Genomic DNA, 60,252 nt, shown 5'->3' on the forward strand with positions numbered 1-60,252 from the left:
AATACAATCCTTTGTTCATTTTGTCAACCAAAATATTCACGTGTCAAAAACCCCGCAGTATAAACCTCTCCACTTACTCCTACCACTGGGCCATTGGGACTCAGATTCACAGAATCACAGGCTGGAAGGGACCTCAGGGATCATCTAGTCCACCCTTCCTAGGAAGAGCAAATACTCAATACTCAATGTTTTTATATCTGGTAAAAAAAAATTTTAAAAATCAAACAAAACCCAACTAAGACAAAATGGTTTTATTTATAGTTTAATTTACAGCAGTTACTGAAGATTTAAAATTGTTAAAATTTTTCAGGTTAACCACATATCCACTACTCACAGAGAGTGGAAGGATTTTTTTTTAACCCATCTAACTTGATTTATTTTAAGCTTTTGAATCAATTAGTTCCTCTTTCTTCTTGAAAGACAAACATCAGATAACACAGGCAGAATGGAAATATCAGTACTGAGCAGGAAATAAAACCTCCTTAGAAGCATGTTTCCAAAAATCCCGGTATGATGGAGAGTCAGGCTTCAGGGTGCACAGCGGATGCAAGGGAGTATTTCTGCTCACTATCCAACCACTGGAATTTGTTTTTAAAAAAATCATCCTTTTAGTATCTCTTGCTATTAGAAACAGCAGTTGCTGCCAAACACCAAGTGATGTGAATCACTTCTTCCAGGAAAAACAGTGCAGTAAGGATGGGTTGTCCGGCCTCCTTATTTAGCCAGCTCAGTTCTGCTGTAGTACTATTGCTAGGGTTTTTCCAGGATCTGGTATTACCTGAAGGGTCCATGAATGACAGCTGCCTCCAGGACATAAAATTTCAGCCTAAGCGTAGCCACAGGAGAATTTACAGGCTAATATAAATAAGAAATTAACCTTCTTAGTTCCAACAGAAGACAATATCCTGCTTTGTCTCCTGCCAGTGGTGAAGGACAGAGACCTTTCAGACTTGATCACCTTTGTAGGAAGAAATGATACGTGCTGGGGCACGCATGTAATCCAGAACCAAGGATCAAAGATATTTAAATGAACCTTCATCCTGCTTCCATTCAGGTCAAAAGCCAGAGTGCAGTGACTGCTTTCTGCTGATACAAAGTACTTGCCCTTTCTGTCGGTGAGATTATGACCAGAAGAAAACTTGGATTAATCGCTGCTTCTTTACATCACTGTGACACTCTGGGCACTTCTTCCTCACCTATATAAATAAATGAACAAAATACATAGATAATATATTAAATTTCTCTATCAAGTCTGTTATTGTCCAATATGAACTATAAGCCACACTAGTAATTTGACAGTCCCCCAGAGATAGTATCTACTATTTTTAAATGCAGTGTTACCGTGCAGTCAATTACTTAACTGCTAGTAATAAAAGGAAGAAAAAGCAAGCCTTCCAGTGAAGTAGCTACAACTTTACAGCAGTTGTCTCAGATTAATTACAGCTATGACATATCTGGAAGGCTAAAATACAGGAACGAGGAAATACAGAGCCTGCAAGAGCTGTTGTGAAGTATAGATGTACTCGTTATTAGTAAAATCCTGTAAGATGGCTGATGAGTTCCCTGAACTCCTGCCTCCTCTCGCACAGATGAGAAGGAAGTGATCTCCTGGGCTTCCCAAGACATCGGTGATACATGTGGTCATGACCACAAGTTTTGCAGGGGAACCAAGTACATATATTTCTTCATACCCACCACACACCTTTCTCGGTTAACAGCAGAAGACTGGGTACGAGGCAACGTTCCTCCACCCAGGTTTCAGCTGGCTTCTTCACTAATCTTAAATTTTAAAGTCTGGTCTTTCACCAATTGACCTACAGATGAACCCCAACTGTTCTTTTTATATCTTGCAAATTACTAATAAAACTAAAATGCTCTAATTTCAAAAGTGAGATAGTAAAAATTTTTTTTTTAAATTAACCTTTATGAGAAAATTGCCAGCTCAGCGGGTTAAAATGATGGTTACCTACATCAGCGGCACTGTGCAGGCTTCCCTACAGTATGGAGGTTAATCATTGTAACAAAAGATGTAGGCTGTAAAGTAGGTTTGGGCACTAGTACTTTGATTCTAGAAACATTAATTGAAATACCATAAGTGGAGGGGGAGAGGAAAACTCACTTTACCTCCCAGTAGTCAGTGATTTGTCAAAGAACTCTGAAAATTTTAAGCATAATATATAATTGTGAAATCTTATATTATTTGCCCGTGTTACAGATAGTCCAAATGACAATAATTCAGTCTCTCTAAACTACCTGCAAGAAGAGTGAATAAATGATGCATTTAAACATTGAAAAGCAGCAATAGATCTCTGCATAGAAAACTAAAACCAAAAGCAGCGTATATTGGCAGAGCCTCTGCAAGGCATCCCCTAATGCACTGAAAATCACCCAACATGCACTGGCACTCATCCCTCTAACACCCCTCCAAGCTGCAGGGAGTTCTGTCTACTTCTCCAAAAGCTTCAAAAATGTTCCAAAATTATTCACTGCCTCTCCCCACTAAGCTATTTCAGTAAAATAACAAATTGGAAAAGATATCACTATTTACAAAAAGCAAGTCATTGCATTTTGAACGATAGGCTGTTAGTCACTTCCTCATAGGACAACATGCACCAAAGTGCTTCTGAGCTGAAGAAACATCGTGAGTAACTTGTTAGCGAAGTAAAAAGATGAGTTTTCAAATCCAGCCCTTTCGGTGGTGACAAAGCCCAATGCCATCTGATGAGACTTTAGAGCTGAGACACAAACATGGTTGCTCATTTCCTGCTGGTAAGGGTACCTCTATCACAAACACACCTCTTGCCACGAATGGAATCAATTGGCTGTACAATGAACCAACACATGGGTGGGAACGCGGATAGAAATGTTAGGAGATGGTTCCTCTGGGATTTGTTTCAGAGAAACGTGGAATAATCTTCCTGTTTGCAGCCCTCTGTTCTCCACCAAGCTGTTTTTCCTTCTCATCTGCATGACTAGCAGAGAACAGTTCTGCCTCATCACTGGGAGAATTGTGTCGCCAACAGTCCTCAATAATATCCCAAACTACAAGCTATTTGACTTTTCATTAACCAAACTACACTTGAATTGTATCATGAACAAGCTAACATTACTGTATATTGAGAACCATCCATCGCTAGAAAGGTGTGCCATAAGTAAGGTAAGAAAAGGTGACAGGACCATGGAGTTTCATGTTCTCCATAACAAAGACTACAGAAAGTCAGCTGTCCTGAGCCTTGAGGGGTACTTGAACAGTAGAGCAAAAGGCCTCAGCTGGTGAGAAGATGCTTCTTACATCCCCCACACCCAAAAGTTTGTTGTTCAGAGCAAGAAAAAAAAAGAAGAGGACTTTGATTTATGTTGTCTATGGAGGAGGCAAATGGATCACGCTGTTGGTGCATGTAGAAAGACTTCAAAGGTGCACTTACGAAGGACAGGATATTCATGATGTATTTTCCTGAGAACTGGAAGAATATTTTATTTGTCCTTTTTAAACAAGCCAGGCATTAAACTGAACTAGCAAGAGGCAGGATCAAAGTGACAGCAACAAAAAAAATGAGATGGTTCTTCACATAACATTTGGCTAAGCTGTGGAAGTGCTTACTGTAGGACATGGATGACAAGTTTATTTGCGTTCAAAGGGAATTGGATGATGTGATGGAAAGGCATCAGAGGTTTCTTAATATACAGAAGCAACCTTTGGTTCAAGGAGTTCTTGTGCTGCAAATAGCTTTGGGGCTGAGAGATTTCGTGCAAGAATCATCCCTCATGTGTCTGCCACGTTCTTTATCCTTTCCTAGCCATCCTTTTATGGCCACTGTCAGAGACAGAATGCTGGGTTGGGTAGACATTTACTCTGACTCAGTATGCCTGCTATTAGGTTCTGATTACTTGCTTCAAACGGTATCTGTCTTTCCTGATCTTTACAAAGTATAAGACTATTCATCTCATACAGCTGTGGTGTGCTACGACAAAGCAAACCTCTGATTCATCTTGCCAAGAAAAACAGATATTTTCTCCCCCTGCCATCACCTGGTACAATGTGGGATGAAGTTTCACTGTTACTTGCAAGATTATTCAGGTAAGTGGAAATATGGAAGTCATTAATAACTAATGACCCATGGGCAATGACTCATTTCCTCAAACATGGCTTTGTATTGTGTATCTGAATAGAACAGAAAGAACAGTTCCAGTTCTGCTACAGTGGAAGGGACCTACAGTGATCATCTAGTCCAACTGCCTGACCATTTCAGGACTGAACAAAAGTTAAAGCATATTATTAAGGGCACTGGGGCATTGACCACCTCCCTAGGTAGCCTGTTCCAGTGTTTGACCACCCTCTTGGTAAATAAATGTTTCCTAATATCTAGTCTGAACCTCCCCTGACACAGCTTTGAACCGCTCCCATGCGTCCTGCCACTGGATGCCAGGGAGAAGCGATCAGCACTTCCCTCTCTACGTCCCCTCCTCGGGAAGCTGTGGAGAGGAATGAGGTCGCTCCTCAGCCTTCTTTCTCCAAACCAGACAAACCCAAAGTCCTCAGCTGCTCCTTATAGGACGTGCCTTCCAGCCCTTCCACCAGCTTTGCTGCCCTCCTCTGGATGTACCTGAATCTGAAATACAGTCCGATCCAGTCGACCAGGCTATTTTAATCCCCATTCTAAGAGAGGAGCAACCAGAAAAAGGAGTAATTAAAAAAACCTGAGGATGAGCAAATTCTCTGATTTATCTGTGAGCTATGAAAATGCATATTAACTTGGGGATTACGGAGAAACACCCAGAACCAGTAATTTCAAGAAAAAAAAAAAAGAACATGGCAGTAAAATTTCTCAATATACACCAGTTGTAATTTTGTGGATTCTTAAGCTGACAAAACAACAATTACAAGTTACATCTTACTGGCAAAGGAGAGAGATTTTCTCCAGACATTCATAACATAAAAATTTATGGTCTGAGATAACATAATCTCCCAGTGTGATAATAAATGTTTGTCTAACCAAAAAAAAAACCCAACCAACTCTCCAGGGAGCTCGTTCTGTTCCTTAACCAACTCAAGTCTCAAGCAGTAGAGATCATAAACACATGCTGGCAAAATTCTTGTCACGACTTTCCTGGAGTCTTTTCAGAAGTGGAGCACGCTGACTGTCAGATCATCTTCCCCATTACACTTTGGCATAAAAGGAACAATTGAGTATTCAGTGGTAATGCCTGTTCAAGGCAACTGGTTTGACTGCCCAATCAGCAGGAAACACTTTGGCTTTCTAGTACTTTCTTACATATATTCCTTATAATCCAATATTTTTGGATTTTAATATTTTTAAAGAAATATGGCATAGCAGACTGAGGATGAAATTTAGTTGAACGGCTATTCTGAATTCCCTCTAGAAGATACATGTCTGAGAATGTAATTCTGGACATTATTCTATATTCCTCTTGGACCAAGTTTGTCTTGGTCATTATATTTTATTTGGATGTTAGGATGCTGTTTATTTTCTACACTGAGCTGACGTAATTCAGTGCCTTCTTCCTGAGAAAGAGACCTTCCTCTGGAACTTAGAATAACTGATGATTTTGTACTTGCTTATAGATTCACAGCTTGAAGAAATTTCTTTTCCTTCTGTACTGTTTTCAGGTAGGACATTGATTAGCAGCCTTCTTCATCACCTATAAATGTTTAGAAACCACTCAACTCTTGTATTAGCCTTCCATGCCCAGGGTCACAGATTATTAATACCAGGCTGACGAATCACATGTTAGGTAAGATGCTACCAGACACGTGCACTGTGGGATCAGCTACATTCTCTTACCTAAAGAATTTCAATGACCAATTTACTCAGCCAGGGAAACCAAAGGACAGAATAACACAGCATATTCGAGCATGAATTTGCCTCATCTCGTGATACTGCTTTTGAGTAGGTTTTCAGATGGGGAAAATTATGAAAATAAGCAAGAAAAAAAATTAAAATAAAGGCTCAGGTGTAGAAAAAAACCCCAAACTTTTCAAGTTGACTCCACAGCTTGTTGCCTGCATAGCTTTAGATGGGAAAACATTTGGAGGAAGCTCAGAAGGAGCTGCAAAGGTGTAAAAAAAGTCAGCATAAGGCAGAGGTCTGCCTCCAATCACACTGCAGAATATGGAAAGCAATGAAATGGTAGATCTTCCATTAGGATTTAGGTGCTCTCTCCGTAAACAGAGAAATTCTGTTTCCACGGCTGTCCACATGGTTCTCCTGAAAAGCACAAAATTCACGGGCCATTTCAGGAAAAACTGAAACCAGTAAACACGATAACCTTTAAGAACTGCTCCCAGCATGTTTTGCAGCAAGTGAAGTCACATAATGGACATTTATAAGGCACATCATCCTCAAATTTGCAGTTAGAGCACTGGAATCTTCCTAGAACAGAGAGAGGGAGAGGTGGGGAGAGAGCGGGAGAGAGAAAGAGGGAGGAGATTACTAAATACCAGTAATCACCTGTAAAACTCTCATGTATACATGCTTCTGGTGCAGTCCAGAAAACAATGACCATGAGCTTTATGAACTGGCTTAATAGTGCAATACCTGGCCCTGTTACATTACTTCTTTCACATGATCTCACTCAGCCTCTTGGTGCTTCTGATCTCCCTTTAGAAACTGAGGTTATCCCTGCTTTACAAGGAAGTTGTCAAGAAAAATCCATAAGTTCTCAAGAAACTATTACATCATTGTGATAAAGACAATTAAGTACTTTCAGAGAATTAAGAGACCATATGCACGTGTCAGAAAGTACAAATTCTACTTAGCAAACTGAACTAATCGTTATTGTACCTGAGCAAATATTGGCATGAACCAGTCATCATTTAACAGATGATCAGTGCAGTTCTCATTTCTATAACTTACCTTTATTACTGACTATTAGAGAATTGCATCCAAAATCTCACCTATACCTACCACACTCTGGCTCCATCTCTAAGGGAAATATAGGCACAGCTCCAGAGCCCGTGGGTGCTCTCACGTTACTGGTTTCTTTTGATATTTTGGTTATTGGCAATTCAAGTTTGCTTTTCTGGTTAAAGCAGAAGGCGGAAATCTTTCTCTGAATTTTCTCTGGCGCCTCACCCTTAGAAGTGGCTGCATCTGGTTATTAAAAAAAACACAAAACAAAAAACGCACTTAAAAAGCCCGAGCATATGAAACAGTATAATACAGAACACAATGCACACACTCTGCAAAACACAATTAGCAGTAAGTTCAGTAAATTCTTAACGTATAAGAAAAATAAAACTATTTGAATAACTATTTTTAATGCCATACTGCTTGTTAACAGAAGTTTCTGATACTAACACACATTATTACTGAAAGCCCTTTATATTGAAATAGTTCTGTGGCAAATTCTTCTAGGTGCAATGGATCTTAATCTGCTTATGCCCCCACACCACTTAGATCAAAAATTTTCCCTTCACCCCTAACCCACTTAACAATTTAAGATGAAAATTATAGTGCCATCTTCTTTGTTTCCTTGCACTTCCCCATCTCACATTGCCTTTTGTCTTACACTTTTTTTTAACGCAGTTTGGACGTGGCCAATTGCTTTGATCTTCCTTTACACGCCTAGTGCAGGGAGGCCCCAGCCCACAGCTAAGGCTGTTGGACGCTACCCGTCATAATATTAAATAAGATTCTAAATTTCAGGCAAATGTTCATTCCCAACCTTGTATGTGGCTGTCTTCTCCTTTAGTGCACCAGCTCTCCAACCTCAGGGGGCTCCCTTCACCTTGCGCCTGCTGTTGCAATTTTTTCTCTCCCTCGCCACAGACCATTCCAGTCAACTCCTTACACATCTGTTTGAACTGCTCTTTGTGATGAGGACGGACAAACATGTAAAACCCTGTCCAAAAGAAAACACAGTCAAATGCATAGGAAATTAAATGCCTGACCATGGAAGCCTCCTTGCTTTGGAGGGGAGTTCTTTGGAAGCTGAACAATATCAGCCATGTTCCTCAGAGTATCTTCAGGTGGGTGGAACACTTGATGCTTCTGTTGATTTTATAATGATGGGATTTTCCTTGACAAGATAGGTGAGTATTCAGTATTGAAATAAATCTCAGCTTAACTTGAAATTCTTCCGTTCTCTCCAACTAAGCATAAACACCTGATCCAGCCCTTCACATGACAACTGATCTAGGGAAATCAGGTATATACGCAGTATCTGAAGAGACTGTCTCAAAAAGGACATCTTTTCTTGATGTTTGGTTGACAAGGATTCACAACACATATACAGAAATTCTAAAGAATCCCAATTACGACTTACTGCCAAGCACAGACAATTCTGCCACAAACTCCTTTGAGGTCAAAACATTTGCTTAGAAAAGACACTGACTCTCTGTGAGAAAGAATGCTCAGGGGGAGATTATGAGTCACAGTGCCACAGGGTTCATTTCCCTCCTACTCTTCACTTTGTCAAGACTAATCTGACTAGTTAATGAACCAGAAAAAAATTATTTTCTAAAAATTTGGAGACCATGGCATCTATTCAAGGTCAATGGAATACTTATTGTTATTCCTTAAAGACAACAAACAAAACTACACCGGCATTTCCAAGCATACACTGTATGTGTCATTTCCTGCAGAGGGGTTCACACGAGAGACATGGGAGGCAGTAGAACTGAGGTGTTACCTAGCACAAGACAAGATGTCTCCATCAAGGCAATCAAGACCAGCATACAGTCCCTTTTCTTCTTTTTTTTTTTCTCCCCTTCATTCTTTTTTTAAACAACAAAGCCCAATTTCAAATTTTGAAAACTTGTAGATTCCTAAATCCTTTCATCATTAAACCCATGAAAGGAAAAAACCCTAAAATAAGCCACTTCTGAGAAAATAAATATCAGCTTGAAATTTCTAGAATATTATTATGAATTATATGGACACTAAATTATGACACAGTTTCAGTTATCCCCAGATAAAGCTCTGTAGAAGAATAGCGAATCAATAGTGTGATTGCTTATCCCAAAACATGGAAGTGATCTAAGGGCTTAGCACCTGTAGAGCAATCAATGGTCAGGAGAACAAAGTTGAGTCAGTGCAATAGTCAGCACTGGCTTTTCTAAAGAGCAATCACTTGTAGTAATTGAGGAGAAAAAAAGTAATGAAATCATTTGACTGAAGGTTAGGACTGGAATTACTAAGATCTTATCGAATGTCTTTAATGGACAATTTCTAACTGAACAAATTGCGGTAACATTTTATAACCTTGACAGTTTTTGCTCTCTGACTGATGTTCATTTAACACATCTTTCCTGTTGGTCCATTTATCTGGTTTGCTAAACCAAAACATGGGAGAGGAGAAGTTTACCAATGCTAAAACTTTTTGCCAACAGTGGAGAATTTGCAAAATGACCAAGTGAAAGGTTATTGCTCTCATGAAATCACAGCACCTACATCTTCTTTTCAACTAAATAAAAGTGATATAAAGAAAAAATCCCTTACTTTGTAGGAGATGAAAGTCTTCTGGCCTCTCAGTGGTGAGGGCTGCTATCACTGATACCATAGCATCATAATCATCTGTCTTCTTGTAAGCTAACAACGCTTCATAGAAACGGCTGTAAGTGCTTTTGTTCAAAGCCCTTTTCACATCGTTGAGATAGGTAGCCCTGAGGACCTGGTGGTGATCTTTCTTAGAACTTGAAGCTTTCTCAGTGTCCTTCCTTGGAGCTCCACTGGCATTCTGCCCTGAGAGACAAAGAACCCATGTGAGCAGGTCTTGGGGAGGAACAGAGACAAACAGGTCACTCCTTTGTATCAACTTCGCTTTTCATTCAGAAGGGCGTTCCTGGACTACTTCAAAGTGGTAAAGCTGACACTGCCTACACTGCCTGCACAGCCACACACCTCCCTCTGGCATGGCCTTGGGCAGAGCCAAGACCTGCTCCTGGAAATGGCAACTGAGCAAATTAATTCTGGGGATGACTTTTAGCATCTCCTGCGTTTTTCTTTAATCTTTTAAATGGACAAACGGGCCAGATGGTCACTAGGGAATGGGAAAAACATGTCACAGAAGACACTGTGCATGGAGGTCAGCACTAAATCAGGCTTTGTGCTACACTGAAGGAGTAGAAGCATTTTAAACAGATGGCTTAACCAACTATGCTGGCCTGACATATGGGCAAGTAAACCATTGAGAGCAGATTTAAAGAATAGGTCTCTCACCCCTTATTAATAAAAGGAGAAAACGCACACATGCGTGTGTGTGTCCCAACAGGAAAACATAATGTCAGAAAAGAATAACTAACCTGAAATAACACACAAGATAGCACAAGAGCTAGGAGCTTCCTGCTAAACTCCGAGTGGGCTTCTCTTCAAAACGTCAGTCTTTGATTTCTCATGTTTTAGAGGAAAAAGTTCTGTTTTGCATATTACAGGCATGCAAATATGGATAAGGTATGTGATAAGAAACTGATTTAAATTAACCAGCCATATCCTTTCATATTCGATTTTTATTCTCCACTAGAGAACTTTTATGAAGCTTTAAAAAATGGGCTTAGTTCAATTTCCTGAAAGGGGAAAAACATGGGTGTGAATTTTATAATCAGTACCTTTTATTGCATATCATATGGTTTTCTGACACTTTCACAGGAGCAAACTGTATTTAAGGAGTGAGCAACAGAAATAATACATGCATTTATTGCTATTATTTTCTCAATTGCTTTTAGTGGAAACAAGTTTCTGTCAAGAGCAATCTTATGGACCTCAGGACAAAATAATTATCAAAGACTGTGTTTTGTTCAAGTGTTCTTAAGATACAAAACAAATCAAAAGAAACAACATGGCTTCATACAAGAAAAGCTTTTAAAGCCTTCCAGGAAACATTGGTTATTTATTTATTTATTTTTATATAGAAAGGATTAGCCTTTGACTATTCTTTACCTTCTAAAGAAACACTTCTAAGCTGTCCAACTATCCTACTCATTTCCTTGTGAGAAATACAAAAAATTCCCTGCTGTTCTCAGGAAGATCTGTAATCAAAGTGTAACCGAGCCTTTGACTCCAAAGATAAATACTGGACGGTACAAGATTAGAGGGATGCATAGAAAGGTTATGTGCAATTGTAAGAACACATTTGTTAGTCTCGGTTTCTTCAGAAAAAACCCAGACTGTCTACATGAGGAGTATACACATTACCAATAACAAAAGAGGAACTGTTTTCTTCTTCATACCTGGGCTCATATTGACCTAATCTAAAATTGCATTCTTTAAACAGCTCTCTTTCATGAACCCTGCACAAACAGGAAGCCGAGCAGTCTTGTACTCAACTCACCCTTTCTCTCACTAACATATGCCAAGTCAGTCTCCAATGCAAATCTCTGCCTTTAGCTGGTTTCTTTCATATCCACCTTGATTTAGTTTATGGGCTTTTGTATTTCATTTTGTACAATCCTTACTGAAAATTCTGAATTACCATCACTCCTACCTACAGATAGCGAGCCACTGGGCTAGGTGAACACAAAAAACATTGGTTCCCACCAGGAGAATCTAGTCAGTGACAAAATGAAACATAACATGTATTACCTTGGGACTGTGTTTTTATTTAACATGAAGTGTACCTGCACCATTCAGTCCTGTTGTCAGGTGGAATCCTCCCTGGTTCAAGTGAAGCCCAGAGTTTAGCTGAGTGCATGAGTCCCTTGAGAATGCTGTTTTCTGCTGACTGTGTTTTTCTTCTGTTAAATCAAACCAGTCCATTAACAGTGAACTTAGGGAAGAACGAACATAGAATGGTGCATTTTGAAGTATGCCATTCTATGCTGAAAACACCTGAAGATGTAGATTTATTTCTCTGATAGGAGGGGATGAGCTAACACTCTGCTCATTTTAGGACTTCAGTGTTCCAGAGTTTCAAAGGTTTCACAAGCTCTGTGAGGACATGATTACCTTCTATACACTCTTCTGGTGGCACTAGGTGGGTAGCAAAGGTGACAGAGGAATACACACAAAGTTTTTAAACCCACAGACTAAGATTTAAATAGAGCTGTAAAATCTTTTGAAATAAAATAGCATCATTACTAACTATGCAGTAACTAATACTCAGGCATCTATATATGCTTATGGGAAGGCAGGAAAGAGGCCCATGCAGAGCAGAGACTTAGCTCAATATTGATTAAACTAAATTGCTTTCCACCCCTATATTTCTAACGATACAACTGCCTGCACAGCGCTGAAACAAGCTCCTCACCTATTTTCTTGGCCAGTATCTCTCTCTCCTCCCGCAGGAGGCTGTGCTCAGGTTTGTAGCCACAGCCCACTCCAGTCAGATTGCAACATGCTTCATCAAACTGTTTTTTATGTTGAGGTCGAACAAACTGGTAAAATTCTTTCATTAGAGAGAGAGAAGGGGGGCAGGGGGGGAAGAAAAATCAGTCCACAACAGGTATTAAATGCCACAGAAACCTACAATGGCAGGACTTCTAGGTTAGGTAATATGAAGTTAAAGTGCTGCTAAATAACTTAAAATATATGTGATCTAATATTTATAAAATAAGCACACTTAAAAGTTACACAAAGGTCAGCTATCATGCAAACTTCCAGCAATATTATTATCGGTAGGTAATAACTAATTTTTTCACTGTAGATATGAAGTAGCTTACCTCTTGGTGAAACGGGTACTTGAAGCAAAAGGTCTCCTCACAAACTGTGGGGTCAAAGTATCTGCCAGGCTGACACTTTGAGTAACTGATTGTGACGGATGCACTTGACCCTTTAACTAAACTAGTGGTAGTTTGGTACAGGCTCCAAAGGAGGTAAAGGTCTGAGCCATTAATGGGCCAAGAATCAATCTGCTCTCTGAAAACCCACAATGAAGCTGAGTGACACAGTGGTCATCGATGCATTATGAGCTTGGAACACTGATCATGCGATTAACACGTGAACAGCAGGTGGCTTTTCCAAGGCTCATTTATCATGAAAGTTGCGCGCACAGGGGGTCTCATGCATACCATTCCCATCGCATGTAATTTGACTACAAACCAATGACTTTATTCCATAAATAAAACAGTCTGAGTGAGACTTCTCTGAGCCCTCCCTCCTAGGCAGCATGGCTGCATGGTGGTGATCTCCCCTTGAGCTGGGACACCTCTCAAGGTTGCTCCTCGAGGCAGAGAGACCTTTTACCAATGGCAGATCGTTGATAAGTGACCGATATCACGCATAACCCTGTACTACAGTGATTTTGATTTTGTCTTGGTAACTTTGATTGCATGCTGAATTGATGCTAATGAAGCATTACATATATAATCCCTTAGACATAAACCATTGACCAGTCTGAGACTAGATTTGGACCTAGCCGCACCCAGACTTTTCTCTGAGATGCTCAGAAAGCAAGGGGGTCCACTCTGAACCTTGTGACTCAGCAGGAGGGTCCTCCTTACCCTTTACGTCCCTGGTCTCTTTGTGAATCATTCTAACTCGAGTGTAACTCAATTTTCCTTTGTATGTTTCTTCTATGCAGTAATAAAGTGAAACCTGGCATCAAACTTTGTTAAGTTGCACTTTCACAATATCATATTAAAACCACGTTTGCTAATACCTTTGACAGTGATTCCTTAAGCAATCTAAATCACTCCTTTGTGACACTGATATACTGTAAATTTTACACCTTGTCTTACTTACCATAAAATGCTTGCCAACCAAAAGCCTAAACATCAAATGAACTTTACGGTTCAGGTGCCTGTCACTTTTGAAAACTAGACTTAGGCCTTAACTTGGCAATCAAATATTTTCTTATTTATACAGTAAGATCAGAAATTGGGAAACAGATTGTAGCTACTATCAGTACTAAGTGCTCATACTGAGCCTTCCATTCCTTAACCTTAAACAATTTACAAGATGAATAACTATACTTCTTTTATTTGAGTAGATTAAAGAAGTCAGAGAAAAATCTGCCCATTTACTCACAAGTTGAGAGGGAAAGGAAAACTCACAAAGAAAACATTGCTAAACTAGAAGAAGTGTTGGTGGGAGTCCAGTTCCTGTCAATGCAGTTGTTAAAGTCAAGAAAATACCAGCTAAATCAGTAAATTATCCATACTTGCCCAAATCACTTGCTTTATACTCACCATTATTTAAATAGAAATTTTCTCTAGATATTCTGTCTACTTATTTATTGCTTTAACACTGAACCCTTATGAATGGATATACCCAACTCGCACAACCACACTCTTGATCCTACCTTCTAAATCAAAGGGAATAAGCTATGCTACTTTCAGGCAAAGTTTAAAGTAACACAAACTTCCATGGAATGTGATTTTTTTCAGGCATGTCAAGATACAAACTAACATATGATAATGAGATTGAGAACATTTTCTGTGTGATCTGGGGATATAAACTGATGAATGTTAATGATGAGTATCCTCGTTGACCTGTACCTCAAACACAAAACACTTACCTCTGAAATACCCAAGTCTATTTAAAAGACAACGGTCACGTCATATAAATATTCTAGGGAAGTTGTCATACCTCGTAACAAGATATGCTTTTTTTCATCCTCTATAAAGAGGGAGCTCATTTGAGATAACATAGCATGGAAGTCATCTGTCTTCTTGTAGTGCTGAAGAGCCTTAGAAAAGAGATCATAGTTCTGTTGGCTTAGGGTCTCCTTCACTGTTGCGATGTACAACGTAGCTCGGGCCTTCTTCGGCTCTGTCAGGTCTGCTTTTTTATCAGCTTGCTGCAAAGACAGGAAGACTTTTCAGTAAATGGTATGACTTGAGCAGTTACTCTCACATGAATTCAGATAGAAGCAATATATTTACAATTCCACCAGCACATAGAACAATGAATGCTTTCAACTGTTGACTGTCCTCTGCAATTATGGTAGTCACCGTAGTATCCATGTGTTATTTCTTGAAAAAACAAAACAACTTCAGTGCCACAGAACAAACACAAATCTAACTGGTCTACCTCCTGGAAACATCCAATTAACTAAAAAACATACAACTCAAGCAGGAGACACAAAGAATGGAAGGTGTTCAAGCATTTTGGCTTCTCTAAGACATTTCTTGAGCACACTATACAGCTGAGCAAGCTAGATTACCCTCTCGTGCTGGGAAACATTCTTTTATAATCACAAGTGGGAAGAACTTGAAGAAGATTCAGAACAACCCCTCCTTTAAGACAGTGACTGTACATTACAATGTGCTCACATACTTTGAACACGTAAGATGTTGGATCCTTGTCACATGTCTTCATGACAAAAACCAGTGTCACTGGAGCAATCCCGAGGCACAAAGATATTGTTAATATCCCTAAATGATTATTATATCTATTTCTAAAACATTCATCCTTGCAACATCTATGAGCATTTATTCCCTCACATGAGAGCAGTGACACTATTCACCTTGTCTACTGACAAAACTGACTGCTTCAGAGGAATATTCCTAGAGAAGGCAGCCAAGTCTCGTTGCACAATTCTATTCTTAGGAGAAGGCTTAATAAGAGAAATGATATGCACCCCAAACCTTGAGGGCTAGGCTGACTCATCATGACATCAGATAGCAACAAACTGCAAACACAACCTTCTGCAATGAACCTGCTCCCTTCCTCATACCCTGGATATTATTGGCTTCAGGATCTGCAACTACTTTTAGCAGTTTCATTTGCTAGGTGACTTGGGAGGCAGACAGACAGTACCCAGATCGGACGATACCTTAGACAACTACTGACACACACAATCACCCAGGGGATTCTCATGAATTTATCATGACTCTTAAGCAATTAGCTGCATAATGAGTTAACTGAGTTTGGAGACAGTGCAAAACAATAATGCACAGCTGCAAACATAACACATAACAATGACCCACCACAGGTGTGGTTAGGATGTGTCTGCCTACCCAAAACTGGTCAGTTATACCATCTGAGGCTCTACCAGCAGCTGGACTAGATGACCATTGTAGGCCCCTTCCAACTGAATTATTCTATTCTAATCAAAAAGAATGAAACCAGCTACCACACCTGGTAAATGGGAGATGTTCACAAGGTAGTCAATGCCAGAAAACAATTCTTTTCACCTACTAACCCTACCTGGACCTGTGCTTCACACTCACGAGTCTAGGGGGCCAGATGGGATCCACCCAAGAGTACGGTGGGAGCTGGCAGAGGAGCTTGCCAAGCTGCTCTCCATCATTTATCAACAGTCCTAGTTAACAGGGGAGGTCCCAGACAACTGAAGCCTTGCTGATGTGACACCTGTCTACAAGAAGGGCCAGAAGGAAGATCTAAGGAACTACAGACCTGTCAGCCTGACCTCGGTACTGGGGAAGATTATGGAGTGGCTGGCTCATCTTCAGTGTACTTCACCAGGAATGCGTGGGACAACCAAGGGAATCAGGCCCAGGCAGCACGGCTTCATGAAAGGCAGGTCCTACCTGTCCAACCTGATCTCCTTCTATGACCAGGTGACCCGCCTAAGGGATGAGGGAAAGGCTGTGGATATTGTCTACCTGGACTTTAGAAAAGCCTTTGACACTGTCTCCCACAGCATCCTCCTAGAGAAGCAGCAGCTCATGGCTTAGACAGGTGTACTCTTTGCTGGGTAAAAAAGTGGCTGGATGGCCGAGCCCAGAGAGCTGTGGTGAACGGAGCTAAATCTAGTTGGCAGCTGGTCACAAGCCATATCCCAGGGCTCAGTTTTGGGGCCAGTCACATTTAATATCTTTATTAATGATCTGGACGAGAGGATTGAGTGCACCCTCAATAAGTTTGCAGATGGCACCAAATGGGGTAGGAGCGTCAAACTGTTTGAGAGTAGGAAGGCTCTGCAGAGGGGTCTGGACAGGGTTGGATCAATGGGCCGAGGCCAGTTGTGTGAGGTTTAACTAGGCCAAGTGCCAGGTCCTGCACTTGGGTCACAACAACCCCATGCAATGCTACAGGCTTGGGGAAGAGCGGCTGGAAAGCTGTGGAGAAGGACCTGGAGGTGCTGGCTGACAGCCGGCTGGCCATGAGCCAGCAGTGCCCAGGTGGCCAAGGAGGCCAACAGCATCTGGCTTGTATCAGGAAGAGTGTGGCCAGCAGGAGCAGGGCAGGGATGATGCCCCTGTACTCAGTTGGTACTGGTGAGGCCACACCTCAAATCTTGTGTTCAGTTTTGGTCGCTCACTACAAGGACACTGAGGTGCTGGACCGTGCCCAGAGAAGGGGGGTGAAGCTGGTGAAGGGTCTGGAGAACAAGTCTGATGAGGAGCAGCTGAGGGAGCTGAGGATGTTTAGCTTGGAGAAGAGGAGGCTGAGGGGAGACCTTATCCCTCTCTACAACTACCTAAAAGGAGGTTGCAGCGAGGTGGGTGTTGGTCTCTTCTCCCAAGTTACTAGCAATAGGACAAGAGGAAACGGCCTCAAGCTGCGTCAGGGGAGGTTTAGATTGGATATTAGGAAAAATGTCTTCACTGAAAGAGTGGTCAGGCATTGGAACAGGCTGCCCAGAGAGGTGGGGGAGTCACCATCCCTGGAGGCATTTGAAAAACATCGCACTTCAGAGCATGGGTTAGGAGGCCAGGGTGGTGTTGGGTTGATGGTTGGACTTGATGATCTTAGAGGTCTTCTCCAACCTTGTGCAAATTCTAAGATTTTATGAACTAGATTTCAGATGTGCATTGATGAATATTTACAATTTGGAGAAAAAAACCTAATTGTTCTGGCATCAGTCATCTGTCTACCCAGAAATTTTCAATTCAAATTAAAGCAGAGTGCAGATCAAAGGGATGGCACAGACGCATGAAAATACACACTGTGTTGCTGATTAGCTTTATTTTCTTCCTTCCTCCTTTCTGCTCATCTGTTAACCTCTTCTCATACTGAAGGGAAAGTGTTGACAGACATTGTGCCTGTGAAGATTAAAAGAAAAGAACAAAAGTCAAAAAAATGCTTCTTCAAAGTTACTGACCCTTTAATTTAGCCATTTCCAGCAGTAAAGCTTATTAACCCAGTTTGTGACACCATTTTAAAAAGTGAAACAAGTCAACCTAAATTACTGCAAGAGAGCCTGGGACACATACTGGTTTCTAGAAGGTAATCACTTATTGGACAATTGAGGAAGACAGACCAAAACAGAGGAAATTAAAAACAAAGTTGGTCTTGACAATGTAAATTTCTGATTACGCAAAGCTGGACTTACAGCTAGCTGTTTCCAGGTAGCCCTGCGAGTGTACACATACCTGTGTGTAACTGAGGACTCACATGACCCTTCACTTTCCTGCCTGGAAGTACTTCTCTTCTGAAGAAAACCTATATGAGGGTTTTTCTTGGGGTACTGAGAAGGCAAACCTAACCAGTCTCGTAGAAAATATGAGGGCAGACAGGTTGAGACAGTAACAGAAACACTTGTGGTTTGACAAGCTTTTTAGTGTCTCCCATTCCTGGTAACAAAGAATTGTGCTTGTACTGCAAGTGATTGGGAGTTATTGGTATATACAAAGCTCCAAAAAAGAAGTAAGTGGGCAGAAGCAAGAGGAGTGGAATTACTCAATAGCAGAGTCTCCAATATTAGATCAAGACAGTATCAACCACATTAAAAACAAACACCTAAGAAAGAGAAGAAACTGTGGGATAGCCCCCTATTGCCAGTTGGTTTCTACACATCTGTTCAGAAAGCAGGTATGTGATTTATTTCTTTGCTCTTGACCAATAGAAGAATTTCATGGCAAGTACGTGACTATCAGTGCATTTACAGAATAGTGTTGTTCATTTGTGAAAGGAACCAGTGAAACATAACAGTATCCCTGTATCCCACTGTGACTTCTAAATACGTCTATTTAGCTCACAGAGCTTTGGAGTCAAATTGAACTAATTGCAGCTAAAACACCACCATTAAAAATAAACAAAACCGCAAGCCAGTAGCCTCAGATTTGGCAGTTTGTAGAGTCAGTTGGCCACACTCAGAAGTACAAACTTTCAGTGCACTCATAATACTGCAAGGATACTGATTTCCAGACAAGTCTGACCATGATTTAAGTGCACATGTAAATATATTTTATTTAAGCATCATGTAACAGAATGAAGAATTGGAATATAAGCAGCAAGTCAAACATTTATGATACATGCGATAAGTCAGAAAAATGATCAAAAACATGTTCTTAAGCCTGGATGTAAAGGCACTGACTTGATTAGCGTGATCCAGAAAAATAAGGCTCCTGAAAGACAAATTTCAATAGGGCATATCTCATAAGGAAAACTGATTAGGGGGAACTGTCAAATCATTCTTTAAATGGATTGAAAGACTATTTCTTGTATTTTGATTTTTTGAGATTACAAAGGCTTCTTTTCTTTTTCAACCCAAGAAAATTGTTTCAGAATGACAACAACTAAATTTCCATTATTTAGGGAACAAGGGTACAGTATAACCTTGATAAAAGAAAAAATGGTAACACAGATACTATGGCAGATGGTGAAGAAAGATAGGGAAGCACACTAGCCCCATTATCACTCCACATCCAGCACTCACTAAAATCAGCTCAATACTAGACTCAGGGTGAGAGTTGGCTCCCTCAGAGGCACTACACATCTCAGGACCACACTCCCCAGATCTCTGGGGCCAGAGGTCATCAATCTACGTGCAGCACAGGATGATCCCGCAGTTCTCTGCAAGCCACAGAATGAGTAGTAATGAAGAATATAAAAAGCAAACACTAGCTGACTCACGGCCAAGCCGTTAGGACCATCAACTTACCTGACTTAAGGAAACACTGAACTATGCCCAAAGCAGTGCAGCTGAATTAAAGAGATGCTGTAGCTAAGTTACCAAGTGCCTGGAGATGTACCAGGAATAAGTTCTGGTGTCTATACTATGACAGCCCATGGATGATGGAGTCAATTTCTCAACCAGCTGCACATAAGTCAACTATTCTCTCTCCTTGTCCGTTCCTCCAAATTTGTACATTCCCTCTGTTTTGTACATGTCTCCACCTATCTCCCTTAGGCCTCCTTAGATGTTCCCCAGATGCTCCTTACACCTCCACACTTCTCTTAGGCATTCTTCCCTTAAGCGAACTGCTTAGGTATGTTGCTATAGGCATTCCTGGAATCCACACACTAGACATCAGCCAAACTGAGTCTGCAAGCCAGCAGTAAAATACCTGTGTTGATGACTGCCAGGTAAGGGAGCTATCCCACCAACAGCTGCTAACAGGGATTTCAGGAAAGCAAAAACGACACAGCCTAACCACTGATATATTAAAAATACCAATCCAGGAGGAAAGAAAATGAACAGCACAGATGAAGCTTTGCTGATCTTAATGGAATAGTGGATTTTTGATACAGTTAAGACATTATGTAAGTCTGCAATATTCGTTCTCTGAGGCAAATCCGAGATTTTCATCTGAAAGTGCAAGTTCTAATTCACAAACATCCCCACCCTCTTTTTTTTTAACTCAGTATCTGGTCACATACCAAGTGCTGACACTCGGACTCGGATTCCACCCAGGAGGAACTGTGTATCTACTGGCCTCTTCTTTGAGAGCTCTTTACTCTCCAGAGTGTGGTTAACTTCCAGGAATCTATGTGGTCAGCAGCTATGGAGCACAGCACAAGCCTGTGCCTGTTGGTCATCTAGTTGAATGTGGCAAGGAAATCCTTTGATTAAGCTTAATTATGAGAACGTGCAGTTACCAGTGCTGATTACAGTGAATTTTTCTTGAAAGACTGTTGAATTGGTACTCTTAAATCAATGCCAAACTCATTTTGCTTTAGAGCCTACAACTTTTTACTTATAAGCAAGTATTTTGCTACACCACTGTCATTACCTTTTCCTCTCCTGCCAAGTCACTTTCCTCCTCTGCATCTTCGCTGCTCTTCTCGTTGCGCTCCAATGCATCCAAGAGCCCAACACACTGTCTTCTAGGTGAGACAAGCTCTTGTTCATATTCCATGCATAGGCTGGATGTTCCATCTCCATTTACTGGCATCACAGCATAATACAGATGACAAATTAACATTCCACATTATCTCTTATATTTTATTTGACTTAGTAATACCTCAAAAATTTTAACTGAGCAATCCACAAAGATGTGTTGTTTTATTTGATCTTCCACATCTTGCAAAATTGCATTATATGATTTAGCAAGAAGACTGCTTTGATTACTCACTTCCAAAATTGCTCAAGCATTTGTTACCACAGCCTGGTGGACTTGTCTCAAACTTTTCTTTAAGTGACAGTCATAGTTAGCCTCAGAAGGGCTTAGGATCGATAATAAAAAGCCTTACTGCAATAGTGGTCTGTGTTAACTACTTCAGCTCTATGGCTGTCACAAAAACTGAGTTCCTGTTTTTAAGAGATGCTGGCATGAAAGAGAATTTATTGTTTTTAAACAGAACAAGGATTTTTAAAGCCTACAGTTCTTGTAGCATCAATACCTATAAGACACAGTCACCCCTAGGTCCCAAGAATACCCATCCTCACTAATCAGGATCCAGGTATATTTGGTTTTAAATATAAGAATTTAGAGCTGTAGGTTGTGTTAAATCAGTATTGTTCTCTTCAAAATATATTTCCTAGTTGGAAACAGACTTCCAGTTCTTATCTTTCAATCTATGATATTCCACCAAACTCCTCCTGTTCTGCAGGACACTTTTTCATGCCTCATCTGCCTCTTTCCTCCGTAGTTGCAACTGGTTCCCCCCATTTTTTAATGCTGAGCTATGTCCCTTCTGATCAGACTTTCACATTGGTCTTTGAGCTCTCCCTGCTTTCTCTCCCATTCCAGTTTCTAGTCTCATGCTCCTTTTTTGGGTTTAGCTTAAAGCAAAGAAGTGTATCTATGAGGACCCAAACCTACCTTTTCTCTTCTTCAAACTGGGAACATGGTCGTCCAAGTTTTTGGCTTTTTTCAGGGAGAGTATCTGCCCAGATGAAGTAGATGGTGCTGTATCAGTTTCACTCAGGGAACCAGAAGGGCGTTGTGGCAGAGGTGGAGGCATCTGTAAGCAGTTTACAAAACTTCACAGTAGGCAAAAGCTACTCTTCCACTCCACTTCCTTTGCAACTGAAAATCCCAGCAACCACCCAAACACATATCCTTTTTCCCAAATAACCCTTGACAGCAAAATTATTAAGCATTCTGGATTTATGTGCTTTTGAAAAAAGGATCAAATAATGAGGAAGTGACACAGGTAGATGAAATGTAGTAAGCAAGCTTAGCACTAAGTGACCTGTGTAACAGAAAAAGGGTACCACCCTGCTAGAGAACGATTTCTTCCTGACACTATACCTGCAACATAGCTCCTTCTGGCAAAACACATTGGGTTGTCATTCTTTTTTACCATGAAACTCCCATTTATGATCAGAAAAGATCATCAAGTCATCCAGTATCATCTGTAACTTATTATTTTGAACAACTTGAATTTGGTTAAAGCATCTTTCAGGAAGTCGTCCAAGTCTGTACACGAAATTTTAAATGTTTACTTTAACCTTAATCTCCATTTAGAGGACAAAGAATTCTCCATTCTGGTTTCCAGCACATTTCTTGCTATGACTTTCTCCAGCCAATTAGAAAGTCTTTTTACAATATTACTTTTTAAATCAAGGAACTATTACTGAGAAAAAGAGCTTGTAAATGCTAAGAGAGAAGCCATATTAGTAAAGATGACCCAGTGATGAACTGTACTAATAACGGATGGGTTTGTCTCACTCTTTCTACCAGCCAGCTTAGATTTAAATTGAAGGGTTCGACTGATTCTTCCACACACATTACCCTCTCCCTGAAAGCTTTTTGATACTAACATCAGTTCCAGTATTTGCATACCGTCCAATGAAAGCTATGTTTATTTAGGAGGGACTGGAAAAGGAAGTTATTTTTGTGATCTAACTAATGAGTTGCACAACACATCCTGTCCCAGCTCACCCTTGGAGAAAGATGAGCCATATCTCCTTTCCCGTAAAGCTTCCTATGTTTAGAATTGACAAGACAAGTGACTCCATCACATCTCTCACCTGGCTTAGTATTCCGAGTTTCCAACACTATCAAGAAAATGTGTTGGGGGTTTATTTATTTATTTAAAGACACTTACAATTTCTTGAGCAACACGGAAGAAGAGGGAGACACTTCTGACTGCATGCCCAAAGTTGTTATAAACATTCACATAAGGGCGGACCCATGAAGGCAGCTTGTCTCTTACATCACCAGTTGTGAACCTGTGTAGAATTGAAAAAGGAGATAATTATTTGCCAAGTTGGCCTACATGAATTAAAAACGTGCTAGATCAGGGTCCAAAAGGACAAGGGAGGAACAGCAAGACAACAGAAGATTGAAACAGTGCAGTAAATATAACGGGGTGATGTCTTCACTCAGGAGTAAAGGGCTTTGTTGATACCATGTATGCAGACTTTAAACTTGAAGGACTTGGAGAGCAGGGTCCAAAGTGGCAACGCTAATGCCATCACATCCAACAGGGGAATAAGCCAGGCCAACCAGAGCAGCAACAAAGGTGCCTTAGCTGCCTCACAAGATGACAATCGGAAGACCAACCACCTCAAGGGTGTGCATGGCTATAGTGGGTCCACATGCACCCCTCCAGGGAAACCTGCATGCTCAATTACCTCTCTGAAATGCCTGTACACCAATACACACAGCGTGGGAAATAGAAGTAACTAGATATCTGTGTGTAGTTGCAGGGCCATGATCTAATTGCAATGACAGAGACATGGTGGGATAGCTCACATGACTGGACCGCTGTCATGGATTGCTACATACTTTTTAGGACAGTCAGGCCAGCAAGGCAAGGTGAGGGAGTTGCTCCTCATGTGAGGAAGCAGCTGGAATGTATCGAGTTCTGCCTTGGGGTGGAAGAAGAACGAGTCAAGAGCTTATGGGAAAAAATTAAGGAGCAGGCAAATATGGGTGACACTGTTGCGAGCGTTTGCACCCCTGTGAGGGGGAAGTCAAGCAAAGGAGCCAGGAGACCCGCATGGATGAGCAAAGAGCTTCTAGAAAAACTCAGATGGAAGAGGGAGGTTTACAGTATGTGGAAAAGGGACTGGCCACTTGGGAGGTATATAGGAACATTGTCAGGGTATGCAGAGATGCAACGAGGAAGGCCAAGGCCCACTTGGATCTGAATCTGGCAAGGGATGTCCAGGATAACAAGAAGGGCTTCTTCAAATACATCAGTAGTAAAAGAAAGACTGGGGAAACCGTGGGCATGCTGCTGAATGAGGTGGTTGCCCTGGTGATGCAGGATGCAGAGAAGGCAGAGCTACTGAATGCCTTCTTTGCTTCAGTCTTTACGGCTAAGGCTGGCCCTCAGGCATCCCAGCCCCCAGAGATTAGAGAGAAAATCTGGAGAAAGGAAGACTTGCCCTTGGTTGAGGAGGATTGGGTTAAAGATCATTTAGGCAAACTGGATCCTCACAAATCCAGGGGCCCTGATGAGATGCAACCACGAGTGGGGAGCTGGCGGATGCTGTCACTAAGCCACTCTCCATCATCTTTGAAAGGTCGTGGAGTACAGGAGAGGTGCCTGAAGGCTGGAGGGTAGGCAGTGTCACTCCAGTCTTCAAAAAGAGCAAGAAGGAGGACCTGGGAAACTATAGGCCAGTCACCCTCACCTCCATCCCCAGAAAGGCGGTGGAACAGTTCATTCTGGAGATCATCTCCAAGTACGTAGAGGAAAAGAAGGTTATCAGAAGTATTCCACATGGATTCACCAAGGGAAGATCATGCTTGACCAAACACATATCATTCTGTGAGGGCATGACTGGGGGCAGAGTCTGGCTGGAGGCCCGTGGCTAGTGGTGTTCCCCAGGGCTCTGTGCTGGGTCCAGTCCTGTTCAACATATTCATCAATGACCTGCACGAAGGGACAGAGTGACCCCTCAGCAAGTTCGCTGATGATACCCAGCTGGGAGGAGTGGCTGATACACCAGAAGGCTGTGCTGCCATCCAGCAAGACCTGGACAGGCTGGAGAGCTGGGCCGAGGGGAACGTGATGAAATTCAACAAGAGCAAGTGCAAGGTCCTGCCCCTGGGGAGGAACAACCCCCCGCACCAGCACAGGTTGGGGGTGACCTGCTGCAAAGCAGCTCTGCTGAGAAGGTCCTGGGGGGTGCCGGTGGACAGCAAGCTGACCATGAGCCAGCACCGTGCCCTTGTGGCCAAGAAGGCCAAGGGTATCCTGGGGTGCATTAAAAGGAGTGTGGCCAGCAGGGCGAGGGAGGTTATCCTCCCCCTCTACTCTGCCCTGGTGAGGCCACATCTGGAGTGCTGTGTCCAGCTCTGGGCTTCAAGAAAGACAGGGAACTGCTGGAGAGAGTCCAGTGGAGAGCTACCAAGATGATCAGGGGACTGGAGCATCTTCCTCATGAGGAAAGGCTGAGAGACCTGGGTTTGTTCAGCCTGGAGAAGAGAAGACCAAGGGGGAGGATCTTATCAATGCATATAAATATCTGAAGGGTGGCTGTCAGGAGTTTGGGGCCAGATTCTTTTCAGTGATGCGCAATGACAGGACAAGGGGCAATGGGCACAAACTGGAACAAAGGAAGTTCCACCTGAATATGAGGAAAAACTACTTTACTGGGCGGGTGCCAGAGCAGTGGAACAGGCTTCCCAGGGAGGTTGTGAAGTCTCCTTCTCTGGATATATTCAAACCCGCCTGGATGTGGTCTTGTGCCCCCAGCTCTAGGTGTGCCTGCTCAAGCAGGGGGTTGGACAAGATGATCACCAGAGGTCCCTTCCAACTCCTACCATCCTGTGATTCTGTACCATGCAATCAGCCAGTTCTTACCTTTTGTCCATAAAACCTGTAACTGTGCAACAGTAATGGTAGTACTGAACTGTGATGTCCCCAGTTGAGCCCCAGGCTATCTATTAAACTCTTTTTCCCTATTAATACATATTATATTAATTAATATTATCTTAATGGATATTTGTGTAATATAACATTGTTTCAGCAATATAATCTTTCTTCATTTTCCTCCTCCTTCTCTCAAAAAACCATAGTCCTGGTGACTGCCTTCTCAAATGAGGGATGGAGGAAATGCAAAACCATAAGTTACTATCACATAATTTCCAGTAGTATTACAAACACGAAGTCAACAAATTGGCTTATTTTGCATTAATACCATTAATCTCTTTCTGCAGCTCCAATACAGCATATTTTTGGAGCAGAAGAAAACCAATTGAGTTACTTATAGTGCAATGTTTCCATGACCTGTTATATAAAATAATTTTATTAGTTATGAACTGTAGCCTTCTCCATACTGTAACGCCAGCATATTTATATATAAAACACCAATACCCGTGTTGGGATATAAAGATGTTGATGTATGTTTTACGTTCTAGAGCCAAGGTTTCACCTGTGGTCGCATAGGAAGATAGCGCCATAGTCTTGGCGATGTCTGATGACCCTGCCGATAGCCTGGTTAACAGCCCGGGAAGCTTGCTGGCTGTACCACTCACGCCCAGATAAATACTGTAATAGGTGGGAGAAAGAATTAACATTATTTACCAGGTAAAACATAGCCTCTGTGCTGTAGTGTTACTACTCCTTTCTAAAGAAATAAAAACCAATTATCTAACAAGATCTACAGACAAATCTCTAAAAGCCTTGGAATGCCAAACACAGGTTGACTCGAATATCACACCTGACTTGTGGTGCACAGAAAACTCAAGCAGTAATATCCAGCCTGAGGGGCTATTTAGTATATGGTGCACTGCCAGCCTTAGCAGTACAATAGACTCACCATATCATTTAAGACCTAACAGCTATCCCAGAGGACAATAAACTGAATTTATAACGCCATTCATTCTCATGCCTGAAGCAACAGAAGAAAAAGCCAAACAGAAAGCAAAACAAAACATAAACCAAAACACACTTGCACCCCCAAACCACCAAAACAAAAATCTGCAAACCAGCCAGCACAAGCAATTCTTCCCTCAGAAAGGTAACAAAAATTTTGACTGAAACCTTAATTATACCAGTTTTTGAGCCTATATTTGATTAAGACCCTGTCACTGGAGGGAGAATTTGGAATGATTAATATTATTTTTTAAAAAAGTAACTCTCTGTGACAAACTCCCAAGGTTATTTTGACTTTTTGATATTCAGGGTCCCATGAGGATAGCAACAGCCAAAATCCACAGGGACAAGAGGGGGAAACAAATAAGCAACTTGCAAACAACATCAACCTGCAAACAGCCAACAGTGAAAAGTTACCCAGTATTACCTGTGCACCCGCACCACTTCTTCTCATTTCATCCAGGAACTGCATCTTCAAAACGACTCTGGGCTCCATACGAGGAGGAAACGGAAGCCCAGTGATGATAACTCCTCGTCCATTTATGTCTGCAAAGTCCAAGCCTTCACTGGCCTGAAGAGACAATGTTTTCCATTATCAACAAGATTTGAAGAGACATTTCAGAGCAATTCAGCAGTTTTTGGCTTTTTTTTTTCCATTAAATTAAATCCTTAGCCAAGTGTAGTTTATGAATATGTTACAACTAGTTTCAGCTACATTTTTTGCTTTTATTACCAGGACTTTAAACTTAGCTTTTTCCTCTAGAGGGCCCTGACAAAGCATACCTCAACCATTAATGCATATATTTTATTCCTGGATAAGCAGACCAGCTGTATTCAGAAAATGTCTTAAATATCAGTCAATCCTTCTGTATGCTGAATTGTTAACAAGACATGATAAGAACATAGCAAATCTTCTGACATTAAAAATGAACAGAATCATTTCGAAGCAATAATGGAAAGCTACCAGAATCTGCTCAGAGTCCACTAGACTACAGTGTCACATCTACCAGCTGTGCTGTTTACATCTGTTCAAGTATTTGTTGCTCATCCCCCCGTACATGCTCACGTCCCATGCTGTGCTGGCAAATCACTTTGTAAAATTAACAAAATCAGAGTTGAACAGACTGAAAAATAATTTGGGGTGGGAAAAGAGCTGGTTTGTTTTTCAGCTGAATCCATTCTCCAGTCTCATTCACCATACCGCACAAGCAGCTGTGATGGAATATAACATCAGGGATGGGTGGGTGGAATGACCAACTCTACTCAGCTTAAGCCAACACTGCTACTAAGAAGAGCAACCACAGCATGCACCATAACCCATCTGGAGCTAGCAATTGCATAGTTGTATTTACGAACATTTTATCCTAGGCACAAAGGAAATCCCTCAGGCTAATAACAGCATGAGGAGACCAACCTTAGAGAAAAAAAAACAAACCCTAATTTAAAAAAAACAACACAACCAACCAACCAAACACCACCCCCCCCCCCCCAAAAAAAAACCCACTATGAACCTGCCCTTCACCCCCTTGAAACAGGAAAGAAAATTCCTGTGAACTTTTAAAGACACTCCAGGCCTAGATACAGCTAGTAAAACAACGAGGGCAAGGGAGACAGAATCTCCTCTTCATAAAAAGGACTGGTTTTCTAGGTTTCTTTCAGGGAACAGAGAACACAAAAAAGCTTGCTAGAAGCTACTGCCAACGTAAAAGCTGAGCAACAACATGGGAGGGAATCCTGAAGTGATGGCTGAGAAGGGAGTTAGTTTTGGACCTTCTGACAACACATTTCCTTTGGTTTATCTTCTCATATATTTTCAATTTTGGAGTCAGACTACTAAACCTGTGACTACAATAAACTAAGCAGTCTATCCTTCGATTGCCTGTTACTGCAAAGCATGGTCTCTCCACAGACGCTCCTCCACTCTGGGTAATACTCTATTGTTGGACGGACAAACATATTCAACCAAGAGTCCCACCAAAAAGAGCTACATCTTTTCTTCATTGATCTAACAGCTGCTTTGGAGACTGCTCAAAAGAAGTTCAATCTTCTCAGTAAGCAGCAGCAAAAAGGCCCTAAAGGTAATTTATGACTTTGCAAATATTTCCACTGATATTGTATCAGCACTGGAAAATGTAAATGAAAGGCCACCAAAGGTGTCCAGAGGATCTGAAGTTAATGTAAATTTTTTAAACACTAAGCGATATTTTTGGTTTTTAGCAGTGTTGTTCTAACATGTTTGATTAAAATGTTTATTTTAGTTCTCCTCCAAAACTGTTGTTCTCATCTAATGGGTGAGTTTTTGGTGAGCAGCCAACAGGAAATTTAAGTATGATGCCCATCCCCTTTGAAGAACTCAGAGATGTATCTCCCTAAGGAATGAGGCATATGTAAACTTGACATAATTTTGAGAAAGCTTCAGGGCATCCTACTCTTCTTAATTTTTTCCATATATAATTACAGTCACATAACAGAAACGTACTGAAATCCAGAATTATGTTTTTTTTCCATCAGCTGTATAATCTGATCTCAGAGGAAACAAGTTCTCAGTTACATTACCTTCCCCCGACATACTGCCAAAAAAGCAGCTCCGTTGGACTTAGGACAGACAACTTTATCATAGTAGGCATCCATCACCTAAAAGATAGACTAGTTTAAGCAAGAGCAGGAATGGTATTATCCTTTGCATATGCATAAGTAGAAAGCTGTACTAGCTAAATTAGACTAGTACACTGAGATCTAAATGTAATTCGTTTGGCTTAGTATAATTTTCTTTACTTTTACTAATTGCAAATGTGAGAAGCCATTTGCCATTTGCTTTGCAAAATCCTTACATTACTGTGAAATCTAGAATACATCTGGGTAAGCATAAAAGATTAATGTCAGATACTTGTGACGAGAAGGTAAAACATGGACTGTCCTGTGTTTCTGCAGATCTTAGCTAAAACAGACAAACCAGAAAAGCAATTCAAGGATATTATTTACTCAAAGAAGCAAACAGAGCGGCTATAAACGAACAAGATGGCACTGCACAATTCCTTAATACCCAAAGCATGACAAGCTGGGAGGAAGTGTCCCGCAGAACATTAAAAGATGCTGACTACTGAACTGACAGCTTTCTACCAACTCAGTTACTCTGTACATATGTATGTTAGCCACTGTTACATCACTCGATTTCAAATGAAGACTGTACTCTCCACAACCAGCCAAAAGAGTAAAGGAAGAATGCACAGAAGAACTATACTTTCAAAGAAGCTCTCAGAGAGTTTTAATTTTATCCAAGTATGAAGTTTGGGTGTTTCACATCCCAACACATCTTAAAGAAGTCATTTAAACATGAAAACAGATTCTCAAAATGTTATGGGTATGTAATGCAAATAATCAACCTCTGCAAAGCTTCCTTTGTTCCTGGGTTCCACAAACATTGGCTTCACTTCTTCTATTCTTTTAGCAAAATCATGCTCCTGTTAAACAAATAATGAACATATCAGAAATGGTCATGTGAAAGTAAGTACACACCAGAAGCACCCACAAGAAAGGAAATGCTCAGGAGTGGTCACCACAGACTTCCCTAACATAGTCTGTTCCTCTTTTGCCAAACACAGGAAGAGATAGAAGGAGAAACATGCAATCCTAACAACACTAACGCTGATTCCTTGCAGTTGGTGCAACTAAGACATTACGCAGATGGGAGATTCATTTCTTTTCCTTCCAACTTGAAAGTTCCCAACATCTGCCTCCCAGAGACCCACTCTGCAGTATGACATCTCTGTCCCAGCATTTGCTTTTGAGGAGGAAGAGCATTTAAAACAGCACTATTCCTCCAAGTCTCACCAGGGACACTCAGGTCATGAGCATAGCAGTCACAAAAGCTACAGCTGCAACAGCTACAAATTAAAAATAAAGAGAAATGCTCACACTGGGATTTTTTTCCCATGAGTTGAAACACTTAGACCAACTATAATTTGGAGATTTAATGAAGAGAAGTCTGGTGAAATTAAACAAACTCTGAGATCAGATCAGATGAGATAATGTATTAAGATTCTTTTGGGTTTGGTTTCTACAACACTGCATTTCAGTGTACTGTGAACAAAATAAAAGAAGCCTGGCCCAGGTTTTTACTTGCCAGATTTTATAGTGTACTTATTAATAACTAATTTTTAACGAGCGTTGTTAGATAGCTTAACTACAAACTGACTGACGTGTGTAACTAAGCCACCTATAAAGGCAGAGTAGTTAACATACTCTCCAATATTCCAGGCTCTTATCCATGACAGGATACGATGGGAAGAATACCAGCAGTCCATGTGGTACAACCCGCACAAGGTTACCTGCAACGATAGGCGAGTGTATAGTTGAAGGCATTTTCATCCTGGAATGAAGTACAGAGACTGCAGAATAAAAATAAGCTAACAGCATGGGTTCCTTCCAAAATCTTTTTTACTTTCTTAACATGAATGTTCATGTATTAGAAGTAATTTTATTTTTTTATATCATTTCAATAATCTTGGCATCAAGGTATAAACTTTAACACAGATGCTTAACTAGCTTTCTAAAGTGTAGTGTTAACAGGATAAAAGGTATTAGGAGCTACACCAAACACTATAGACAAAAGAGATACAACACCATCTGCCATATTTTTCCTTGTTCCAGTAGGGTCTATTTTAGACCATTTCCTCTACTCTTTGTCCACTGCAGTCTAAACAGTCACAGCAATGGATGAGGTACCACAAGATTGCTTTTGAGAGTTTTCTGCTCAAACAGTAATGTTTTTTTCAGTGAAGTGTACAATCTGGTATTTTGTGAAAGCATTTTCTGAATTTCACCTTTTAGGCCAAGCTGAACACCTCAAAACACTCTCCTCCATTTCCTTCAAACATTTCTAGATTTAACAGATTCCTTTCAATCTTATCTCAGCCAAGCTACACAAACGCTATTCTTTTACTCTGTCCTCTTTTGTTAAAATCTTGTAGTTCTATTATATTTGTAAAACATTACCAAAACAATAAATGCTGACTTAAGGCAGGCCCAGCACAGTGCTTTTAAAAATATCAAAAGAAATTGCATTGAGTACTTGTGACCCTTAATTGCTCGGCAAATGGTGCTTGGCTGCATCACCTCTGTGCATTTATTTTCTAGCTTGCACCACTTTCTGACCATGTTTAGGGACCACACTTTTGACCCAAACACCAACAGCTGACAATAAAAAAATGAAGTCATAACTTGGAAATATTAAATCAAGGACTCAAACTCTTTTTTGTATGCAATTACAGTAGCCAGCTGCCTGAGCAAACAGAAGCATACACAACCAGACAGCATTTAGATATACAATGCAATCCTTTACCTTTTCTGTCTTATAACGCCTTCTTTAGTATTTCTCCTTCTAGGAGATTTCTAAAAATCCTGTGCAACAACCCATTTCTGAAATCCACACATTCACTTACCAATTGTTTTCCCCATAGAAGATAAATAATCCTCTGAAAACCTAAAAGAAAATTCAAACAACATAACTGTGTTTGCTTTTCTATGTTTTTGTACACATTGACTTCCTCTGATATTCATCTAAAAGAGCATATCTATACTCCCCAACTGCTCTCCTTCCTGTGGCAAGCACCCATACCAAGGACACAAAATTAGTAATACCTTGCCTACACATTACTATTACTGCCAAATATTCTTATTAGCACTGAAGATGATCTAAGCTTTAACATTATCAAAATGTAACAAGTGGAAATGGGCAGCCATTTGACTTTTATGATTAATACTAACAATTTAAGGGTGAATGTTCTGCTGGAAAAGTCTGTAGACGCTGCCAAGACTGACTAATTTTACAACTATTTAAAGTAATTATTGATGGATTAGGTGTGGTGAGGCTGCAGGGGGAAAACGGGTGAGTTTGGTTACTATGCTTATTATTTACTTGTGGCATAAGCCAAGTAAATCACTTTCGCTTTGACTGAAAAAGTACTGCTCTACAATGAACAGTATTTACCTGATTCTTCCAGGCCTGACTGAAAAGTCACCTGTTCTCGTGTGTCTTTATGTTTCTTTCTTTTTAGTGCCCTGTAATTCAGCATACTGTTTTCCCAGGAAACTTACAGAGAAAAAAATGAACATATTTATTTTTATATGACCTATAAATACTGGTATCACCACACAGACATTGTCAAAACACAGCAAACACTGTGAATTCCCTTCCTTCAAAAAAAAAGGTGTTGGGGATCCCCAACCTTCCCTCTTTGAAAGACAGTATCCTCAACAAAATAAACTGAAACAGCACACTAAGCTTCTGAAAATGAAAAATACATTTTGAGGGTTTTCCAGACTTCTCTGTAAAAATAAATTACAACTGCTGAATCCCTTTCCAAGTCTGTAGAACATTTGGCATTCCCCCCCCTTTTTTTTTCCTCCCAGTAAAAGCTCTTTGAGTTTTTTTTTCTGTGTTGCTGAAAAAGAGTAAGTCAGGCCTGCAGCAGGCTAAATTACAGAATTCTAAGCCAGAGGTTTGTCTATAATGTAGAAATTGAAATATATTTAAGAATGTGCCAACACATAAAAATGTGTGTACTACACGAAGAAAGTTAAATGGAAGAACACATGTATTGTACACAAGGAACCAATTATCATTTCAAAATGCTACAGAAGGACTACATCCCTAAACACAGTACTAGCACCAGTGATGTCACTCTGTAGTAACTTCAGAGAACTGGCAAGCACAGAACCTTCTGCCATGTGCACCAAAGCACGAAACTGCCTTTTAAAATTATACAGAGATGCCAATGAGACTATCATATTGCACAACAGAAGTCAATATACAATGAAATCAAGTTCTGGCCTTCTCTGCTGGCAGTATATTCTGCCGGCAGCAGAAGCACTGTCTACTCTGAAGAACAGAAAGACACATGCAAAATTATGACAGACCAAAGAAAAGCAAGAAAAATTATGATGAAAAGCTTGACAAATATTTGGATATATTTTCCTTAAGATGGATATGCAGAGGTAAGAGAGAGGTGGGTCATGGTGGCAAGCTTTAAACATAAAAATAGTTGCTGCAAAGGCCAGCCATATTTCAAATCGATTAAGCCTTCAGCAAAGAAATTTAGGATGGGGCTCCATGTCAGTGAGGGTGGACTGCTCTGCAAGGGACAGGGAGGTGGTACCTGAGCATGGTATGAAGGCACACAGGGGCAGGGGCCTTACCAGCCAGAGCCCAGACCCACACTAACAGAGCAAGGCAAGCAGTAAAGACTTGGATGCAGTAAGCAGGCTCAGTGACAAGTTCGGATCATCAGGCAAAGTCATGGTGATGGGGAAGGTCCAAGGTCAAGCCAGGAATGCAAGTCAGTAAAACCAGGAGGAGGTCCAGTGACAGTAAGAACTGTCACAGTCCAGGGATGGTGAGCCAGGTCCACAGTGGCAGGCAGGTCCAAGGTCAAACCGGGAAGTCAGTCAGTAGGTCAGGGTCAGATGAACAGGGTCCTTGGCCAGGTGTAGTTACAATGGAGCTGGAGACAGATATTTCTACAGCTCGGACTACAGTGACTGAAGGCCTACACCAGACCTTAAGTGGAGGTCCTGGGTGATGGTTGTGCATGGAGGTCCCTGCTGAGGCTGGTCAGGGCCAGTAAGGACTGTTAGTGCACTCAGTGCCCTGACACTTGATCCCTTCCAGCCCTCCAGTTCAAAATTTTCAACAGTAGTGGTTAAAGGGTGTTGTTATTCAGCACAGTGTTTATCCAAGACAGAACCACAGAGACAACTTATTTCACTAGCACCCTCCTGTAAGCAGAACCTCAACCGTCAGAACCCAGGTCTTCAAAGCAGAATTCCACATGGAAGCTCATTACCTTCTTTCATAGGTAGAAGTAAGTACAGCTCCATCAGGTCCCTTAGGAATGATCCCAACCCAGAGCTGGTGTTTATCAATAACATGAGGATTCTCCAAGCAAACAGGAAAAGGGCTAAAGAAACACAAAAGTAAGATCCCAGTCATACTCATTATATTATTCCCTACTGGCTACCAGTCCAGAACACTCAAAAATCCCGAGATGAAACCTAAAATCATGAGAACAGATTGTGCATTTTCAGTAACAGTACTGTCACACATCTAGGTACTTACATCTGCATTTCCATTGTAAATGATGAGAGGGGGGAGAGAGTCCCACTCGTAAGGATAATTGTCCTGACTCCCTGTCGAACAAGCTCATGCATGCTGTATCCAGGGCTGAAACACCAATAGCTTAAGGTCTTTCCTGTATCAAAATAAAAAGAAAACACTAAGCAGCAAGTCTGTAAGGGGAAAAATTGGAATATGACTAGCACATAGCACACTGTATCTGAACTTCTGAAAATAAAACAGCCAGCATCTGAAGGTAAAATTCTAGACGTATGGTATGTTCTGCTTTGGTCCTTCCCAGATTTAATTACTAAGCCCATTCAAAAATTAGTTAAAAGGGTCATTGCTTCCTCACACCTTAAGTAGATCATACTTTTAGTCAAAAGACAGTTATAGAAAAGACAGAGCATCAGATCTTTTTGTCAGCAAGTAACAGGCAGATTGCGCAGAGAAAACTACGCAGTCCTCCGTCCACTGATTCACTTCCCTCAGTCAAGGACAACTTGAAGGGGAAGCATGGTAGAAGAGCTGCAGAATACTAGGATGAAAGACAAATGACTGAAGTTACTAAAAAGTATCTCTGTGCCTGCTCTTGCTTGAAAGGAGAACCCCTTCTCCATCAGGAATTTCCAATGGCTATAAACCTTTCACCTAAACTTCCCATTTTCCCACAATCAACTGCCAAACCTTTCAACTTATGCTCAAATCTCTTGTGGGATGTGGATATACAATGTGCATGACACTGAAAATCTGGCATACTATAAATTATCAACAGAAAGGATATAAAGAAAAATGGATAAATCACACTAGTGATTTCTTTCATTGCTCAGCTTATAGTTCTACCATTAGTGGTCTTGCTGAAAACTTAGCATCAGCTTTTCACAGACAGCCAAAGGAACAAGGGAATAAAACAATCATCTACATCAAGAACAAGAGCAGGCAAATAAAGCACTAGCTTTTGTTTCTGATTGTTTTGCATGATTAGTTTCAGTAAAAAAAAAAAAACAACCACCACACGATGCCAAAGAAAAGATTCTAGCATCCACATATCATGTGCATGTCATAAATGTACACACATCATTCAAAGACTGTATTTCCAAAAAGGAGCTGACAGTTTCAGGAAATTCCCAGTAATATGTGCCCAGTGAGTCACTTACTGCTTAGAATTACAACATTTATTTTAAGCTAAAGTTTTATCCTTCCATCTCAATCTGGATGGATTTGCCCAAATATATTCAGGCTCTAGAATAATCACATTCCAAAGTTTACCTAATTCTGTATCTCTTTAATTCACACTAGGAATTGGTGCAAATTACAATTAGGAGCTGTATATGGACAGGCGAGTAAGTATCTACAGACAAGAGCAAAGTCACTTAGGTCAGGAACCTAAGAAATTCCAGCATAAAAGCAAACTGTGCATATACGGATGGCCTAGAAGAGAAGAACACCAACCACTCACATTTGCCTTGCCAATGTTCAGTCTGAAATATACGTCTCTAACCTGGCAGGATGACTGCCAGGCACCTGTTGCCCAGTTCTCAGAGAAGCTGGAATTGTAATACATTTTTAGCCTGGTGTTCTGCAATTATATCTTTAAACTTAAACAATATTAAATCCATTTTAAAGGCCGCATTCACCGGCAGGAACTGTTGGATGTTACACAAAGTATATCTCTGCAGCAGCCTTTTTCATTCCTGGTACAAGGTCAGCTAATCCATGGAGAAATTGTTTGCTAATAGTTTACAACATGGAGATTTATAGCAAACCAAAAGTAGGAGCATTTTATCTTAACATAGAACTGCAACAGTTCAATATTGTATTCGTAAGTGGCATTTGTGCACAGAATAGAGCTAGGTCATAGAATCATAGAATCATTAAGGTTGGAAAAGACCTCTAAGATCATCAAGTCCAACCATCAACCCAACACCACCATGTCTCCTAAACCATGCCCTGAAGTGCCATGTCTACATGTTTTCTGAACACCCCCAGGGATGGTGACTCCACCACCTCTCTGGGCAGCCTGTTCCAGTGCCTGACATTTTTCCTAATATCCAATCTAAACCTCCCCGATGCAACTTGAGGCCATTTCCAGTCATCCTATCACTTGTTACTTGGGAGAAAAAACCAACACCCACCTCGCTGCAACCTCCTTTCAGGTACTTGCAGAGAGCGATAAGGTCTCCCCTCAGCCTCCTCTTCTCCAGGCTAAACACCCCCAGCTCCCTCAGCCTCTCCTCATAAGACCTGCTTTCCAGACTCTTCACCAGCTTCGGTGCCCTTCTCTGGACACGCTCCAGCACCTCAATGTCCTCCTTGTCGTGAGCGGCCCAAAATTGAACACAATATTCAAGGTTTGGCTTCACCAGTCAGTAATCTCATCAGCAATCCCAAGCTATGCCACTTCTCCCCACAAATTACGGTTTGTGGAGAACTATGCTTGAGTGAATAGTTTAAACAAAATCCTTGAAAAGAGCTATTCTTTAAAGGTTTGCATTATTTCTATACAATCTGCTATACCGCTACAGGAAACCAGAGACTTGATCAGTCTTGCGTGACCTCTGCTAGGCTTGCACGCAGTGCAAGTCACAACAAATTCCTAGCCTGTCGCATAGGTGCTTGCAAATACTGTTTTTATTTGAAAAGCAAATATATCAGTATGCATCTACTAAATCCCAAAAGAATTCTGTGACTGCTTTGAATTGTTATTGTGCATTAATTGTCAAAACTATACAATAAAGCTAAAGTTTTTCTATTAGCCTTTTCCTGAACACATATTTAACAAAATCTACTTAGAATTATTCCTGTAACTTCAAGCTCCAGTTGAGCAATATCTCAGGAACACAATATTTGTAGATTACTAAACAGCATGTTTCTGTTCAGAAACAGAACAGAACTTACTTTGTGGAAACACTTATGAGGACATTATGTGCAAAATCACTAAATTCATGGAAACTCTTTCTTTGAAAAATGTTACTTTTGCCCCTAAGAAAAATAATTCTGTGAAACAAATATTTACATTCTCAAGAGCATTTAACTGAGTAATTAAGTAGATAGTTATAAGGCAAGGTATTTACAAAGATCCTTGGAGAGTATTCTATTAAGAAAGCTTAGGTAAAGGGATCTTCACCTGTCTTCTCTAATCAGAAAATGTTTTGTTTTCCACATAACTGTATTTATTAAAAAATAAATGAAGATATCAGAAAGCATGTTGAAGTCCAACAAAGCCAAGCTTGATGCTGCTTTGTAGGAGCATTAGGATAATCCTTCGATTCAGAAGCCAAGTTTCTTTTCTTCTAAATATGTTGTTTTGAAACACAGTTATACTGAGGTAGTTCCAGATCCCAAGTTCTGCAGAGCATAAGGAACAAAATAGGTGGGAGGACATAAACAAGGAGAGGGAGAAATCTCAGTTGAACAAGAAGGACTAAAAAAGTATAGTTGAGGCTGAAACTACCAAGAAGTGACAACATGCCCTGAAGAACTTAGGAAGTTGCTCAAAAAAAGATAGTATCTCAGAGAAGGTAACAGTGCCCTGAGGATGTTACCTGGCATGGCATTTCCTGGCTAAGAATTCACATTCTGAAGCATTATTTCTCTGCCACATCACATGAACCTTCACTACAGAGCTTCAGAATAGGCCAACCAGTTATGACTCCTCCACTATATATGAGTAATTTCAACAGAGATTAAGAACTTTCATGGAATTTACTCGTATAATATCTTTGGCACACATCTTCAGTATCATATCTATACATGAACATCCTTCTTGTAAGAGGAAGTTACAGCCTTAGCAACACAAATTTTGTGTTTAACACACCACAGTTACACAGAGACATATAGCTGATACGAGGATAAGTGCAAGGTCCTGCACCTGGGTCGGGGCAACCCCCAGTTTCAATAAAGGTTGGGGAACGAATGGATTGAGAAGCAGCCCTGCAGAGAAGGACTTGGGGGTGCTGGTGATAAAAAGCTGGACATGAGCCAACAATGTGCACTCTCAGCCCAGAAGGCCAACTGCATCCTGGGCTGCACCAAAAGCAGCGTGGGCAGCAGGGTGAGCAAGGGGATTCTGCCCCTCTGCTCCGCTCTGGGGAGAACCCCCTGCAGCGCCGCGTCCAGCTCTGGAGCCCTCAGCACAGGAAGGACATGGACCTGTTGGAGCAGGTCCAGAGGAGGCCACAAAAACAATCCAAGGGCTGGAGCACCTCTGCTACGAGGACAGGCTGAGAGTTGGGGTTGTTCAGCCTGGGGAAGACAAGGCTCCGGGGAGACCTTATTGCAGCCTTCCAGTACTTCAAGGGAGACTATAGGAAAGACGGGGCAAGCTCTTTAGCAAGGCCTGTTGTGACAGGACAAGGGGTGATGGTTTTAAACTAAAGGAGGGTAGATTTAGACTGGATATAAGGAAAAAAAATTTTTACAATGAGGGTGATGAAACACTGGCACAGGTTGCCCAGAGAGGTTATGGAGGCCCCATCCCTGGAAACATTCAAGGTCAGGCTGGACGGGGCTCTAAGCACCCTGATCTAGTTGAAGATGTCCCTGCTCACTGCAGAGGGGTTGGACCAGATGGCCTCCAAAGGTCCCTTCCAACCCAAACCATTCTATGATTCTATAACAGAACATTCACAAACCTCAACATCAATCCTAAAGGAGGGTCTCCCATTCTTGGGCTGGTCTGAATATTTTCTGTACACCAATACAAGCAACAATTCCAGTGAAAGAAAATAATCTCCATCGTGGAATAACTGCACTGGAAGAACTTTGGCAGTGCACAAAGCAGCAGTGGTACAAGACCATTTTATATTGAGATTTGGGACCAGACTCTTTTCAGTAGCGCCCAATGACAGGCCAAGGGGCAATGGGCACAAGTTGGAACAAAGGAAGCTCCATCTAAACATGAGAAAAAACTTCCTCACTGTGAGGGTGACAGAGCAGTGGAACAGGTTGCCCAGAGAGGTTTTGAATGTCTCCAGGGAAGGAGACTTCAAAACCTGTCTGGATGTAGTCCTGTGCCCCCTGCTCTGGGTGTGCCTGCTCAAGCAGGGGGTTGGACACATGATCTCCAGAGGTCCCTTCCAACCCCTACCATCCTGTGATTTATGAGATTGCTTATGTCACCTCCCCTTTAGAAGTAACTATAAAAGTGAAAAGCACCTCCTCGACTCATTGTATCCACAATGGAGCTGTACTTAGAAACATAAAACTGCAAAGGAACACCCTCAGGCAGTCCTAGAGTTCTTCAAACATGAGGTCCCAAAACCTTAAAAAACCCTACCCTGTTCTAGAGAAAGAGAGCTTTGCAGCAACACTAGTGCTCCAAATCTCTTCATCTTACAGAACATGACCAAAAAAACCCTACAACCAAACCACCCACTGGTTCTCTCCTGGGAGGCGAGGAATCTTTCCCAGTCCCACCTCTACTGATTCTTTTAACTTGGACCATGGCAACAAGGCATACTGATTACGCACTGAAGACTTTCCAGCTCTATGAGGAACACTACTATGCCATTTGCGTTTAAAAATTTTTTTCATATAGGCAGATCTGGAGCATGCCCTCATTGAGTTATCCTGTTCAGCCCTTTATTCCTCAGAGTCATTTTTAACATTTAAGATAACGTAAGTGGTGTTTCACTCAAAATCCTACAATGGCATTCCAAAATTTGACTGAGGACTCCCTTTTCAAAAATGTGAAGTAATACAGATTGGGATGTCTTCGATCGTTTTCTCTCATTTGAATCAGAAAGGAGCAGTTGAGTAGTTTTCAATCCAGCTTTAGCATGAGCCTCCCTACGACCAGCTCCTGTACCTTGTTTTTTTGCAGACGATGAATTCCAGAGATCTGTCCGTTGTTTCTTCTTCTGATTACTGTTATCCAGATGAATATGTACCTGAAGGAAAATAACAGAAATATTTCTAGAGATGGCTACAGAAATGAACTTGCACTTCATCCCTCAAAAAAGCTAGCCCATATCAAGGGTAGTTAACGTAATTAGTGTCACTTTTACAGTGTACGGTCATATTATTTCCTGTTTTGTTTCCAGTCTTTCATAATGTACTTAACTAGGAGCAAAGAAGTATATCACCATTTAACCAGCCATTTTGAGTCAGTTTATGGAAGCAGCTTTTCATGGACTGCCCTGAGCAGAAATAACCCAATTCTTTGGGTATTGTCCACCAGAATAAAACACACAGACTAGGACTATTGTGTTAGACTTGTTCCATTTGGCAATAAAAAGAGTATCAAGTCTTAAACTTAATATGAAAGTTACATTTTATCTAAAGAAAAGATCCATTCCTAAAATTTATTACAGCATCACAGCCCATAAGTCCCAAACTCTAAATAAATTATAAGGACTTCGGGGTGTGGAGTTTCAGTGGCTTTAATATACTGGCTTGGTAATAGGCCAAACTAAAGTTAAGAGAACAGATTATTGGAAAAACACATTAATTCTTGCACAATATTCAGTATCAAAGTTTTTCATAATTCACAATTGCCGCACTTTCCTAATTTCATAATAGAGTTTCTTTAAAAATTACTGCATAGCTCCTCTTATTCCTTGGAACCTAAACTAATCACAGTTCCTTTGTGATTTTGGGGGGGTTTTGTCTCCTGCCACCCCCTCGCCCCAGAATAACTTATATATCCTCTGGGTAATCAACAGCATCATTTGCTATACTATCCATATCCTTCTAGTCTTGGATACACTAAGTGCAGACGTTAAATGCCAGGAAAGAAAAATGTAGAACACAAAGCATCCCATACCTTATAATATTTAGATATCGACTGATGTGGCATGAAACTTGTCGAGCCTTCTGGAGGATCAATGTTGAATACTGTCTGGAAAATGGATGTAAACAAATGGAAAGATTTAACAACTGTTTCCAGCAAAATCCCTAACGTATCTTTGCACTGAGAAGGATCTCCACAAAAGTTACTGCTGTGATAAACTTAAATAAATCTCCTTGCTCCTGTTATTAAATAAAGACAGAGAATCTTGAATAAATAAAATTTTTACAGGCAACTCCTGCTAACCACATGGATTTCCCATTGTTCCAAAAAAAATGCAAGCCAATATCTAAATATATTCAAACTACGCAATGACAGTCTTATTCACACTATTCATGACTTCTGGCTGTGGATAAACATAAACATACTACATGTTCATGAGATCACAGAGTCACAACTGGGTGTAAAATAACTTTTTGAATTCCCTTAGTTTAAAATTTCAGCAATGATACCCTACACTAATAATATGCTGCTTAGAAAAAAAAATAATCAAGTTGTAATCATATCTAGTTGTCCATATATTAAATTAAAAGCTTCTATCAGCTCTTCTGCACAGAGTTTTATGCTTCTTCCCCTTTCCTGTATGTGATGTCTTATGACTAAGGATGATGCTCTTTCAAACATATGCCATTCCAGTTCAACTTCAATATAAACAGCTGTGGTTCTCAAATATTTATAACTTCTGTTAATTTTCCTAAACAAAATTTCTTCAGACATTTAAAAGGAATTATCCAAGCTAGTTGCAACAAGATGTTCTCCACCAGTCCAAAAAAAGGAAAAAAGAAGGACAATTCCTGGAAATATTAACTTCTGAAAAATAGTCAAAAATAGGGAGTACAAACCCCAATTTTTAGTAAGTGTTCTTCTAAAAGGAAGGAAAAAAAACCCCTATTATTAAAGAAAACAAGCTGGTTATAAATTAAATCTTGAAGACAAAGGTCTGTAACAAGCAAGCATTGGGTTTAACCAATGAAGACCCTGTGTCCAAGGCCTACTTAAAAATATCTCAGATAACAAACTGCCATGTAACAGATGATTTGCAATAACTCTCCATGTGTGTCATCATCAGCAGCAAAGGGATCTTAACTTTCAGCGAAAGAGTGCTCTTCCAATTCAAATCACCTTTCATCTATCCACAGGCTAAAAGAGGACACACAGACAATTCTGAGCCCGGACATTAGAGCATGCTACAGGACTGGACATGAGACCTGGCTTCTACTTCTGAATCTTCTCATCTCTCAGCTTTGAAACCCTGGGAAACTAATTTAAGCTAAGCATACCTCACCTTCCCCACAGAACAGTGACACTCCCCTTCCAGTACAAATCATTTTGGTATCGATGCACGCCAATTTCTACTACTGTATCAGAACATACATATAGGTTTTGCTGAACCACTGCTATAAAAATGAAACACTGTACATGCCACTGTGAATACACCCTCACAAACATCCATGCATTCGATGAGTTCAGTACTGCAAACCTACCAGCACTGTTCAAAATACAGCTAGGTAACTTCTCTTTGTCATGCAAGCCTGCAAAGTTTGAATACGATTCTTCATTTTTAGTTTTACACAGGGTGTTAATTCTGGGGTGTCCTTTTGGACATGTATGCTGCTCTCCACCAGCATAACAGGTGCAACATGACTTCATACACTATTACTAGACAAAGTAAGCACAGAAAGTCTTGTTAAAATTAATCATCTATTGGAATTACTGTTAACCTGAGCTGACTGTTCTCCCACAAGAATCTAATAATGTTCTCTAGGAAAATTTTAAATTTTAAAGGTTTTCCTTTTCTATTAAATTCCAGTTCTAGAAGAAGATGATTCACATTTCAGCTAAGATAGCAAGTAAATTCTTAGGTGAAAAGCAGTGACACCAAACAATTCACACTTCCTCTTTGTAAAATTTTTCTAGCAGTCAGCAGGAATACAACCTGAATGTTGTCAGTAGATTTTGATATGTATGACAAAAGAGAACTGATCCGTGTCATTTAAAATTAACAAATAAAATCCAAGACTCAGGATAGGACTTTTAGAGAACATGGCTAAATTCAAATCTAGATTACTTAATCCCTCCTAGTTTACTTAAAAGGGACACTAAAACCTATAAACAGTAATAATCTCAGCTAAAGGGAAATGTAAGTGGGAATGGTATAAATCCTTCAGCAAAAAGGGGAAAAACTGAAGTACGCAGTCAGTGCCTTACTCAAAAAGAAAAGAATTTCATCAAAAATCTTCTCACAAGTGTTCTGGAAATAAGCAAGAATATTGAGGAAGGAAAAAAAGAGTTCTTTTGCCGCTGCCAAATGCAGAGGTAGACACAGAAGTAATTTACTTTTCAGATTAAAGAAATCGCTGTATTCTTCCTCATCTTTGCTCTTTCACAGGTTTTACTCTCTTCCTGCCTGTGTTTCCATTCTTTTATCACCTTTTTTGACAGTCCTGTGCTTCCTATAAACATAGATTACACTTGTAAGCAGCACATTTTCCAGAGGAAAGATCTTTGACATCAAGGATTTCTGGAAAAGTCTGGCAGCTAATCTCTTAAGGCAGGCTACGAGAGAGTAGAACAAAACTGCAGCTACAAAGAGACTGAACATTGCCAGCCACCACAGACCTTAACATCACAGAATTTCTTGCATCAGTGACTGAATTAAAATTTTAATACAAAAAAAATCTCCCCAAAAATCATTAAACCAAGAGAGAAAAGCAATGGTTAACAAAAATTAAAATGTCATCATTATTATCACCCACCTACTAAAGTTGGGGGAAAAGAGATCTTTTTGATCCAAAGAATCCTCATGTAGCTGGGAAGTAAAGGTCTTATTTCACTGTCAAGAAGCGAAGTGAAAAGGCCTAATTCAACCCAGTAACTACGACCAAGATGATGCTCTGTAATCACCAAATTCTAGGAATATAGTGAACTTAATCCCAAGGGTCAGCAGATTTTCCAATATGTAATGCTATGGCTAAGATGCCTTTTTTTTTTTTTAAACTGTAAGCTGTGCAGATCTTTCCCTTTTTTGACTATCACTTAAGAATATTAGAGCTTTGGTCAACTTCAGAGGGAAGTTAGAAACTGAATTTCAAGCCACTGGCCCACTGTACCTTCTAATTTTATGGGACTCAGGTTCTTCAGAATCATTGTTTTGCAAGTGCACAAGAGGGAGAAGACTGACAGCACCATATGGATACCCACAAGTGTCACATTCAGTTCCTGTGGCACTACAAATATTTTTATTTACAGATCCCCTTAATTTAATAATTAAATTTTTTAAATGACAGTTAAATTATCTCTTGTTTGCATTTTTCTCTTAGCTGCCCTGTCATTCCATAAGAGGGTCTCATATTCCCAAGCATTGCTGCTAGAAAGTAAACAGCTTAACAACCCAGCTCCACCTGGTGGAGGCTAAAACCAGGCAAATTTAAAATCAAGCATCTCCAAAAAGGGCCATCAAAACTGTAAAAGAACAACCCAGGTAAAAATCAAAGTAGACCATCCCATTAGGCAGCAGCTTTCTCCTCAAAAACCCATAGACTTCCATCACTGCACAAGCATACATACAATCAAGAATAAAACGGACCCAATGTCTTTCCACATTTATAAACCACCTCTTGTGTCCTTCAGAGGTATACAGAAGCAGCATTAATTATTTACCTGGATAATATCTGAGAGCTTATGCAATCCAGATGTATTGACAAATATCCCAGTACCTAGAGAAAACAATGCATGATTGCTTTTACAACACAAATATACATCCATTTACATATAGCTGTATCTTATCTGAACAGCACAACACTCTGAATACAATGACTTGAAAATATTATCTGAAACAAATACATTATTTCAGGATTTTCCATCATTATTCAAGATGCAAGGATAAATGTAAAACTGGCATTCCAAAGGAAGTTTCATGTCTCCGACACACTGGGAGGCTGCCATCTGAGACAGTTACACAAACTTCTTAAGGCTCCTCTACATTAAAAATTGGAAAACAAAGTTAAGCATGCTTAAACTGTTTGGTTACTTTTTCAAAGCTCACGCAACTAATATTAGTCTCCTGAAAAAAAAAGAATAGAAAACTGACTACCCTGTATGCAGAGAGACAAAACTAGCCTTTGCTATAGCTATAAATAGCCCTTTACAATCACTTCCAAGCTTCTAGTGTGCTTGAAATAGTGACTACAGAGCAGCAGTTAAAAGAACATATGAAATATACTGACAATGAGAATTTGACCACAGAAATGATAAACAGATGCACTTGTTAAGCCACAGTGCAAACAGCCTAAGAGGAGGAAGATGCTGCGGGGGAAAAAAAAAAGGTGGAATAGGTATGTTCCCAAAGGATGTACTTGCAGAACTGACAGTCGGTATTCTAGTCTCCATGGAGTGGGCTTACTCTCTTCAGTGCTTTTACTGAAGAGTCTGCTGGTAAGGACTAAATAATTTTCTTAGCACATGTAGAAGTTGGAGGTTTTTCTTTGAGAAGGGCAAATTAAGAACAAGATGCTGACAGACAGTAAAGCAGAAGCTTACTAAATCAAGGGGAAAAAAACACAACACATTATTTGATTCCCTACATTCCTGTTTTCATAACTCCATGACCAGGGAAGAACTCAAGACTCTAAAAGCACCATCAGCTAAACAACAACAAGCTCCATCCCACAAACCTTCTGGGTTTGGAGAAAGATAGCATTGTGTGCAAAAATCCTTTATATACGCGCACGTATGTACACACGTATGTTGGTACGTACTCAGGTTTTGACACAAAGCAGTTCTTAAAACCAGTACTGTTGCATGAACAGACATAAAACATGTTTCCCAGCAGAGGACCTCACAGCAAGTCTTAATAAAAAACACAGGTCCTCAAGGTCAGACTTAAAAGCTTTATAATTTAAATTTAAACAAAGAAGCCTTTCCCCTCCTCTCCACAAACAAGGCAAACTTCCAATTACTTACGTTACATAGAAAAGTTTGAGTGAAACAACTAACAAATTTATACTTACGGCCTGAAAGAAACTGTAAAATCTGCTCTAGTGATTCCAAGAGTGAGGATTTGGTCTGGAATGTTATCTGGGCCTCTGCAAACAGATCAAAGATGTAGCTGCAATTTACAAAGAAAAAGCACAAATGGGTAAACATAATCGCATGGACACAGTTACTGTTACTCTTCTATAGAAACAACATTTCACCATCTAGTAGCAAAACATATTCTCCCCATGAGAAAGGAAAATATACAGGAATAAAAATAAGTGTTTGATTATGAAGACAGCAGACAGTACTGACACATACTGACCACATCCTTCATATTTTCCGTCATTTCTCTACAACAGACAATATGTGTTAATTTAGAAAGAGATCTGCATGCAATTTCCAAGATACTTTTACAACATACAATATGCATTAGTTTAGAAATAGACTTACAGAGCTCTGAGGTACCTCAAACCAAATCACTGCAGCACCAGTACCTCTGTTTAAATCATGAAAGAAGCACAGTGAGGAGCTTCTTCCAGTTCAGAATACCCGATAGGCACAGACACAGCATAGGAACATCCACTCTTGAAACACTTTAAAAAGGGAGTTCCACCAGAAATAATGATGATTACAGAAAGAAGATTTAAGGAAACCCAAAACCCTCAATAAATACTATTCCCAGAAACTAGAATAGTAGTACCAGTTCTAACAGCTGCTACCAACCCTAACAACTGACCCAGTCTCACCTGGGTCTAGAATTTTATGTGCTTTTAACAAGTAAACATAATATTGAGAAGAAATTTACCTTCCGTCTTTGGTGACTCCACTATCATTCAGTGGCAGCTCCACTGCATCAATAGCACTTTCTAGCTGAAGAAGAATTTCTTTAAGAGAACCAAGAGGGGAAAAAAATTTAGGGTTCACAGAAACTCACTTCTGGGACACAGCTAAGCCTCTTTTGCAAATGTACTTTATTACAAAGGCAAAGACAGCAACCTAGCCGTTTCTTGATTCTGTAAACAAATCAAAATGATCAAAGCCAATTTCCTAGATACCATCTCTAAACATTCGTATTCAACTTTAAGGACGTCTATTCCCTCAACTCTTGGATGAAGCCTGTGATGCTCTTATAAAATACAGTTGTCAGCTAAGTGTTAAACTCTTCTCTAGAGATGGGGAAAGTTGTTCTTGGAAATGCTTTGTAAACATGGGACATCTCAAGCTCTTGCTATTCACTTTATAGCTGGCATATGTTCTTTCAGCAGAATGACCCAACTAACACATTTCCAGCACAGATAAGTTTAAAAACAAGGGAACTCCTAGCAAAGAAGGAAGCAACACATTAATCTGCCAAATCCTGCATCTTCCTGGAAAAAAAAGTGGAACTAAACATTCCACAAAATTCTCTGAAAAAAGGGACAATTTAAACTTCCATTAATTTCTTCATTATGAGCAATGCCTACAGAAATGCTGCATTAACTTGATTTATAGTTGTTCAAAAGTGTTTCAATAACAATTTTCAACACCACAAAAAAAAAAAGCCTTACTCTTTATCTTTGCTATATCTTCAAGTTCCATGTTCAGTCCTGTTGAAGAAAGGAAAGATTTCAAAGAGGATGTTTCATTTCTGTTCCATTCCTAGTTTATGCCTTTTCAGAAATTCTGGATATTAAGGCTAGAACTGTGTACATGGAAAGACATCTGTATTCTACTCATCTTCTCTTTCATGACTCCTCACATCAAATCATGTCATAGCCAAATCTGTTCGTGTTTGTCTGGCAGTGATTACTAATTAATGATAATTTATCTATTAATGAGAGTCAATTTTCCAGAAACCGTTAGGAAAGGGTATTTTCCTATTCTTGCTAATGGCACCCTATAATCCCAGTGAAACTGGTTTGCGGTTCTCTACACACCTGAACTGGCCATCTCCATATTGAATTCAGCATTTATTTCATTCTGTTGAACTACTTTGGCTTGTTCTTCCAGTACGACGTTTATAGCATCCATTGCCGAAGCCAAATCGTATGGCGTCAAGTCAAATGATGCCGACTCCTCACACAACTTCTCCTAAAATATGAAGGAATGGAAGCATTATTTGGACTGCACAGTCCTATTTGCTCAGGCAATTTTATAGATAATAAAGTCCAGGTGACCAGGCTTGATCTCATTTCTGATCTCCAGCTGTAACAGGTTCACAGGATTCCTATGCACAAAGTTCACCCAACACACGATATTTAAAAAGCACAACAATATTTATTGCTCTACTATAGCCCGGCATAAGCAGTTACTAGCATAGTGTTTTCCCTTTACGAAAGTCTTACCAACCCAACTACGCCTGAGGCACCACTGACCAGGAGGGTGACCATTATTGAGGTCATCACGGAGAAGGGAGGTAGACACGGCACCTTCAGGGCATCCCCCTGTGGTTGGTAGAGCATGCTCCGTGTCCTCTCTCCTCTCTCCGCTTTGAGGCGCGCTTTTTTATACTCTCAGCAGATTCAGTGGAAAAGTACTGACTAGACGTTGCCGCACGCGTGGCCAGCGCAAGCACCAAGGCCTGCCAGGCGTGTGTTCTGCCGGCTAACAGCAGCTCCCGGATTGCAACAACATATTGTTCAATAACAATCCTCCCAGTTCCCTTCTTCAGTCGCATTCTCACAGCTGCGTTCAGCTTGCAATTTTTCCGTCGTGGCCCTACACAGACCATCATCTAAAATCCCTCACACACCAGCTCAGGCCAGAGGACATTTTATAAACACCTGAAGACTTTGGCTATTACTAGGCATCCTTTCTTCTGAAATGTAGGACAGATTTTGCCTTTTCCACATTATCAACATTCTACCACTCCCGCCAAACAGCAAAATCACTGCCATTGTTGAGATCTCTTTTGATTTTAATAGGTGTCACCTCCTCTGTGTTCTTAGTGTTGCTGCTAGTAGATTTTTCCTGATATCCTTTTGTCTCTCCCATGCAGTTGCCAAATAGCTTGCCCTTGCTGTCTGATGACAAATTGTCCAAGTAGCAAATTTTTTAGTTAGAGAATAATTTGTCCTTTGAAAGAGCTACTTCCCGGTCCCTCTCACACTCTTACGAAATACTCTTATCCTTATATTTGCTCATATTCACATGAAGACATGCTCCTACCCCCTCATGATTCAGAAATGGGGACATGGAGAAAAGAGGGAAGGGGGGCCATGAAAAAAAATAAAAAGCAGTAAAATGAATATTATTCATATGTAAAATTTGGGCCAAAATGTACGCCAGAACAAATACTATTATAGAGAAGGAAGGAAACATACCAGTTTTCTTTAAAAAAAAAAAAAGTAATGGTTTGAACACTCAAACTGACAAGTTTGACAAAACTCTCTACGACCTTGAAAAATAAGTAACATATTTTGTCACAAATTTTTCATTCATGAAAAGAATCTACATCCCTGAGGAATGAAGAGAAATAGTAAGGACCTGCAACAGAGAGTACCATGGGAGAACTATTGCAAAATGAGTAGTTCTAGAATAGCTGTTCTGGTTAATTTCTGCATGCAGGCATCAATTAATATTTTTAAAACGCTATAAAGGGAAAAAAAAAAAAACCACACACACACCCCAAATCCACCCATTTTCAACAAGAAGTGTTCTGATGAAAGGAGTACATACTGGACCAGCTCTGCAACTATCTCTAGTCAAACATAGCACACACTCCAGTGGCCTGTTTCTGAAAGAACACGCAATCAGAAAATAAACTTTGCAGCTGTTTAGCAGAAATCCCACTGGGAGGTTGTTCATGTGCCAGAAAAAAGGAACACACTTCAAAAGTTCCTTTGCATTTCATTATTTAGGCAAAGGGCTGCAGTTTCACACCAACTAAGAGGAAGATCTCACAATGCAGCACTTTTTTTTCCTTCTTGTTTTCCTCTATGAGTGAAGACTTGGAAATACTGCAACAGTCAGAGTTGCCCTCTACTGCCCTTGGACAGCTGAACTTCAAGAATGGATCCTTCATGATTTCTTACACCCTGGAAGAGAACTCTCCAAACAAGAAAAGGAGTGCCCTCATAAATTTGGAGATCCACCCTTCAGGAACAAACTATCACCTTGTAGAAAAATCACAGTAGCATCAAAGGACCGTTAAGTAAACTAAAATGCTTTAACTGTCACAAAACCAGGAAATATTCATGATAATGAACATTAACAACTGAAATAGCTGAGTACAGATTTTACAGACTGTTTGTAACAGGGCATGGGTCCGTTTGTTCTCTTTGCAACAGACCAGAAGCAACTTACCACGTTGTGAGCTTCATCAAGTATTACTACAGTCCCCTTCAGGTCTAAGTTGTGCGCTCTCCGGCTCTAAAGACAAAGAACAGCACAAGGGAATGGACAAAAAGGTCAGAGAGGTATACAGAAATTGGCTCATGAGACAGATTTGGGTTTTCATGCATTTTGATTTTTTTTTTTTTTGAGAAAGCATCAAGTAATCCCTGTGGCTACCTAATATATGAACCATAGAATGTTTTTCTCTGGAAATGAAGGTGATAAAATGCATCATGTAAAAGTTTATGGAGGTTACATCTTACACTGTATTAAAGAAAAAAAACCAGTTGTACTGTACTACGATACACAAGTTTATCAGACTTAATTTCAGTCACCTCTTTTGCCAAAGGGGATCTGGGAGTAGCGGGGTGCGAAGCACGGGGATTTGCCTTGTTTTTACAAATTTTTGCTTGTGTGATCTTTGCAAGGAGTGGATGCTCTGAAGAACACCCCCAACAGTACCAGGTGACATAACACCATTTCACAATGCTTCTTTCCTTAAGGTGGCCAGAGATTTTTTTTAATTTTATTTTTTCATGTATTAAACATTTGGTCTTTTTGCCTTTTGTAGCAGTGGAATGCAGTCTGGCCTTTACTATAATTAATGAATTACTCCAAATTGCATGAAGATGTCAGCAGATTTGTTTCCTCAGAGTTTTCAAAGGTTTCATCTTCTATCCATGAAATACGGACAACTTACTGCAACAGCTTTGTTTACAAATCCAGCAATTATTTCCAAGAGAGATGTTCAATCTCTACTGAAGTTTCCTTATTCTAGAAATCATGTAGCTGGCTGCAGAAATAAAAATGTCTCAGAATGCACGCAAAAATACTCCTAGTATGTGAGTGAAGATTTGCATTCAGCAGGTGAATATCACCAAAAGACAAGGGCATCACATTCTGCAAACCTAATTCTATAAAAACAGCAAGACCTCAAACAAAGAAAAGAAAAAAGAAAATAGTTCTTAACTGTGGGAAAGAACAACTTTACAGAAAAAAAAAATACAAAAGGGCATCCTCTGTGGTTCTGAATTTGAACCAGGTTTTGATTAGTTTTGAGGTATACAACATAATGCATTCACTTGCTATGCATTCATTCTTCACGGCTTATCCACTAAAAGCCAATATAAGATAAATAGAAGAACAACTGCATTTAAAAGCATATATATATGTTATAAAAGCATAATATATGTTACCTTCGAGTCTAGTAAATAGTTGTAAGGCATAAAAATAATATCTGCTTGCTGCTTCAGGCTTCGAGAGAGGTAATAGGGACAAACTCTGTTTAAAAAAGAAAAAAAAAAGAGTAGTACAAACTATAAAGTAATGCTTGCAGAAGTATTAAGAGTGCATTCATGTACTATGTTTCATGTTCTCAAGGGTTTCTAATCAACTTCTTAAGGAGCTGAAACTGGTATGTTTAATTTTAGGGCAAATGGTTAGCTCTATTCACACAAGTGAAAAGAAGTGTAGAAAAGAATGCCTAGCTGGGCAGCCCTACAAAACAAAGGAAAAAGAAATTAAAGGCGAAAGAGCAGCACTCATTACTGCATTATGATTTCACCCCTTTAGGCTAGAAGTAAATGCTACACTGGACTATTTTATCTCAACAAATCAGTCACCTCATGCTCTCAGATCTGAAAAAAAACTGTAATATCATTTGTCATGTCTGACGATATTGGCACCCTCTGCTCAAGTGAGAAAACACATTGGTGAGCCTGACTCTGATCCGAATCATTCTTTACACGACAAAGGATTGAAATAACTTGTTGAATGATAAAACTGCAGTAACAGAAGTTAAGGCTTTAGTGCACACATCATTTTGTTGGAAGCTGTCTCTTCAACATATTTGGCCATTGCACTTTGCTCTCATCATTGTTCTATTACTTTAGTGTATGTCAAGTTCATACCAAGCTATTAACCAAAATAAACAGAGCAATAGTTTTTGCTATTTTCACAACTAAGGGTGAGGAAGGCTGGGGGGACTGTTTACCTGTGCTTATTTCCATTTTTAACCAAGTCTTCAATATCCATGATTGATTCAATCAGTTCTTTCTCTGTACTCTTTTCTGTGAAAAATTACAACGACGAACTGAGGTAAAGGTATCACACAAAGTTTTACTGTTACCCTGATCATCACGCTCATCCACTTCTTCACATTTCACTCTTGAAAGACATTAGCACAGAGCAAAACACACACATGTGCACATCCACAGGCAGATTCTGCCAACTCTTCCAAACCTCTCTACCTGCCTAGCAAACCTCTCCCTCTCAGAAAAATAGGGCTCTACTTCCACAGCCAAACTCACCTTCCACGTTGTTATAGAAATGACAAGCACGAGCCATCACTTTCATTCGGCACATGTAGATCTGTAAAATACAAAGTATTTTAGCCAAGAGCGGAACAGCTTGTCAAGCACTGAAAAGCATGTTAAGGGGTGAAGAGCTATTAGTTTTCTGTAGCACGAGCTAACAAATAAATGCTAATCACAGTTCTTCAGTTTTACAATCCTGTGTCCTTCTGTCCACCTTAAAAGCTTTCTTTTATTCAGCACGGAACACTCAGATGTTTAGAGGAAATTTTGTTATGTTTCCCACTAATCATTTTCAAAATGGTAGTATTTGATATTACTTGTAAAAATAACAGGTAAATCAATCACTGAAGCACTATGTTGAAATTATTGTTGCTCTTGAAAAACACTTAAGTGGCAGATCAGGAAGTAAAATGCAAACTATTAATTCTCATGTTCTACACAATTGCATCCTTCTCTGGATGGAATATGCTACCAGAGGCTCAAAATAAAATCTTGCACTCACAAAACTGGAAACTAAAAACTCCTCGAAACACATTTAAAACTACTGTCTTTCCCTATGGCCCTCGGTAGTTCAACAATGTCAGAGTTTAGAGTTACACACCACACACCAAAACAAACCCTGCCATGTTCTCACTGTGCATGCTTTCAGGGCTCTGTTCTCACCTGCATGTGGTTGCTCTCCTGTCGCTTCACTTCAGGATTGATGCAAAGCTGCTCTCTGGAACCCAAAACACATATCTTCGGCCTGTTCAAACAGAATACACAAAACTGACATAAAAATAAAGCACAAAAGAAGAACACAGGTGTACATGCCTAGGCTGAGTATAACATATCAAAAGCAAAAGGTTCAGGAGAAACAGATGAGCCCAAAATAAGGGTCAGAATCAGAAACAGTAAGTTAGTCTGTTTCTAACATCTATTTATGTTATTTAACTTTATGGTACTGCATTTCTCATGGTGGTAATAAGCAGTAGTTTACAGCAGGAGCTAACGAGTAGCTGCTTACATCATCCACTATAAAACCTGCGTGCTGTTATGACAGGTCAGCTGAATAAGCTGGGGCCTGTCATCTATTAGAAGCTATCCCAAGCTGGCTGTGATTTTTAGAGTACAGTTATGACAAGAACTAATGCACTACAAACATTCGCAATACAATTTTTTGCTGATTATAAGGCCCTATCTTTACAAAAAACATATAAACAAACAAGTACTGCCTGTCCAAAGAGCTCAGTCAACACACTGGCACATTAACAGCTGCAAACTGTGACAGACATTGGTACAGCAAAACCACAGAGTTCTTCAGAGACTGACATCACCCTAAGGAACTCAACTTTGTAATAGCTTCCCACTGCCTTAAAGAAATGCCCCCCCCCCCAAAAAAAAAGGGGGGGGGGGAAGGAATTTTAGAAGTAAATGTGTCAAGTAAAGAACAAAAACCAGACCAAATTCAGGAAATTGTATGATTGAAGGAGATAAGAGAAGCTGTGAAGCACGAAAAAACCCAACCCCAACAACAAAGAAATCCAGATACTTTGCTTGCACATCAAGAGAACTACATTTCAGTAGATATCAGTTTTGTATACATTCATCCACATAAACTCAAACAATAACTAAACCAGGCGGGTTTCTCCACCTTTTCTTTGAATAGGAACATAATCATAAAACATATTTACCTGTAGACTGTGTTCTTTAATTCATTAATGACCTGTGTAAGTTGTGAGTGAGTTCTGGAGGCATAAATTATTTTGGGAATATCAGTGTAATAAGCTGCCATACAGAGGAGAAAAAAAAAGCAGAAAACCATTAATATCATGGAAAGAACTAGAGATATTATTAGCCTCCTTTCCCAGCTGGTACTATGGTAACAGTTTGCCTTGTAGAGACAGCAAGAAATTTTGACGTCTAACTCTTCACGCACACAAAATGAGGTAAATGCATTTCTAGTGTTCTCAGAAAATATAAAAATACATAAAACACCTTTAAAATCTAGAAAAAGGTGTGAAAATGTGCTTCAGCTGCTGAACAATGGCTCCATGACTTTGATAACTACATACTTATTACAAAAGAGAGATAAAAAGCAAGTATTGATTAACATTCCTGTATTGCCCCTAAAACCCACAGTACTTACTTGGGATGTCAGCATCTGTAGCAGCGTTGCCCCAGGATGACATGGGTCTCTCGGGAAAGAGTTCCACTCCATTCATACGCTGGGCAATTTTGCGGGCTGAGATAGTATCTTTGAAGTGTTCCCGCCAAGCCAGAGTGGAACACAGCAGGCAGAGGGTCTTCCCTGTGCCTGTAGGGCTCTCCAAAATGCCATTTACCTTCTTTATTGAAAAGAAATAAAATAAAAAAGGGGAAAAATTATCAGTTTTGTGCAGTATTGCATTTCCTTAGTAAAAAAGCAACAACTACCTGGTAAACTCTACCACATGACAGAAACACACATATTCCCCAAAAAAGGTTGTTACACACGCACAACCTGTAGGACCCTCTAAGCTTGGTGAGGCTCAATCTAAATCCAAGAGCCAGATATTATCCTTTACTTAGCATAGGAATTCTCCATTGTCCACTCTTAAGAGGAACTACAATGCATCATGTATTGCAGCATAAAATACAATAAAATATTAGAAGTTATTGAAAGAAACAAATCAAACAAACAACACGCACAAAAAACCCAGCCAAAACCAGAAGGTGACTCTTAGATCACAGACTGCCAGTTTCCTGCAGAATGAAGACTATATCCCACAGCACATTTTAGGCAGGTTTTCCAAGCGCTTTTAAACACTTAGTCCTACCAGATGTTACAACTGTGAAGTGCCTAAGATTACTACAAGTTGCAGAAAAACTAGCAACTGAGCTTGTGCTGCCATGACAATTCATGTTTAACTATACTGAAAGAATTTCTATATTAATAGCCTTATAACAGTTTTAATTTAAAACGAGGAGGCGCTGATAGGAACTAAGCCACTGCCCATGACATGGGGGAATGCTGAGCCGCCTGGAAAGCCAAACCTTCCACAATAAGCTTGTTTGATCTCTCAGGTGAAGAGGGACCACAGAGATCTGTTAACCCACTCCAGAACAAAGACAACTATTGTAAAAATCATTTTCTTATTTGACCCTCATTCAGTAAGATTATCCTATAGTAGAAAAAATGATGAATTCCACTCATAGTCCAAGGACTAACAGCCTAAGGCCAAACCCCAGATATCTAAGGACAGGCTGCACAAGTGCATGGACTACTGGCTCAGCTTTTCTTCTTTTTCCCAAGTTAGGCAGAAACACCAGATCTACCTCTTTACCTACTACTACTTGCACGCTTTGGGGCTTTTAATAGCTGTACAGTAAAATAAAAATACAAGTCAAAGGTCAGAGACGATTTGGAAAAGGTGGAATACGGACAACACAAAGGAAACTTTAATTGTGACAACCTCTTTTTAGAGAAGTCGTTTTTTACGGTCGGAGATGAAAGGCAGCCGCCGGCTGAGCCGGACGGGCCCGGGCGAGGCGGGGCTCACCTTCTGCAGGCACTCCAGCACCTTGGCCATGTAGGCCTCCTGGCACTCGTAGGGTCGGAAGGGGAAATCCACCGGGATGCCGTTCAGCGTTATCCTGGGCATGGCTCCCGCCAAGCACCTGCAACGGAGCGCCGGCCCGTGACCCTCCGCGCCGCCGCCGCCGCGCCCAGCGACGAACCGGAATCGGGGCAGGGTCGTTTGCACGACGAAATGCCGAAAGGCCCCGGTTTTGGCCTCATATTTCGGGAGAGGACGTCACCAGCGGACCCGCTCCGCGGGCCGGGCGGGAGCCCCGCGGGGCCCAGCCATTAGGAGGAGCCGGCCCGGCCCAGGGCCCCCGCCCGCTCCGGTGCCGTGCGGCCCGCCCCTACCCGCGACACCGAGCCCCCCGGCGGCTGCCCCTCACCTCCCGCTCCGCCGTTCGGAATCCCCGCGCCTCCGTCACGTGACCCCCCTCCGACACCCTCACGCACGGTGCGTGACTTCCGCCAGGAGCTCTCGCGAGAGCTGCCGCGGTTGTCCAGGGAGCGGGGTGGGGCGGTGGGCCCGGGCCTGGGCGAGCCCGCCCCGCCGGGGAACGAGGGCTCCGGTGCTATCGCCTGTGAGCTGCAGCGGAGGCCCGAGCGGCCCCGGGCAGGAAGGGACCGAGTCCGGTGGGGTTCGGGCCCTGCCAGGCCTGGAGGGAAGCGGGACCCGGGCCTGGGGAGGACCCCGCCCCGGTCGGACGCTGGGCGGTTCAGCTGGAGGGTTCCGCAGCCGCTGCCCACCGGGGAAGCTTCCGAAAGTCCGCAGCACAGCTTTGTGGTGTAGCCAGCCCTGCATCGCAGCCGGGCGAGGGAGGGGATTGTCCCGCTCTGCCCCGCGCTGGGGCGGCCTCACCTCGAGTGCTGGGCGCAGTGTTGGGCGCCGCAGTACTTCAAGGATATAAAGCTACTGGAGAGTGTCCAGGGAAGGGCTGTGAACTTGTTGAAGGGTTTAGAGCAGAAACCGTATGAGGAGAGGTTAAAGTCGCTTGGTTTGTTCAGCCTGGAGAAGAGGAGGCTGAGGGCAGCCCTCATCGCGGCCTGCAGCGTCCTCCCAAGGGGAGGAGGGGGGGCAGGTGCTGATCTCTTCTCTCTGGTGACCAACGACAGGACCCGAGGGAATGGCAGGGAGATGTGCCAGGGGAGGTTTAGGTTGGATATTAGGAAAAGGTTCTTCCCCCAGAGGGTGGTGGAGCGCTGGAACAGGCTCCCCAGGGAGGCATCACGGCACCAGCCTGACGATATTAAAGAAGCACTTGGACAATGCCCTCAGAGACATGGTGTGAATTTTGGGGTTGTCCTGTGCAGGGACAGGAGTTGGACTCAATGATCCTTGCGGGTCCCTTGCAACTCAGGACATTCTATTGTTCCTGTGCCTGGGGCGGAGGCCAGGGTTTGGCCGCGAAGAAGAAGAGTGACAATATGGATGGTAAAAGTATCAAAGCAGCTGCATTTCTAAAGCCTCTCAGCCTTGTTTGGTGTCCCTGGAGCGTGTGAGCACTCCTGGGCAGGGGCTGTCCAGGGCCGGTGTTTCTCCCCTTCACTAACGACTCAGAGGAGCCCTGTGATAAGGAATGCCCTTGACAAGAATTTGTCTCCAGTGCTCTGCTTTGTACTGTGCGTCTGCCACCCTCCAGTGGTTCTGCATAAAGGAGAAGGTGGAATACTATGGGATTCTTTGTTGAAATTCTCAGCATTGAAATATAAGGGTTCCTGTGTCATTATATTGAGCTTTGTAGCTTCTGCATTAAGAACAGTAATGAATTGTGACGGGTGTCTTTTGTTAGGGGTGGATGTGCTGCTCCTTTGTTCCCTGCTTTGCTCCAGCACAATTCTGTCAGCCTTCAGTCCCTTGTATCCGTGCACATGGCCAGGAACGGCTGCATCAGCATTTCAGTTGCTCAGTCAGGGTTGGTTCCACATGTGTGTGATTGTGGTGAACTCTGAGCTGCCCTGGATTGGTGGATTACTCAGTTTGTAGGACTCTAGCAGACCAGGTAAGTATTTTCATAAATACATGGGCATGGTTTACCTGGATCCCCAAATTTTCCAAACCCATATTTTTTGCAGTTATAAGAGGAAGAAAGTAGGAAGAAAATATTTTACACATATCTGTCCTTTATTGTTGCACCTCACACTGTTAGGTTGTTACTGTGTAGATGTAGAACAGGATGTGGCTTGTTTTATTGTAAATTTAAAATGCCTGTATTCTTAGCAGGCTGCACAGCTTGTTTTTATGTAGAAGTGTTATAATATTTAAAGAAAAATAACTATTCAAAGGAACAGACCTTAAACTTGAGCATATTGTGTAATCTGTTCTCTTAAACTTCCAGTGCATTCTGTGTCTTCCAGGTGTTTGGTTAGGGGAGCTTACGGGTGTTGCTGTTTTGGTTGCGAGCCTTCAAAGTCTTTGAGCAGAATTCGCCTGGATTGTAAACTGTCTCTAATTGTAGCAAATGGGCTAGGGAGCGTGGAGTTGTGCCTTAAGACCTTCACAGCGCACCACACAAAATATAACAACTGATTTTGTTTCTGTTTCTGACTCTGAACTCTTTACCTTGATACCAGTCATGCAAAATTCAGCTGCAGAAGAAATGGCTTTGTATAGATTGTAAAATGAGAGTGTGGGTTAAGGTATTTATAATGGAGAATAAAGGTTTAAAACTCATCATAAATATGTGGAATACTGTGTCATTACTGTTACTTCCTGTAAATATATCTTTCCTGCACTGAAGAATAATATCAATAATGTATCAAATCAGATTATTTTAACTGTTATTTAAGTAATGCTGATTGAAGCAGCGTTACCTTCCGAGAGAGAAGAGCTGGAAGGTTATCAAACCCAAAAGGGGAGTGTGAGTCAGCAGATGCGCTGGTGTCCAGGGGCAAGCATGAGTCAGCACCGGCTCAGCGCTCTTTAGCCTCCTGGAGGGTTGTTCCTCTGCACCACTTACCTTACTTGACCAAGGCTGCAGCGCCAGCATCGGTGAGACTCTCTTCAGCTTTGCTGCGCCAGTTTCTGCTAAAAGCTAAGGGTAGAGAAGACAAAAATTTGTAAGTTTAGAGAGAAAAATTTATGTCTGATTCAGGTTGCAAAAGAATCGTGAAGGTTTGTCAATGCTAGAAGATTTATGAAGGGATACAGATGTGATAAAGGCAGGCACTGGTCTTACACCTGATTGTCATTCTGGTGTTTGACTCCATAGAATTAAACCTGAGTTCTTACAAGGCAGGAGACTGGAGAGGGAGGAAGAGGGAGGAGAGGTTTAAAAAATGTCCGAGCGGCACAGAGGGTCGTATGAAAGGCCAGTCCCTGCACCCAAAGCGGCCTCTACATGCCAACCCAGGCAGTAGGATCCCAGGTGCCTCCACTGCTCCCTCGCAAGTGGGTGGTCAAGATCTTGGATGATCAAGAGAAAAAATATACAAAAGAAAATCCATGGAAAAGA

The 60,252-nt window shown here is 40.9% G+C and overlaps 1 protein-coding gene and 1 long non-coding RNA gene across 9 annotated transcripts; one reads left to right on the forward strand and one right to left on the reverse strand.

Annotated features, from left to right (window-relative positions):
• Positions 1-236: 236 nt before the first annotated feature.
• On the reverse strand, positions 237-57,287 carry RTEL1 (regulator of telomere elongation helicase 1). Of its 8 annotated transcripts, none has more exons than XM_064465458.1 (36): positions 57,187-57,287; positions 56,781-56,898; positions 55,388-55,586; positions 54,933-55,026; positions 53,923-54,004; positions 53,254-53,314; positions 52,938-53,013; positions 52,141-52,225; positions 50,915-50,980; positions 48,547-48,700; positions 48,178-48,216; positions 47,436-47,514; positions 46,663-46,760; positions 45,314-45,369; positions 41,630-41,704; positions 40,673-40,754; positions 34,867-34,999; positions 34,595-34,708; positions 32,192-32,232; positions 30,993-31,078; positions 30,134-30,211; positions 29,307-29,384; positions 27,178-27,321; positions 26,308-26,423; positions 23,025-23,148; positions 21,794-21,935; positions 20,762-20,916; positions 17,753-17,848; positions 14,484-14,694; positions 12,205-12,342; positions 11,576-11,692; positions 9,462-9,704; positions 7,687-7,863; positions 6,927-7,112; positions 6,289-6,392; positions 237-1,196 (listed from the first exon to the last, which is right to left on the reverse strand). In XM_064465458.1, the coding sequence occupies exons 2-36, from the start codon at positions 56,880-56,882 to the stop codon at positions 1,122-1,124; spliced, it is 3,906 nt and encodes a 1,301-aa protein (XP_064321528.1). In that variant the 5' UTR covers positions 56,883-56,898; positions 57,187-57,287; the 3' UTR covers positions 237-1,121. The 8 variants fall into 8 exon arrangements, with proteins under 8 accessions (XP_064321528.1, XP_064321534.1, XP_064321529.1 ...); XM_064465464.1 differs by having other exon boundaries at positions 7,095-7,112; positions 9,462-9,734; XM_064465459.1 differs by having other exon boundaries at positions 6,289-6,388; positions 9,462-9,734.
• Positions 57,174-59,478, forward strand: LOC135315713 (uncharacterized). Its single transcript, XR_010375212.1, has 2 exons — positions 57,174-58,800; positions 59,156-59,478. It is a non-coding gene; the product is annotated as an uncharacterized LOC135315713 (long non-coding RNA).
• Positions 59,479-60,252: the final 774 nt, after the last annotated feature.

The sequence above is a fragment of the Phalacrocorax carbo genome, chromosome 14 (genome assembly GCF_963921805.1).
Source record: "Phalacrocorax carbo chromosome 14, bPhaCar2.1, whole genome shotgun sequence".
In the NCBI taxonomy this organism is placed as follows: domain Eukaryota; kingdom Metazoa; phylum Chordata; class Aves; order Suliformes; family Phalacrocoracidae; genus Phalacrocorax; species Phalacrocorax carbo.

What these genes read in the sequence shown, in the direction of transcription:
- RTEL1 (XM_064465457.1), bottom strand. Translation starts at nt 56,882, where the DNA reads ATGCCCAGGATAACGCTGAACGGCATCCCGGTGGATTTCCCCTTCCGA. An exon ending in AGAGCCTGGAATATTGGAGA is followed by an intron (nt 30,212 to 30,992) that starts GTATGTTAACTA and finishes TTTGTTTAACAG; the next exon opens with GAGCATGATTTTGCTAAAAG. An exon ending in AGAAGACAGCCACATACAAG is followed by an intron (nt 7,113 to 7,686) that starts GTTGGGAATGAA and finishes TTTAATAACCAG; the next exon opens with ATGCAGCCACTTCTAAGGGT.